General features: G+C 42.7%; 1 protein-coding gene across 1 annotated transcript; it reads left to right on the top strand.

The window, feature by feature from the left end:
- The first annotated feature begins 19,185 nt into the window (after nucleotides 1–19,185).
- GPR85 (G protein-coupled receptor 85) lies at nucleotides 19,186–21,805 on the top strand. Its single transcript, XM_069764810.1, has one exon. It carries the CDS (start codon nucleotides 19,332–19,334, stop codon nucleotides 20,442–20,444), a length of 1,113 nt encoding a protein of 370 aa, XP_069620911.1. The 5' UTR covers nucleotides 19,186–19,331; the 3' UTR covers nucleotides 20,445–21,805.
- The last annotated feature ends 50,284 nt before the right edge of the window (nucleotides 21,806–72,089 follow it).

Raw genomic sequence — 72,089 nt, 5'->3', positions numbered from 1 at the left:
ACGGTTATTGGCCCCCCCCTGGCTAAAAATATCTGCCCCCAGCCACCCCAGAAAAGGCACATCTGGAAGATGCGCCTATTCTGGCACTTGGCCACTCTCTTCCCATTCCCGTGTAGCGGTGGGATATGGGGTAATGAAGGGTTAATGCCACCTTGCTATTGTAAGGTGACATTAAGCCTAATTAATAATGGAGAGGCGTCAATTATGACACCTATCCATTATTAATCCAATACTAGTAAAGGGTTAAATAAAACACAAACACATTTTTTAAAATTATTTTAATGAAATAAAAACAATGGTTGTTGCAGTATTTTATTCAACGCCCAATCCAGTCACTGAAGACCCTCGTTCTGTGAGTAAAAAAACATAATAAACCAACAATATACTTACCCTCCGCAGATCTGTAACGTCCAACGATGTAAATCCTTCTGAAGGGGTTAAAACATTTTGCAGCAAGGAGCTGTGCTAATGCACGCTGCTCCTCGCTGCAAAACCCCAGGGAATGAGGCTAAAAATAGATCAATGATCTATATTTAGCTTCATTTGCGGTGAGGCGCCCTCTGCTGGCTGTTCATAGATCGTGGGAAATTACCTAGAAAGCTCCCTGGCTTTCTAGGTAATTTCCCACGATCTATGAACAGCCAGCAGAGGGCGCCTCACCGCAAATGAAGCTAAATATAGATCATTGATCTATTTTTAGCCTCATTCCCTGGGGTTTTGCAGCGAGGAGCAGCGTGCATTAGCACAGCTCCTTGCTGCAAAATGTTTTAACCCCTTCAGAAGGATTTACATCGTTGGACGTTACAGATCTGCGGAGGGTAAGTATATTGTTGGTTTATTATGTTTTTTTACTCACAGAACGAGGGTCTTCAGTGACTGGATTGGGCGTTGAATAAAATACTGCAACAACCATTGTTTTTATTTCATTAAAATAATTTTTAAAAATGTGTTTGTGTTTTATTTAACCCTTTACTAGTATTGGATTAATAATGGATAGGTGTCATAATTGACGCCTCTCCATTATTAATTAGGCTTAATGTCACCTTACAATAGCAAGGTGGCATTAACCCTTCATTACCCCATATCCCACCGCTACACGGGAATGGGAAGAGAGTGGCCAAGTGCCAGAATAGGCGCATCTTCCCGATGTGCCTTTTCTGGGGTGGCTGGGGGCAGATATTTTTAGCCAGGGGGGGCCAATAACCGTGGACCCTCTCCAGGCTATTAATATCTGCCCTCAGTCACTGGCTTTACTACTCTGGCGGAGAAAATTGCGCGGGAGCCCACGCCAATTTTTTCCGCCATTTAACCCTTTATTTTAAGAGCTAGAACGGCCAAATTTTGCAGATACACACTACTGACATTAGTAGTGTGGAATCTGCAAAAAAATGGAGAGAAGACATGGTTTACTGTATGTAAACCATGTCTCAAATCATGTCGGGTTTTAGGAAGGAGAAGGAAAAAGCCGGTAATTGAATTACCGGCTTTCAAGCTGTCTAGCGCTGGAATAAATATTAATATATATACATATATGTGTCTCACTGACATATATATATATATATATACCTATTCTATGTGTACACATTTATTCTACCTATTCTACTGTAAGCTGTCAGTGTGATTTTACTGTACACCGCACTGAATTACCGGCTTTTCTCTCTAATATATGTGTCTACTGACACATACAGTGGGGCAAAAAAGTATTTAGTCAGTCAGCAATAGTGCAAGTTCCACCACTTAAAAAGATGAGAGGCGTCTGTAATTTACATCATAGGTAGACCTCAACTATGGGAAACAAACTGAGAAAAAAAAATCCAGAAAATCACATTGTCTGTTTTTTTATCATTTTTTTGCATATTATGGTGGAAAATAAGTATTTGGTCAGAAACAAACAATCAAGATTTCTGGCTCTCACAGACCTGTAACTTCTTCTTTAAGAGTCTCCTCTTTCCTCCGCTCATTACCTGTAGTAATGGCACCTGTTTAAACTTGTTATCAGTATAAAAAGACACCTGTGCACACCCTCAAACAGTCTGACTCCAAACTCCACTATGGTGAAGACCAAAGAGCTGTCAAAGGACACCAGAAACAAAATTGTAGCCCTGCACCAGGCTGGGAAGACTGAATCTGCAATAGCCAACCAGCTTGGAGTGAAGAAATCAACAGTGGGAGCAATAATTAGAAAATGGAAGACATACAAGACCACTGATAATCTCCCTCGATCTGGGGCTCCACGCAAAATCCCACCCCGTGGGGTCAGAATGATCACAAGAACGGTGAGCAAAAATCCCAGAACCACGCGGGGGGACCTAGTGAATGAACTGCAGAGAGCTGGGACCAATGTAACAAGGCCTACCATAAGTAACACACTACGCCACCATGGACTCAGATCCTGCAGTGCCAGACGTGTCCCACTGCTTAAGCCAGTACATGTCCGGGCCCGTCTGAAGTTTTCTAGAGAGCATTTGGATGATCCAGAGGAGTTTTGGGAGAATGTCCTATGGTCTGATGAAACCAAACTGGAACTGTTTGGTAGAAACACAACTTGTCGTGTTTGGAGGAAAAAGAATACTGAGTTGCATCCATCAAACACCATACCTACTGAAAAGCATGGTGGTGGAAACATCATGCTTTGGGGCTGTTTCTCTGCAAAGGGGCCAGGACGACTGATCCGGGTACATGAAAGAATGAATGGGGCCATGTATCGTGAGATTTTGAGTGCAAACCTCCTTCCATCAGCAAGGGCATTGAAGATGAAACGTGGCTGGGTCTTTCAACATGACAATGATCCAAAGCAAACCGCCAGGGCAACGAAGGAGTGGCTTCGTAAGAAGCATTTCAAGGTCCTGGAGTGGCCTAGCCAGTCTCCAGATCTCAACCCTATAGAAAACCTTTGGAGGGAGTTGAAAGTCGGTGTTGCCAAGCGAAAAGCCAAAAACATCACTGCTCTAGAGGAGATCTGCATGGAGGAATGGGCCAACATACCAACAACAGTGTGTGGCAACCTTGTGAAGACTTACAGAAAACGTTTGACCTCTGTCATTGCCAACAAAGGATATATTACAAAGTATTGAGATGAAATTTGGTTTCTGACCAAATACTTCTTTTCCACCATAATATGCAAATAAAATGTTAAAAAAACAGACAATGTGATTTTCTGGATTTTTTTTTCTCAGTTTGTCTCCCATAGTTGAGGTCTACCTATGATGTAAATTACAGACACCTCTCATCTTTTTAAGTGGTGGAACTTGCACTATTGCTGACTGACTAAATACTTTTTTGCCCCACTGTATATATATATATATATATATATATATATAGACAGTATATATATATTTTCTTTTCTTTTTGGGACACATGGATCACTTCTATAGCGGTATGTTGGTTTTGCTAGCCTGCGAGAAAACCACGCAGTACGGATGCCATACGGATTACATACGGAGGATGCCATGCGCAAAAAACGCTGACACACCCTGCCTACGGAGGAGCTACGGACCACTTTTTTCGGGACTTTTCAGCGTATTACGGCCGTAATATACGGACCGTATTGTTTTACGCTGTGTGTGACGCCGGCCTTAGCAGTAAAAACGTTGCGTTCAAAACACCTGTTTTGCAGCTTGTTCTGTGGTGTTCTTCACACTTTTTTCAGCTTTTTTTTTGGAGTGAGGATGTTTGCTTTGTCTACAGTATGTTTAAGGCCACATTCATATGATCAGTATTTGGTCAGTATTGAGTCAGTATTTCACATCAGCATATGTAAGCCAAAACCAGGAGGGTGATAAATACAGAAGTGGTGACATGTTTCTCAGGGTATGTGCACATGCTGTGGATTTTGCTGTGAATCTGCAGCAGTTTTCCATGCATTGTACAGCACCACGTAAACATATGGAAAACAAAATCCGCCATACACATGCTGCGGAAAATACCACGAAGAAACGCTGCGTTGTATTTTCTGCAGCATGTCAATTCTTTGTGCAGATTCCGCAACGTTTTACACCTGCTCCATAATAGGAATCCGCAGGTGTAAAAACGCTGTTGTAAACCGCACAAAAAAACGCAGTAATTCCACCGTAAATCTGCAGGTAAAACGCAGGGCGTTTTACCTGCAGATTTTTAGGAAACTGTGGAAAAATCCGTGGCAGATTCCGCAACGTGTGCACATAGCCTCATTGTTCCACTGCTGTTTCTGCATTACAAATACTGATGTGAAATACTGAACATGTGAATGAGACCTAATAGTTTAATTAGTCAAAACCACTTAATTTTCAGTGAGAAATGCCATTGCAATATCCACAGCATTTTTAGGCCGGCGTCACACACAGCGTAAAACAATACGGTCCGTATATTACGGCCGTAATACGCTGAAAAGTCCCGAAAAAAGTGGTCCGTAGCTCCTCCGTAGGCAGGGTGTGTCAGCGTTTTTTGCGCATGGCATCCTCCGTATGTAATCCGTATGGCATCCGTACTGCGTGGTTTTCTCGCAGGCTAGCAAAACCAACATACCGCTATAGAAGTGATCCATGTGTCCCAAAAAGAAAAGAAAATATATATATACTGTCTATATATATATATATATATATATATATATGTGTGTCAGTAGACACATATATTAGAGAGAAAAGCCGGTAATTCAGTGCGGTGTACAGTAAAATCACACTGACAGCTTACAGTAGAATAGGTAGAATAAATGTGTACACAAGAAGGAAAACACACAGCAAGTCAGCAGGATCTAGGAGCAACATGGCAGATGTGACAACCTACATGGTGAGCTGCAGCATGTGCTACATGTTCACAGATCGACCAGAAGAAGAATCCAATTTCACCTGTCAGAAGTGTAGACTAGTGGCCCTTTTAGAAGAAAAGGTGCGGGGTCTGGAAGAAAGAATAGCAACTTTGAAACTCATCAAAGAGAATGAAGACTTTCTAGACAGAACAGAAGCATCTCTACTGGTCACAGAAGGTGCAAAAAGTGTCAGAGAACCTCCAAAAGCAGATGAGTGGAAGCATGTGACCAAAAGAAGCAAGAAGACCATGGAGAAATCACCAACCACACAACTGAAGAACCGATATCAAATCTTTGTAGAGGATGAAGATGGCACACCTAAGAATGAAGCAATACCAGCAAGCAAAAAAGAAAAGGGCACACAGCAACAAGTGACAGCAAAAAGTACAGCCAAGAAGCAACGAAGAGTGGTGGTGGTGGGAGACTCACTACTGAGAGGCACCGAAGCAGCCATCTGCAGACCGGACATAACTGCAAGAGAAGTATGCTGCCTTCCAGGTGCGATGATCAAGGATGTGACCGATAGGATACCAAAGCTCTTCAGCTCCAAGGACGTCCACCCATTTCTTCTGATACATGTTGGCACCAATGACACGGCAAGGAAGGACCTACCGACAATCTGCAAGGACTTTGAAGAGTTGGGGAAGAAAGTAAAGGAACTGGATGCACAGGTAGTTTTTTCTTCTATCCTTCCAGTAGACGGGCATGGCACCAGGAGATGGAACAGGATCCTTGATGCAAACAACTGGCTAAGACGATGGTGCAGACAACAAGGATTTGGATTCCTGGACCACGGTGTGAATTACTGGTATGATGGACTCCTCGCCAGAGACGGACTACACCTCAACAAACCTGGGAAACACACATTCGCCAGAAGACTCGCTACACTCATCAGGAGGGCGTTAAACTAGAAGAAGAGGGGACGGGAAGAAAAACATTAGAATCGAACAAAGACGACCCAGGAAAACATACTCAGAAGGGAGGTAAGAACATTTCTAAAACAATCCACAGTGAGGAGATTGGAACAAAACAAAATCCTCTAAACTGCATGCTCGCAAACGCCAGAAGCCTGACAAACAAGATGGAAGAACTAGAAGCAGAAATATCTACAGGTAACTTTGACATAGTGGGAATAACCGAGACATGGTTAGATGAAAGCTATGACTGGGCAGTTAACTTACAGGGTTACAGTCTGTTTAGAAAGGATCGTAAAAATCGGAGAGGAGGAGGGGTTTGTCTCTATGTAAAGTCTTGTCTAAAATCCACTTTAAGGGAGGATATTAGCGAAGGGAATGAGGATGTCGAGTCCATATGGGTTGAAATTCATGGAGGGAAAAATGGTAACAAAATTCTCATTGGGGTCTGTTACAAACCCCCAAATATAACAGAAAGCATGGAAAGTCTACTTCTAAAGCAGATAGATGAAGCTGCAACCCATAATGAGGTCCTGGTTATGGGGGACTTTAACTACCCGGATATTAACTGGGAAACAGAAACCTGTGAAACCCATAAAGGCAACAGGTTTCTGCTAATAACCAAGAAAAATTATCTTTCACAATTGGTGCAGAATCCAACCAGAGGAGCAGCACTTTTAGACCTAATACTATCTAATAGACCTGACAGAATAACAAATCTGCAGGTGGTTGGGCATTTAGGAAATAGCGACCACAATATTGTGCAGTTTCACCTGTCTTTCACTAGGGGGACTTGTCAGGGAGTCACAAAAACATTGAACTTTAGGAAGGCAAAGTTTGAACAGCTTAGAGATGCCCTTAATCTGGTAGACTGGGACAATATCCTCAGAAATGAGAATACAGATAATAAATGGGAAATGTTTAAGAACATCCTAAATAGGCAGTGTAAGCGGTTTATACCTTGTGGGAATAAAAGGACTAGAAATAGGAAAAACCCAATGTGGCTAAACAAAGAAGTAAGACAGGCAATTAACAGTAAAAAGAAAGCATTTGCACTACTAAAGCAGGATGGCACCATTGAAGCTCTAAAAAACTATAGGGAGAAAAATACTTTATCTAAAAAACTAATTAAAGCTGCCAAAAAGGAAACAGAGAAGCACATTGCTAAGGAGAGTAAAACTAATCCCAAACTGTTCTTCAACTATATCAATAGTAAAAGAATAAAAACTGAAAATGTAGGCCCCTTAAAAAATAGTGAGGAAAGAATGGTTGTAGATGACGAGGAAAAAGCTAACATATTAAACACCTTCTTCTCCACGGTATTCACGGTGGAAAATGAAATGCTAGGTGAAATCCCAAGAAACAATGAAAACCCTATATTAAGGGTCACCAATCTAACCCAAGAAGAGGTGCGAAACCGGCTAAATAAGATTAAAATAGATAAATCTCCGGGTCCGGATGGCATACACCCACGAGTACTAAGAGAACTAAGTAATGTAATAGATAAACCATTATTTCTTATTTTTAGTGACTCTATAGCGACAGGGTCTGTTCCGCAGGATTGGCGCATAGCAAATGTGGTGCCAATATTCAAAAAGGGCTCTAAAAGTGAACCTGGAAATTATAGGCCAGTAAGTCTAACCTCAATTGTTGGTAAAATATTTGAAGGGTTTCTGAGGGATGTTATTCTGGATTATCTCAATGAGAATAACTGTTTAACTCCATATCAGCATGGGTTTATGAGAAATCGCTCCTGTCAAACCAATCTAATCAGTTTTTATGAAGAGGTAAGCTATAGACTGGACCACGGTGAGTCATTGGACGTGGTATATCTCGATTTTTCCAAAGCGTTTGATACCGTGCCGCACAAGAGGTTGGTACACAAAATGAGAATGCTTGGTCTGGGGGAAAATGTGTGTAAATGGGTTAGTAACTGGCTTAGTGATAGAAAGCAGAGGGTGGTTATAAATGGTATAGTCTCTAACTGGGTCGCTGTGACCAGTGGGGTACCGCAGGGGTCAGTATTGGGACCTGTTCTCTTCAACATATTCATTAAAGATCTGGTAGAAGGTTTACACAGTAAAATATCGATATTTGCAGATGATACAAAACTATGTAAAGCAGTTAATACAAGAGAAGATAGTATTCTGCTACAGATGGATCTGGATAAGTTGGAAACTTGGGCTGAAAGGTGGCAGATGAGGTTTAACAATGATAAATGTAAGGTTATACACATGGGAAGAGGGAATCAATATCACCATTACACACTGAACGGGAAACCACTGGGTAAATCTGACAGGGAGAAGGACTTGGGGATCCTAGTTAATGATAAACTTACCTGGAGCAGCCAGTGCCAGGCAGCAGCTGCCAAGGCAAACAGGATCATGGGGTGCATTAAAAGAGGTCTGGATACACATGATGAGAGCATTATACTGCCTCTGTACAAATCCCTAGTTAGACCGCACATGGAGTACTGTGTCCAGTTTTGGGCACCGGTGCTCAGGAAGGATATAATGGAACTAGAGAGAGTACAAAGGAGGGCAACAAAATTAATAAAGGGGATGGGAGAACTACAATACCCAGATAGATTAGCGAAATTAGGATTATTTAGTCTAGAAAAAAGACGACTGAGGGGCGATCTAATAACCATGTATAAGTATATAAGGGGACAATACAAATATCTCGCTGAGGATCTGTTTATACCAAGGAAGGTGACGGGCACAAGGGGGCATTCTTTGCGTCTGGAGGAGAGAAGGTTTTTCCACCAACATAGAAGAGGATTCTTTACTGTTAGGGCAGTGAGAATCTGGAATTGCTTGCCTGAGGAGGTGGTGATGGCGAACTCAGTCGAGGGGTTCAAGAGAGGCCTGGATGTCTTCCTGGAGCAGAACAATATTGTATCATACAATTATTAGGTTCTGTAGAAGGACGTAGATCTGGGTATTTATTATGATGGAATATAGGCTGAACTGGATGGACAAATGTCTTTTTTCGGCCTTACTAACTATGTTACTATGTTACTATGTTACATAGAATAGGTATATATATATATATATATGTCAGTGAGACACATATATGTATATATATTAATATTTATTCCAGCGCTAGACAGCTTGAAAGCCGGTAATTCAATTACCGGCTTTTTCCTTCTCCTTCCTAAAACCCGACATGATTTGAGACATGGTTTACATACAGTAAACCATGTCTTCTCTCCATTTTTTTTGCAGATTCCACACTACTAATGTCAGTAGTGTGTATCTGCAAAATTTGGCCGTTCTAGCTCTTAAAATAAAGGGTTAAATGGCGGAAAAAATTGGCGTGGGCTCCCGCGCAATTTTCTCCGCCAGAGTAGTAAAGCCAGTGACTGAGGGCAGATATTAATAGCCTGGAGAGGGTCCATGGTTATTGGCCCCCCCCCTGGCTAAAAATATCTGCCCCCAGCCACCCCAGAAAAGGCACATCTGGAAGATGCGCCTATTCTGGCACTTGGCCACTCTCTTCCCATTCCCGTGTAGCGGTGGGATATGGGGTAATGAAGGGTTAATGCCACCTTGCTATTGTAAGGTGACATTAAGCCAGATTAATAATGGAGAGGCGTCAATTATGACACCTATCCATTATTAATCCAATACTAGTAAAGGGTTAAATAAAACACAAACACATTTTTTAAAATTATTTTAATGAAATAAAAACAATGGTTGTTGCAGTATTTTATTCAACGCCCAATCCAGTCACTGAAGACCCTCGTTCTGTGAGTAAAAAAACATAATAAACCAACAATATACTTACCCTCCGCAGATCTGTAACGTCCAACGATGTAAATCCTTCTGAAGGGGTTAAAACATTTTGCAGCAAGGAGCTGTGCTAATGCACGCTGCTCCTCGCTGCAAAACCCCAGGGAATGAGGCTAAAAATAGATCAATGATCTATATTTAGCATCATTTGCGGTGAGGCGCCCTCTGCTGGCTGTTCATAGATCGTGGGAAATTACCTAGAAAGCTCCACCGCTACACGGGAATGGGAAGAGAGTGGCCAAGTGCCAGAATAGGCGCATCTTCCAGATGTGCCTTTTCTGGGGTGGCTGGGGGCAGATATTTTTAGCCAGGGGGGGGGCCAATAACCATGGACCCTCTCCAGGCTATTAATATCTGCCCTCAGTCACTGGCTTTACTACTCTGGCGGAGAAAATTGCGCGGGAGCCCACGCCAATTTTTTCCGCCATTTAACCCTTTATTTTAAGAGCTAGAACGGCCAAATTTTGCAGATACACACTACTGACATTAGTAGTGTGGAATCTGCAAAAAAAATGGAGAGAAGACATGGTTTACTGTATGTAAACCATGTCTCAAATCATGTCGGGTTTTAGGAAGGAGAAGGAAAAAGCCGGTAATTGAATTACCGGCTTTCAAGCTGTCTAGCGCTGGAATAAATATTAATATATATACATATATGTGTCTAATGACATATATATATATATATATATACCTATTCTATGTGTACACATTTATTCTACCTATTCTACTGTAAGCTGTCAGTGTGATTTTACTGTACACCGCACTGAATTACCGGCTTTTCTCTCTAACAGCGCTGCGTATTTCTCGCAAGTCACACTGCTTGTCCGTGTGTAATCCGTATTTTTCACGCTTCCATAGACTTTCATTGGCGTATTTCTTGCGCAGTACGGTGACAAACGCAGCATGCTGCGATTTTGTACGGCCGTAGAAAGCCGTATAATACTGATCAGTAAAATACGGCAAATAGGAGCAGGGGCATAGAGAATGATTGTGCCGTATTTTTTGCGAGTTTTACGGACGTAGATTCTGCGCTCTTACGTCCGTAAAACTCGCATGTGTGACGGCGGCCTTATTCTTTCATTGCTTTCTACAGGTGAAAACACACTGAAAGAAGTGACACGCTACAGATTTATAAAGCGCAACAGTTCTGAAATCCAGTCAGAAAACAAACAAGCGCCTGCAGGAGATTTCGGAAATCTCCTATGTTTTGCTGGCACTTTGAGAAGCAGCTTTTCGCCATGTTCATGTGCAGAATTTTTGCAGCTTTTTCTTCTGCAAATAAGAAGTTTACAGCATTTTACAGCACAAGCAAAAACTGAGATTTTCAGAAATCTCCTGCACACCCTTTTATTTTCCCCTGACTGAATTTCACAACTGCAGCGTTTTTTAAATCTGCAGCATGTCACTTTCAGCAATTTGTTTCACCCGTAGAAAGCAATAAAAAGTTTAAAAAATGCTGCAAACGTTGCAACGTTGTTTTTCGCTGCGTTTTTTGTGAATAACACTAACTTTATTAAACATGTACTGTAGACAAAATGCATACTGTAAAAAAACAAACAGCAAAAGCTCTACGGGTGTGTGCCCACCAGGGGTGGATTAAGGGTAGCCCAGTCCCCGGGCTGTTCAGACACTGTGGGCTCCTCGGTCATGTGAGCGGGGTCATGTGACAGGGGTCATGATATACCTGAATCAGATTATTCCCGAAAAATGGCCAGGCCCTACTCTACTGTAACCTATTAATTGTTTGTTAAAATATGCAATACCATTTAGGTATATTTTGATTTATTTTTCAATTTTTAAAATGACCAATATCACATACAAGGAACAAATACCACCGCACCATTACCAGACCACAAATTACAACCACAGTGAACGAATAATATCACATACAAGGAACAATTACCACTGCACCATGTCAAGACCACATATTACAATCACAGTGATCGAATAATATCACATACAAGGAACAAATACCACCGCACCATGTCAAGACCACATATTACCACCAATTGGTGACCAAATAGCACATACAAGGGACAAATACCGCAACACCATTTCCAGACCACATATTACCACCACATAGTGACTGAATACTACATTACTGATCAGTAATAAAAAAAGAACAAAACACAATACTATCATCATAAGTGCCAGCATTCACAGGAGATCTGTACTTAGTATGCAGTGTCTGTGTAGAGGTAATACAGAGATCACTGGTGGTATTATACACAGGAGCTCTGTATATAATGTATAGGTAATACAGTGATCACTGGTGACATTGTACACAGGACCTCTGTATATAGTGTATAGTGTCAGTGTATAGGTAACACTGACTCACCAGTGACGTCTCTAGGTGAAGTCCTCCATCTTTCATCCAGCACAGACCGCCATCATTTCTTCCAGCCAGGACTCGTCTCTGCAGGAAATACCGTAACACAGTTATCTCAAGCTGCAGAACACATTACTTAATTTTTCACAACTTCTACATTACACCACATGAAGAAAAAAAGGCGATATAGTGTCACTCTGCACAGTAACAGGACCCCCCCCCCCCCCCATTTAAAACAGTATACTCCGAAAATAAAATAATTACATCACTGCAGTAATAATATCCCTTAATTAGCCCCTATGGTAATAATATTCCCCATCCTGGCCCCGTTTATCTCTTTCCTGGCTCCAGCCATATGTTCTCGCATCCTGCCCTCATGAGTATCCATTCTACCCCATATGATCTACCCATCCTGCCCCATCTGTCTCCATCGTATCCATCCGGCCCCATGATCCAATCCTGCCCAATGTCTTTCATTCTGCCCCGTGTCTCAAATCATGCCCCGTATCTACATTCTGCCCATGCCTCCAGTCCTGCCCCCAGTGTGTCCAGCAATCTGCCCCAGTATGTCCAGCATATTACCCCAGTGCCCAGCAATCTGCCCCAGTGAGTCCAGCATTGCCCCCAGACAGTGTGTCCAGCAATCTGCCCCAGTATCTGACTCCAGCATATTGCCCCCAGTGTGTCCAGCATTGCAACCAGACAGTGTATCCAGCAATCTGCCCCAGTGTCTGACTCCAGCATATTGCCCCCAGTGTGTCCAGCAATCTGCCCCAGTGAGTCCAGCATTGCCCCCAGTGTGTCCAGCAATCTGCCCCAGTGTGTCCAGCATTGCCCCCAGTGTGTCCAGCAATCTGCCCCAGTGTGTCCAGCATTGCCCCCAGACGCCAGACGGTGTGTCCAGCAATCTGCCCCAGTGTGTCCAGCATATTACCCCCCAGTGTGTCCAGCATTGCCCCCAGTGTGTCCAGCAATCTACCCCAGTGTCTCCAGCATTGCCCCCAGACAGTGTGTCCACCAGCAATCTGCCCCAGTGTGTCCAACATATTGCCCACAGACAGTGTCCAGCATTCTGGCCCGCCCGGGCCCCCCAGATTGCCGTTAGCAAAAAAAAAAAAAAAAAAAAACCCGTGTTCTCCTCACCTGATCTGTGCGCTCCAGCGGCGAGCTTCCTCCAGCAGCGTGAACTCACCAGCGACTGACAATGACGTCAGACGCTGGCAACGTGTGCGCTGCGCCTGCAGCCGACTTCAGCTGCCAGCCTCCAATTGGCTGGCGGCTGTTGTTAACTATTGATGTGCGGGTGCGCGCCCGCACGTCAATAGGTGAAACTGCCGCAGCGCCGGTAGGGGCCCGGTGAGAAGACGAGATGGGGCCCGATGCGGGCCCCCTCTGCCCACTGGGCCCATAGGCTAGTCAGGGCAGTAATGCCCTGATGGCAGCGGGCAATCTGAGCGGTAGCCCAGGGCCCCCCCAACACCACTAGGCCCGGGGCTACCGCCCAGATTGACCCTATTATAATCCACCCATGGTGCCCACAATCAGTAAACACTGTGTACTTGTGCAACGTCCAACCCGCAGCGGCCACATGTTACAGTATAGTGGAGGGGATTTCAAGAAATTCCATCTCTACTATGCGTGCACTGACACCCGCACCTCACCTGCAGAGACGGACATGGGGCACGTCTCTCCAGACTGCAGCATGCCAATTTATATGGCGTAGACGCGAGTCTCCACCAGAGAAATCTCACCCCTGCAATATATAGGACGCGGTGATTCTGCACGGTTCAATGAACACATGCGGAATCACCTGTGTTCAATACATGGCAGCACTTTGGACGCAGCATGATGTCCACTGCGTACAGAGGTTGCCATTTCCGGATACTCTGCATGTACCCTAAATAAAAGGTGCTTTGAAAGCAGTGTTTTTACTGCCAAGATAGCAGGCTTTGGCTGCAAAAAAATGCACCAAAAACGCTGATTCCTATGCACACCTGTACTATATGTGTATAGTTTACCCTTATTATTTCACGTGGGAATTTATTTATTTCTATATAATAAATACCCTGATTCAGCAGACAATATTCCTGCCTTGTGTCATCCAGGCAGTAGTGACAGGAGGTCGCCCTGTCAGATTACAAGCAATGATTTAGTGACTGGTCAGAGCCTATGCTATTCCCTGCTGTATGTGACTGTGAAACCTGATCCTACAGCAATCAGCACAGAGCTCCAGGACCACATGAGTAAATCACTGCACTGAGGGGGTCTCAAGGGGGGTTTGGGAGACACACTCTGGGACTACAGAACAATGCACAGCATTATTCACTGCTGAAAACCCTCTGGGCACTTCATACAGGGTTGCAGATGCAGGGGGCCCCCTTGTAGGTGGGGACCCCAGGCATCTGCCTGGTCTGCCTGTGCCAAATGCCGGCCCTGCTTGGCTGGAAGAAGTGATGGCAGTCTGTGATGGAAGAAAAGCGAAGATGAAGGACGTCAACTAAAGACATCATCGGTGAGTCAGTGTTACTTGTACACTTACAATATACAGTGTATACTATATGCAGAGCTCCTCTGTATAATGGCACTTATGGTAATATTAGTATTGTAAATTTGTATTAATGATCAGCAATGTAGTATTCAGTCACTATGTGGTGGTAATATGTCATCTTGTCATGATGTGGCAGTATTTGTTCCTTTTGTCTGGTATTATTTGGTTACTATGCCGTGGTAATATGTGGTCTGATCACTGTGTGGTGGTATTTGTTCTTTGTATAGGGTATTATTTGGTCACTATGTGGTGGTAACATGTGGTCTGGTTATGGTATAATGTTTTTTCTCCCTTGTACATATTATTCAGTCATGTGGTGGCAATATGTGGTTGGCCATGGTGTCACAGTATTTGTCCCTTGTATGTGGTATTAAGGTCATTTTAAAAATGTATGTAACACATTCCCTTAAAGAAAAATAAAGAAAAATATACCTAAAAATAGTATTGGATATTTTAAGAAATGTTTAATAGGTTAGAGTAGGACCCTGCCCAAAGTTTCTATCTTGTTGTGTTGGCAGGCTTAAAAAATCTTTTGGCTGAAACATAAGCTGATGGCTATGTATGTGATATTGTGTTCGATGAGAACTGTTAAAGGGAACCCTTCAGCAGATTTTGCCACTATAAGATTTGGCCACTGCCTTTCAGGGCTTATGTACAGCATTCTATAATGCTGTAGATAAGCCTCCGACCTGCAAGTGAAGAAAAATAAGTTATATTATAGTCACCCGGTGGGGCAGTCTGGTCAAATGGGTGTCACAGGTCCGGGTCCAGCGCCTCCCATCTTCTTGCGACGACGCCTTCCTGCTTCTTCATTGCTCCCCGGCATGGACGCTCCTGCGCAGGTGTACTTCTCTGCTCTGTTGAGGGAAGAGCAGATTCCTGCAGTGCGCAGGTGCTTGGCCTCTCTGACCTTTCCCATCACCTGTGCACTGCAGTACTTTACTCTGTCCTCACCAGGGCAGAGAAGTACGTCTGCACAGGAGCGCCAATGCTGGGGAGCGATGAAGAAGCAGGAGGACGGCGTCGCAAGAAGATGGGAGGCGCCGGACTCGGACCTGTGACACCCAATCGGACCAGACCGCCCTACAGGTGAGTATAATATAACTTACTTTTCTTCACTTGCAGGTTGGATGGGGGGCTTATCTACAGCATTATGGAATGCTGTAGATAAGCCCTGAAAGGCAGTGGCCGCATCTTATAGCGGCAAAATCTTCTGACAGGTTCCCTTTAATGTGTGATTGGCGAGTATTTGTGGCAGAAGTGGAGCTTCTCCAAGAGAGGGTGTAGGGACTATGGAGGGTTTGATGGGTGGAGGCTGGGCAAAGTCTCAAAGGACCCTAAAATTCCTGGTGGCATCCCTGATAGCGATACCAAAGTTATGTAATTTTTAATCTATTGGCGATTTTACACAATAAAAACTATTTTATAAAAAGAATTGTTTTTGCATTGTTCTATTCTGAGAGCTATAACTTTTTTATTTCTCCGCTGACCGAGCTGTATCGTGGCTTGTTTTTTGCAGGACAAGATGACGTTTTTAGCTATACCATATTCATTTACATTTGACTTTTTGATCGCGTTTTATTCAACTCTTTTTTTCAGTATGATGAAAAAGCATGGTTTTTTTGCAAATTTTTAATTTATTTTTTTACCGGGTTCACTGACTGGGTTAAATAGTATGACAGTCTTATAGATCGGGTCGTTCTGGATGCAGTAATACAAATTGTGTACTTTTTATTTATATAAATATGCATATTTATTGATATAATATTTTTGTATATATATTTTTTGTTATTTTTTTTTTTTTAAATGTTTTTACTTTTGTACTTAGTCCCTCTATGGGAACTTTTTTCACTCTGCAGTTTTTTTTTCGCTCTGATCCCTGGTATAATGCAGTGCAATGCACTAGCATTGCAATGCATTATACCTGTCAGTGCTGCACTGACAGGAGCCTCTCAGATCATGCTGCTAGCATGGACTAAACAGGCCACTCTAGCTCGAAGCGGCAGTCGTCATGACAGAGTTGGGTTGCCATAGCGGACCCTCATGATTACGTTGCGGGTGCTCCGATCTGAAGGGTAGGCACTGTCCACCTTCACACATTGGTCAGACATTGAGTTGGTAGGCATTGCTTACTTTTGCACATTAGTAGGGCATTCAGTTGGCCAGGCTTTGTTTACTAAATTAATTACTGTGCTAATACTAACATCCACGATCATGTGATGACACCAAGACGTTTTGGTTTAAACTTGGGAAAACCACAAAAATAAATAAAATTTCACATGCTGCTGTACCTGCCCCTTTTTCATTAAAAATGCTGCAAAAACTGATTCTGCTGCTTTTTTGCACCTGTTCATTGCTGTCTATGAGTGAAAAAAAAAGTAAAAACGATGAAAGAAGCGACATGCTGCTGTTTTCAAAAACGCATAGAGATTTTCCAATTTAGTCAAAGAAAAAAAAAAACAAGCGTGCGTGAGATTTCTGAAAAATAAAAAACGCAACGTGCGAACAGAGCCTTACAATGCTGCCTGGCAATCTTAGTAAAAGCACGGTTTCTGTGAGAAAATAAACTTAGGTCTTCCAGAAGCCACACTTAGTAGGTGACGGGCAGCATGGCAAGGCTAACTTGGCTGCCGATTAACCCTATATCTGCAGGGACAGAGCGTTTTCCAAGGTGACAGCTTCTCGATCCTACTTGTGCGATGTCAGCTGCAAGAATACAGAAAAATGGTAATATCTCTGTGAGGAAATGCCGCCCTGCGACTTCGGCCATCACCCTAACTTTTGACTGACTAATCTGTAGACCCATTTTGAGCAGGACTCCTCCTTAACCATTAGCTTCTATTATCTCCTATCAGGAGCAGCGTCCTCTGCTGGTAAAGCACACTTGTCACTGAGCAGGCAATGGCCGGCAAAGCACCAAATTTGTGAGGAAAAAGAGAAAAGGACCCTACAAGGCAACCAGAAAGCCGGCCATCTGACAGAAGTGCTCCAGTGTAGTGAGCCACAGTCATCGTGTGCTGCCCGCCATGCTCCCACCCTTCCTGAGGTGATGCATGCAAACGTTTCCATGTTCTTCCCAGTAACAATGTGCTCATCATTCTCCTCCCACTCAACTCCACAGAAGGGAAAAAAAACACACAATGCATCACTCTGGGTGTTTCCACTCCGGATTTTTATATAACAAATCAATAATGTGACATTTGACGAATATGGCTGCCTTTATTTTATATAGAGCAGGCTGGCTGTGGTGGGAAGTGTGAGGGGAATGCGCCCTCCATGGAAAGTCACTGGCGCACAGGTCTGCTGCATATGGCTCCCACATCCTGACAGGACCTAGTCAGCCCAGCTCCCACCATAACTGGAGGGCTAGGCAAGGTGTCCATGTGCTGCTGAGAGTGGGAGCTGCAGCAGGTAGGCATTAGGAGCTGCCAGCCTGACGTGCCCTCATTCAGACAGCAGTGGGCTACTGCTGCTACTGCTGCTGTTGCTGGGAGAGACTGTGCGGCTGCGACAGGGGAGGATGAAGCGAGCAGCTCAAGGAGCCTCACAGCGCATGCGCCGTCCGAGCCACTGACTATATTCCCAGGCAAGGTATCTAAGGGAAAAAAAATCAGCATTTTATATAAAGAAGAAGCTCCGGCGGAAAAAATATACTCTGGTCAGGATATATAGCGCCAACAGGTAGGACCCTCTGCTATCACTTACGGATGGGGACGTGTGTGTCGTTCTATGCAGCCAAATGGGTGATCGCTGTTCCATATAGACAGAGCCTGGGCTTTTACTAAGCTATGGCATAATAGGGGCACACTGGGGCGATCCAGCTGTCATACTGTGCATATTACATGGCTGAGACTGGAGCAGACCCTGGGGAAGAGAGCTGCATTCCTGTGATAATGGAAAAGCCTAACAAAGGGACGATTTCTATGGCCATACAGCACATTCATCCATGAGCAAGCCCAGATCAGACAGTGCCATCAACATGTACTGTATATATATATATATATGTGTGTGTGATTATATATATACATACATACAGCATGATCAGCGTTTATACCCAGAAGAAAAGCCCCTTCATGCAGGAGAAAGCTGCAGATTTTCCATCTGAGACTAGAAAGTAGCATAGTTACAGTTGCAATGATTCCTATAAATAATGGAGCCACCTCTTCCTCCACTATCTGCTTCACATCAGCCACTCTGCCCATGGATTCTCTATTCTGGGCATGTAGCATCATACAGTGTAGTGAAATGGCTGGCTAGAATGGAAGGAGATCCTCCAGCCGCTCAGATGTGGGGTGTATAGCTCCCCTGTACCCTGGACTGGAGAGATCCCTGAGATTTCCAACAGTTTGGGGAAGAAATTGGCATTCCTGCATATTGCCCACAGGCTGGTAATATAGACAGCAGGGGATTGATGCATGGGCTATAAACCATCCTGCATGATTTGTATGGGTGTGATCCTTACTATACAGTAGATCTTATCTATATGATAGATGGAATATATATAGATATCTATCTCTCTGCATATGTATATGGATATATGGCTATGTATTTATCTATAGGTATGTGGTATATATATATATATATATATCAGTGTCTAAACATTCCTTTTTAGTAACAATGTATTATACTTCATCGTTCCCTATGGTAGAAGCTGGATTCAGCCAAGGCTTATAAACAAATGATAGTAGTGTAACTTTTCAGGTCTCCATATATTAGCATTCTAGGTTAGCACCTTCTCACATCATGACTTGCTAGCTTAAAAACTGATAGCTTATTTTTTTTTTTCCAGATCTCTTGACAGCATGACACATCAGAAGAAAGAAAGAGCAGAATGTGTGCCTAGACACCAACTCAGTTGCTTTTGTGGATTACATTTGCAGTAAAATGTATGGATCTATCTTGTGCTTGCCCTTGTATATAGACCATGAGACTTGACTGAAGCAATAATATATATCCTCCATCTATGGCGAACGATAGCCATGCAGCTGACAACATTCTGCAAAATGTGTCTCCTTTAACAGCGTTTTTAAAGCTAACATCATTGGGCTTTATAATAGGAGTAAGTGTGGTGGGTAACCTTCTTATCTCAATTTTGCTTGTCAAAGATAAGACCTTACACAGAGCTCCTTACTACTTCCTGTTGGATCTGTGCTGCTCAGATATCCTGAGATCTGCTATTTGTTTTCCATTTGTGTTCACCTCCGTGAAGAATGGCTCTACATGGACTTATGGGAATCTTACTTGCAAAGTGATTGCTTTTCTTGGGGTCTTGTCCTGTTTTCACACCGCATTCATGTTATTCTGTATAAGTGTTACCAGATACTTAGCTATAGCCCACCATCGGTTTTATACAAAAAGGTTGACTTTTTGGACTTGCTTGGCAGTCATTTGCATGGTGTGGACCTTATCTGTAGCTATGGCCTTCCCACCAGTCCTCGATGTTGGCACCTACTCCTTTATTAGAGAGGAAGATCAATGCACGTTTCAACATCGTTCCTTCAGGGCCAACGACTCCTTGGGATTTATGTTACTCCTTGCTCTCATTCTTCTAGCCACACAGCTTGTCTACCTCAAGCTGATATTTTTTGTTCACGACCGAAGGAAAATGAAGCCAGTCCAGTTTGTAGCAGCAGTAAGCCAGAATTGGACTTTTCATGGTCCTGGAGCCAGCGGTCAAGCAGCAGCTAACTGGCTGGCAGGCTTTGGAAGGGGTCCCACACCACCAACCTTACTTGGAATAAGGCAAAATGCAAACACCACAGGCAGGAGAAGGCTACTGGTTTTAGATGAATTCAAAATGGAAAAAAGAATCAGTAGAATGTTCTATATTATGACATTCCTTTTCCTGACCTTGTGGGGGCCCTATCTGGTAGCTTGTTACTGGAGAGTTTTTGCCAGAGGTCCTGTTGTACCGGGAGGATTTCTAACAGCAGCTGTGTGGATGAGTTTCGCCCAAGCTGGAATCAATCCTTTTGTCTGCATTTTCTCAAACAGGGAGCTGAGGCGCTGTTTCAGCACAACCCTTCTTTACTGCAGAAAATCCAGGTTACCAAGGGAACCTTACTGTGTTATATGAGGGAGCATCTGCAAAATCTTTAGCCTTGTGAAACACTACCCTTCTCTGCTAAGCAATTGTGGCCTGTAGCCATGTCTTGAGAAGAAGATCAAGAATGGAGCATCAGCAGCATTGTGCACACTTTGCAATAGCGCACCTGTAATCCTATTTTCTCCTAAAGTGTTCCTGCTGGCCACCAGGGAAGGTTTGTAATTGGAAACAAAGGACTCAACCACAGATCCCTTTGTGTTTCTGTGGCTGGAGGTTCAATCTTGCAAATGACAGGTGCTAGGAACCACTGCTGAATGCTGTGTATATCACCACATATTAACAAGAACATCCAGAAAGGTTAGCATTGGACATCTTAATAAATTGAATTGAGGTAAATGTGTTAATAAACATGATTTTAAGAGTTTGAAGACTCTTTGAATATTTAATACAGTTTGGGGTTTCTTTTGCAAAGATTGACAGATGGGAATTAAAAGTACTGTAACTGATAAAGGATGTGCCATGCATTACTGGATTATCTTACTGAGAGATTTCGTTACCTTGTAAGTCAGTCTTGGGGAGCATTCCAAAGCAGTATTTTTGGTTAAAATCATATTCTACTTTTTCAACTATTCTTTCTATAAAAAAGGAGGTTTTCTTTAACGGTGAAATGTATTCTGTGTTTTTTTTTTCTTGTTTTTATTTGGCAAATACTGAGTTAAGCCTTGTTTAAGAGAAAACCTAGGTATCAATCAGTTTGGCAACGTACCATCCAAATTGCATTATTAAAGGATCTACATATGGAGCACTCGTAATAAATACAGAATAAATACATGTTGCCTTAAAGGGTTATCTACTAGCTTCCATTTTCTTTAACCTTGAATTCAACCAATGGAATCAGTAAGCCTGGTCAGTCATTTGGGAGTGCATGAAACAACACTTGAACCACCTGTTTTTTAGGCTCCTATTGTTCCCCAAATGAGTATGCACATCACCTGGGTGAGGTCAGCCTCCCGGATGTGCCACCCATTCTGGTTCACCCTAAGAAACAGAGGCAGTGAAGTATGTTTATATTTGGTGAGCTGTCTTGGAGAGACTGGAGCCTTAGTATTATATTTTGCAGCGTTTGGGAAGCATTTATTCTACTGAAGGCACAGTCTTGTTTATACTTTCTGCACATTTTGATGTATTGGTTGTTTAAATTATTTCATTTTCTTTTCCTTCTTGTATAAAACATATTCTTTTTAGTATTTTAGAATAACATTATAGTCTGTGAGTCTTTCATTCTTTAAGATACAGATGTGTGTGAAATTTAAATATAAAGTTGCATTTGCCAAACTTTTCTTGTGTAGCTTGTTAATTTTTTTCTGGAATAAAATTTTACATTTTTCCAGCTCGGCAACTAACCTTATTTTTTTCCTATTTTATTTAATGGTCTGGAATGAACTAGCGAGAGTGTGATATTATAGATTTTCCATTTCTTTAGTTATCATTCTTTTCATAATCTATAAGTGTATGATTGATGGACACTGCCTATGGGTATATTTACCATTTAGAGTCATTTTGCTGTATATTGACCAATAGATCTTTCTCAGCTGATGGTGGTTTCCAATTCAAGCAGTTTTACAGTTATGCCTTAAATTAGGAGAAATTGTGATTTAAGATAAATAACAGTATTGACTTTTTGCTTTTAATATTCTTTTTTTCCAATTGCACATGTCAAAAATTCTTGTACTTTATTAATACACTGTAAATACAGGAGATAGATATGAGATAGAGTTAATTAATTGAATGTTTTAAATTTGCTTGATGTGATGATATCCATGGCGTTTTTCATATGCATCTCAGGTTTTGTTTGTCTCTTATACTTGATTTATTATATTATTTATTTTGTTTACCATAATTCACTTTATGCGCTGTATTAATACCATAACTTTCTGGAGCTGTAGTAATGATTACTTAGGCAACTCCATTATAATCTCCCCCTTGAGTACAATAATTGTGGTAAGATCCATAAAAACCGTAGCTCTTGTTAAATGTCGTCTGCAGTCCTCACATTATCTGCAGAATTGTATTCCAGACAAGCAACCATGTAAACTGACATGCATTAAAATAAATTCCGAGAAACTGCAGACACCTTTTTTGGGGTTAGATCATTAGAATAAGGAGATACATGTTTTTGGAACAAAGCTTCATAAGTGTCCAAGTAATTCGGTGATATACGGTAAATCATCTAAGGCTACGTTCACATTTGCGTTGTGCGGTGCAGCGTTGGCGACGCAATGCACAACGAAAATGTAAACGCATGCACAACGCAGCGTTTTGTGACGCATGCGTCCACTTTTGCATGGTTTTTGGCGCAGAAAGAACTGCATCATGCAGCGTCCTCTGCGCCCTGACGCATGCGTCACAAAACGCAAGTGCAACGCATGTCCATGCGCCCCCCATGTTAAATATAGGGGCGCATGACGCACGCATCGCCGCAGCTGCGCCCGACGCAACGCTAATGTGAACGTAGCCTAAAAGTGTTATAAATAGAGCTGTCACTTGCCAAAAAATGAACTTGCCACAGAGTGTGAGCAGTGAGCACCAAAAAAGTTTATCACAGCGAAGATTTTATATATAAATTCATATTTTTTTCAAATTTTTTTAGCAATTACAATGTGCTAGTTTTTAAAATATTTTTTGATGTTTAAAAAGTCCAAATTAAGGGGTAAGAAGTATATTATTGGCAAAATGTGACTGTCCTATGTTTAATTTCAGAGGAGGTTATTCTCTCCTATCAATCTCTAAACTATAAAATGTAACTAATAAAATAAGCAAAATGTATGTAATATTTACTTGTGGTTTCAAGCACTTTTTCATTGATTTATTCACTCAAGGTATCAATAGTAACATAGCAAGTCCAAAAAAAGACATTTGTTCATCCATTTCAGCCTATATTCCATCAGAATAAATCCCCACATCTGCGCCCTTCTAAAGAACCTAATAACCATAAGATAACAATATTGTTACGCTCAAGGAATAGACCCATACTTTCATAATTCAAGGTTTTTCCTGGGCTAAAGGAGTAAATTATAATTTAGTTCATTTGCAAAAACATTTTAAGAAGCCATACTTTGGTAGTTCTATTATAAACCCTATTATGTTGTCAGGATTTTAGTACCTGTCCTGAGGTCAATAAAATTCCCCCTCTGCATTAGTTCCGACATTAGGGAAAGCATTCTCTCCTACTCTGTGTCAATTCAGTTCAATAGCTAATCCAGCCCCCTTTTATATGATATGGACTGACAGGTCCTGTCATCGCATCACTGCCATACAGAGGAAGAGATATCTTCCAATGGAGCCAGTGTTGGATAAAATGCTACAATTGAGCTTCCTGGACCCACGGACCAGCGCTGAAATCATGCCGATGGAGCAGTATACCTAACCAAACTGCGTTAGTATGTTTTATTCAATTATATTTGCAAATCAAGAACATATGTTATTGCTAGGACAAAAGAAAGCTAGTAGTTGTACCAGGCCCTAGTAATGGAGGAAAACAACACCAGGGTTACACAATAAATAGCACAAGGGTCTTCTTACAAGTTTTTCACTCATTGAGGCCCAAAAATTAAAGCAACCGTGTTACAACCGGTCACACTGAGTAGAGCTGAGATTATTATTATTATTATTTTTTTTATATAGCACCATTAATTCCATGGTGCTGTACACGAGAAAGGGGTTACATACAGAGTTATAGATATCGTTTACAGTAAACAAGTTTACAGTGACAGACTAGTACAGAGGGGAGAGGACCCTGTCCTTGCGGACTTACATTCTATGGGATATTTGGGAAGAGGCAGAAGGTAGGGGCGAGGCGGCGGCTCTGGCGATGGAGAGGCAGCGGCTCTGGCGATGGCGAGGCTCTGGCGATGGCGAGGCAGCAGAATGGTTATTGCAGGCTGTAGGCTTTCTTGAAGAGATGGGTTTTCAGGTTCCGTCTGAAGGATCCGAGGGTGGTGGATAGTCGGACGTGTTGAGGCATGGAATGCCAGACAATGGGGGATATTCGGGAGAAATCTTGGAGGCGGTTGTGTGAGAAACGAATAAGTGTGGAGGAGAGAAGGAGGTCTTGGGAGGATCGGAGATTACGTGAGGGAGGATATTTATATATTTGCACTAACAAGGTTAACAGACCAATGTTTTCTTGTCCAAAAAGACCACTTAGGTGTAAGTCAAATATAAACTATTAAATATGTCAGTAATATGTTCTTTCAGTAACCTATTAATAATTCATATATTTTAAGAAAGCATGAGTGGAAACATGGGAATATGTTTTATACATTATAGTCAAGCTTAACACACAACTTTAAAGGGAATCTGTCAGTAAATTTGACTGCTCCCAACTGCATACATGGTGAATTCAGGTCTTTGAAATATATATCCATCAAAACCTTTATGTTGTCTATCTTTTGCTGCATTTTTAGCCATATACAATGAAGTGTTAAGCGATCTGGGTGTGACAGAGCACTTAACTAGCCACTGACTTCCAAGGTTGTTTCCCCCCACAGAACCAGCCTCTTTAGCTTAATTGATCACTGATTTCCTTGCCTGGCATCTGACATCACAGAGACAGAGACCTATCAATGAAGCCAAACAGGCTGGCGCTAGGCAGGGAAACCCCCTTAGAGGCTCGTTTAGTGCTGTGTTCCATGTAGAGTACTCAGCACCTGATTTGCATATTAATAAAAACACTAATTACTTAGAAATGCATCACCAAAAAGAAGATATAAATGCGAAAATGAATTTACAGTATTTTTCAAAAACCTGTATGCCCATATTTGTGGTTTGGAGGTTGATCTTACAGATTCCTTTTAAGGTGGAATTTCCTATTTTATTCAAATAATGAATTACATTGCTGGCTATGGCAAAATAAAAATTCAGATAAAGAAATATAATGAAATAAGGAGTTTAAAAAGACCCTGCCACGCAATTTAACTAAGGAAAAAAGTCGTATGGATGTACTCATCCTAGAACAACAATAAAAATGATACCTGCATCTTTCTCATTACTCCAACCCGTCACCATTGTCCTCTCTGTGATTGACACCTCCTCCCGCCAATATGTCAGGCATCTAGGCAGCTTAAAGGTTATTGGCTGCTGGACAACCCCAGCTTAATCCATTCAGGGCAGGATAGAAAATAAATACAATCTATACTCACCTCATGAGCGGCATCTGTGCTCTGATGTTGGCACTTCTATTGCCAGTGTGTGGCTTCATAGCTTGATTTCTCTATGCAGGAACATTTGCTGTTATTTATTATGCTTTGCTCATATAGCGCTAAATTATTCCACAGCGCTATACAGATATTCTCATCGCTGTCCCCAATGGGGCTCACAATCTAAATTCCTTCTCATTATGTCTTTGGAATGTGGGAGGAAATCCACAAAAACACGGGGAGAACATACAAGCTCCCTACAGATGTTGTCCTTGGTGGGATTTGAACCCAGGACCCCAGTGCTGCAAGGCTGCATTTCTAACCATTGAGCCACCGCTCTCACTTTTGTTGCCTTAATATCTATACACTAATACCACTGGATTCCTTAACAAAATTAAGTTGACAGTTCTCTTTTAAATAAATTAATCAATTACAAAAAAATATATAGATATCATCACAACTATTATTACTATAAGGGCTTATTCACATATCAGTAATTGGTCAGTATTTTGCATCAGTGTTTGGATACCAAAACCGGGTGTGAACTTACAGAGAACTATAATGGAAAGATTGACATCTGTTTTGTGTTTTGGAGACACTCCTGGTTTTGCCATTGATATAATGATATAAATGACTAATGTGTGAATAAAGTCTTAGAAATATTGGCTGGTAAGGACTAAGGGCTCCGTTGATGAGTCTCAAATATATACATGAACACTTCACGCCATCTCTTTTTAGGAAAGGAAGCTTTCGTGTTAAGTAAGTCATTAATCTGTCTCTCTATTCCATACATATCCAAGAAAACATTAAGCATATTCCGAGCAATTCTCATGTTATGTGTCTCTTCATGCATATAAACACTTTTAGCCTCATTGCTTTGCAAAACACCATGGATTTTTATTCTCTTGGGCAGTATGGTTGATTTTTCATACAGACTACCTACACAATACAGCATTCGCTGCATGTACAATTCTCAGTATGTACTGTATGTGTGGGAGTTCTAAAAAAAAATCTCTTATGATCAGGTCCATTACTCTGGTTCTTCTGATCAAGGTTGATATTCATGCTATTATTAATACAAATGTAGCCGATAAAGCCAATCATTGGAGCTTCACAGTACAAGTCAAAGCCAGAAAAATCTATGTCAACACCAAACCCATACCCAGCCCTGCAAACACTAATTAGATCTTTACCTGTGTAAAACAGCTGGCTGACCTACATACGGTATACATTTTTATTTATGCTCACTATCTGACAGATCCGGTTGTTTTCTGAATAAACATGTAGCCTATTTGGAATAAATTGAACTGTGCATTTGAAAACCTCCAGCTTCAAAGATGAAATATCAACTGAAAATACTGTATTTTATTATTTTTTGTAAGTAAAGTTTAGACTTTCTTTCCAGCCTAAAGCAACTGAACATTACAGAACAAGCCTTTATAAATGTCCTGAAGGTGTTGAATAAATTAAAAAAAGCATGTCTACCTCTCTGATCCTGTGTCCCCCACGATCTCATACCATTGTTTATGTCAAGTATGCAAAAATCAGGGTCAATTTTATTAAACATGGCAGCAGAGAGCAAGTATACAAGCGATCAAGGTAGTGACATGACGTTTCGACTCTCCCGAGTCTTATTTATATATCGCTAAAAAGACAGAACAGAACATGGGTAAATATACATAAATTATATACATATATACAAAATGCTGGTATAAAGCAACATAAATCCATTAGGGAGATTGCAAACCATGCAGGAGTAACAAATTACCATAAAGCACCAAGAAAACACCGAAGTGTAAAATCGGTAATATAAGAGTCGTCAATAAGAATAGAGACCCAGAGATCTGAAGGTGGGAAATCTGCAGAGAAAAAAAGGAAAAAAAGGGGGAAGAAACAAAAAAGGGGGCTAGGTAAAGGTAGCAGATACTAGTTACCTTGGTATGCAAGCAATGGGAATATATAGCAACTCCTTTATCAAAGGTATGAATAATGCTGTAAAGGGTTATAGAATGGGAGAAAAAGGTCAAAATCCCATAGGTAGTAAAATACAGATCATCTAAATGGTTTCAGTAGAAATACCTATATAGCAACGTGGTGTGTAGACAATATTTACCCGTGTTCTGTTCTGTCTTTATAGCGATATATGAATAAGGCTATTGGGTTAGAGTCATCACAAAAGTGGAAGTCTAATCTTTTTATTTTTTTTTCAGCACATTGGGGACATTCAAAAGGGTTGTCCAATAGTGGACATCCCCTTTATATTTTGGTTAGATATATATTTATTGGAATAAATAGCGCTATAATAATAAAAAATAATAATGATAATAATATTACTAATTATTTTATTTTATTTTGACTAAAAATGAATGTAGAATGAGTGAAACAACTCTGAGACAATCACCCAAAATTGCTTTTAAAATGGCATTTGAAAGGGGTGGCCATCTCAAAGAAGTTGATGATGAAACTGAAAACCTCTTTGAAAAAATAAACTTTTGACCTACAGTATATTATCTTCCTTCTATCATAAAGGTAATTGCCCACTGTAGACATTAATGGCTTATCTGAACTATAGGTGTCCATTATGACGTGCCATAAGTGTTCATCCCTGGGACCATAGCCTATTCAGCGGATGGGGATATATCCATCCTAGTTGTACAAGTCTAGTGGGCTATAGTGGCCTCAGATACCGTATATACTCGAGTATAAGCCGACCCGAGTATAAGCCGACCCCCCTAATTTTGCCACAAAAAACTGGGAAAACTTAATGACTCGAGTATAAGCCTAGGGTGGGAAATGCATCAGCTACCGGCAAATGTCAAAAGTAAAAATAGATACCAATAAAAGTAAAATTAATTGAGACATCAGTAGGTTAAGTGTTTTTGAATATCCATATTGAATCAGGAGCCCCATATAATGCTCCATAATGTTTATGATGGGCCCCATAAGATGCTCCATATTAAAATATGCCCCATATAATCCTGCATAAAGGTTAATAATGGCCCCATAAGATGCTCCATAGACACATTTGCCCAATATAATGCTGCACAAATGCTGATTATGGCCCCATAAGATGCTCCATAAAGATATTTGCCCCATATAGTGCTGCACAAACCTTGATTATGGCCATATAAGATGCCCCATACAGACACTTGCCCCATATAATGCTCCACAAACATTATGGCCCCATATAGTGCTGCACAAAGGTTATGGCCCCATAGATGCTCCATACAAACACTTGCCCCATATAGTGCTGCACAAACATTATGGCCCCATACAGTGCTGCACAAACGTTCATTATGGCCCCATACAGACTTGCCCCATTTGCTGTTGCTGCGATAAAAAAAAATAAATCACATACTCACCTCTCCGTCGCTCAGGCCCCCGGCACTTTCAATAGTCACCTGCTCCTTGTTCCGGTGCCACTCCATCTTCAGCGTCTTCTGCACTGACGTTGAAGCAGAGGGCTTCACCGCGTCACCGCGCCCTCTGACCTGAGCGTCACTGCTGAAGACAGAGCGGCGCCAGGAACAGGGAGCAGGTGAATATCGCGCAGCGCAGCGCTCCCCCTCCCCATTATACTCACCTGCTCCTGGCGCTGTGCAGTCCCTGCTTCCCCGACGCCGCAGCTTCATCCTGTACTGAGCGGTCACCGTTACAGCTCATTACATTAATGAATATGGGGCTCCACCTTTATGGGAGTGGAGTCGGATCCATATTCATTACTGTAATGAGCAGTACCATGTGACCGCTCAGTACAGGAAGAAGCTGCTGGCGCCGGGGAAGCCAGGGGCCTGCAGAGACCGCGCCAGGAGTAGGTGAGTATAAATAGATAGCCCCTGCTCCCCCTTCCCTGCCGACCCCTGGGTATGTCTCGAGTATAAGCCGAGAGGGGGACTTTCAGCCCAAAAAAGTGGGCTGAAAATCTCAGCTTATACTCGAGTATATACGGTAGGTCTTATAGGAGGCCAAGTGGAAAGGTGGTCTGTCTACTCTAATATGCTACATTGAAGTCTTGTTTCTCCGTAAAAGTTTCACAAGATATGCTATAAATCAGGGGTGTCAAACTGCATTCCTCGAGGGCCACAAACCATGCATGTTTTCAAGATTTCCTTAGCTTTGCACAAGGTGCTGTAATCTTTATGTGTTTAGGTGATTAAATTATCACCTGTGCAGTACAAGGAAATCCTGAAAACATGACCTGTTTGCAGCCCTTGAGGAATGCAGTTTGACACCCCTGCTATAAATATTTAAAGTCTCTTTAATATCTTTTTACTGTTTTACTTTTTCAATTTTTTTTATTGCTAACTGGACACTCATCAAGCTGGCCTAGTACTGATGATATATGTTTAAGTGAATCTGGCATTAGGATCAACCCTTTTAAGCAGTCTACATGGGCATGAAGGTCATAAAAATTTTAACAAATGATATCTGCGATCCAATGTTTTATTCTAGAGAAATCCACATTTTTCTTATATGTGAGAGTTTAAGATCTTTGGGCCAAACAAAGATCTGCATGAGAACTTGCCTCCAGAGCTTATTTTATATGAAATGGAGCGTTACCAGTGTGAAACATGTAATGACTGGCAGTCTGCTCTATTGTGATCTCACTGCGGAGCTGTGTGTGATTGTAATTAAAATAGAATATCAGAGCTAAGCTTTGCCTCATTACAAACATATCTACAGTTGTAGCTGTCTTCTCATAGTGACGTCTATTTTGCTGTACTCAGTTATAATCACACACATCTGTGATGTGAGCTCATGAGAGTAGACTGTCAGTCATTGCATGTCTCACACTGGTAAGATCTCATTTTATTTAAAAGAGACTCTGGAGGCAGAGTCGTAGGGAGATTTTTGTTCGAATCACAGACCTTAACAGCTCGTTTACATATGAAGAATAATTTGGATTTCTCTAGAATAAGACATCAAATCGCAGATATCAGGGTATCATTTTGTTCATCTTTCTACTAACTACGTGCCCATATAGAGGGCTTCAGAAGGTTGATTCTTCTGACAGATTCATTTTAAGAATTATATATTGTCAGTGCTGCTCATGATCACTTAAAGGGGTTGTGCACGTTTGGGGACAATTTTTTTTTTAATTGCCTGAAGTTGGGCAATTGGGTTTAATTAAAAATTAAGGCCGCTGAATTACACTGTCTATTCCTGTCTGCAGAATGAATTAATGGGGTTGGCCACATTATCCTTATTTTAACAGATGTGTTGAGCACATGATTTTGTGGCACTAAATTATTATTATTAATAATAATTATAAAGTTGTGGCAAGTTCTTATCCTGCTCTTGTTAGTACAGATTTCCTCACAGTCTATACAACCCTTTAGTGGATAAAATGGCCACTCGTGGAGGATTGTGACCTGGCCTGTCCATCAGTCTTCTCCAATAGAAGAGCAGTAAATTCATGTGAGATTTTCAATTGGACAAGGCTGATGGACAGGTTAGGTCACATGCTTCTCCATCAGCAGCCACTCTATGGACAGGAGAGATGTGCAGTCTGTGAGGAAAGCTGCACTAACAAGAGGAGGAGAGAAACCTGTCATACCTATATAACAGTAAGTAGCGCAAAATCATGTTCCCGACACATCTGCTAAAATAAAGATAATATGTCCAATCCTGTTAACTCTTTCTCCAGCTAGCAATAGACACTGTAATTAAATTAAAAAGGATTTAAATCAGCTCACCAATATGCTTGTGTGGGTGAACAGAACTTTGTCCTGATCCTGACGCAGCAAGACAAATAGAAAGAAAATATAGTTCCAGCTTCCAATGAAATTATAAAAATATTGATTATTGCAGAAAATGCTAAGATAGCAAAGCACTAGGGATATGGTAGCTAATACATGTTAACAAAAAACGCACAGAGACCAGAGCGAAGAGGAAACGCAGTTCAACTGCAACTGCAGTCTTTGTCCCATCTTTGTTTCAGCTAGGTTGGCAGTTGCAGTCGAAACGCGTTGCCTCTTCTCTGGTCTTTGCGCATTTTTTGTCAACATGTATTAGCTACCACAGCCCTAGGGCTTTGCTATTTATATATAAAACCTTGTATATATTTCTAAAGATCACAACATGAAACATGTAAGGAAGAGTCCAGAATTTGTGCAAGAATTTACCAAGGTTTCTTAGTGCACCCGGCAATTTTGTTAGTTCAGTTTATTAGTATGTTGAACATAAGATTATAATTTTGTGTACCCTGCCAACATTTATTTTATCGTAGAGAAAAAAGTCAAAATACAAAAAAAGTATAATGGGCTGTAGACAATAGTTGCTAATTGTTTCGGATCCAGGATCCTTCACGAATATGAAGTATATCTTATCTTGCATGTCAATTTTTTACGTAGTGTGGGGGATCACTGCTATATTTGTCTCTGAATACTACTTTTAGAATAGGGAGATGTCATATGTAAAAAAAAATGATTGTTAGTTAAATGATCTACTTGGGGCGCACCTATTGGAAGTTTCTAGTATCTGTAAAAAAAACATCTACGGTAATCATTTCATTAGAAACTATGTTAAAGGGTTCTCTCTGGGTCACAACCTATCACCTATCCACAAATTATAATAGGTCATAAATAGCATGCTTCAAACAAACCCTTTAAATAATGAAAACAAAATGCCACCAGTAAGCAGAGGTCAGTGCACAGTGTTTTGTTATTGAGTTTAATAGGAGTTGTATCCTTTCCTAGGCAGGAACCTCATAGTAGAGGCGCCTGCATGTAAATATATTGTTTTGTGACCCTATAGCTGTATGAATGGAGGAATGAGATTTGGAACTGTATCAGGAAAAATAAAGTTCTGACCCTTTAAATGTTGGACCTATTCAAATAAATTATGTCAGAATGCTTGTCCATTGACTGATACACCTTAGTAAACCCCCAGGTACACTACTGTTCAAAATTTTAGGGTCACTCAGACAATTTTGTGTTTTCCATGAGAACTCATACTTTTATTAATCAAATGAGTTGCGAAATTAATTGAAAATCTAGTCCAGACATTGACAAGGTTCAAAAAATGATTTTTATTTGAAATTTGAAAGTTTGGCTTGATGGGCACTTTTGGCATACCATATGGTCAAGCTGCTCCCACAACAGCTCAATGGGGTTGAGATCTGATGACTGCACTGGCCACTCCATTACAGATAGATTACCAGCTGACTGCTTCTTCCCTAAATAGTTCTTACATAATTTGGAGGTGTGCTTTGGGTCATTGTCCTGTTGTAGGATGAAATTGGCTCCAATAAAGCGCTTTCCACAGGGTATGGCATGGTGTTGCAAAATGGAGTTATAGCCTTCCTTATTCAAAATCCCTTTTACCTTGTACAAATCTCCCACTTTACCAGCACCAAAGCAACCCCAGACCATCACATTACCTCCACCATGCTTGACAGATGGCGTCAGGCACTCTTCCAGCATCTTTTCAGTTGTTTTTCTGTGTGATCCAAACCCCTCAAACTTGGATTCATCCGTCCATAAACACTTTTCCAATCTTCCTCTGTCCAATGTCTGTGTTCTTTTGCCCATATTAATCTTATAATAATAATTTTTATTTATATAGCACCAACATATTCCGCAGCGCTTTACAAATTATAGAGGGGACTCGCACAGACAATAGACATTACAGCATAACAGAAATACAGTTCAAAACAGATACCAGGAGGAATGAGGGCTTATTAGCGAGTCTCAGATATGGCTTTTTCTTTGCCACTCTGCCCTGAAGGCCAGCATCCCGGAGTCGCCTCCTCACTGTAGACGTTGACACTGGCGTTTTGCGTGTTCAATTTAATGAAGCTGCCAGTTGAGGACCTGTGAGGCGTTGATTTCTCAAACTACAGACTCTAATGTACTTGTCTTGTTGCTCAGTTGTGCAGCGGGGCCTCCCATTTCTTTTTCTACTCCGGTTAGAGCCTGTTTGTGCTCTCCTCTGAGGGGAGTAGTACACAACGTTGAAGGAAATGTTCAGTTTCTTGGCAATTTCTCGCATGAAATAGCCTTCATTTCTAAGAACAAGAATATACTGTCGAGTTTCACATAAAAGTTCATTTTTCTGGCCCTTTTGAGAATTTAATGGAACCATTAAATGTAATGCTCCAGATTCTCAACTAGCTCAAAGGAAGGTCAGGTTTATAGGTTCGTTAATCAGCCAAACTGTTTTCAGCTGTGCTAACATACGTACACAAGGGTTTTCAGTGGTATTCTAAGCATCCATTAGCCTTCTCACACAGATAGCAAACACAAAGTAGAGTGATGGTTGTTGGAAATGGGCCTCTATACACATATGAAGATACTGCATTACAAACCAGACGTTTGCAGCTAGAATAATCATTTACCACATTAACAATGTGTTGAATGTATTTCTGAATCATTTAATGTTAGCTTCATTGGAAAAAAAACTGCTTTTCTTTAAAAAATAAGGAGATTTCTAAGTGACCCTAAACTTTTGAATGGTAGTGTATATTAGGCATATTAAAGTGGGTATCCGATGTTAAACTACAACTCTGCTGGTTATTGTATGCAATGAGGCCTTATGTGGCCCAAATGAAAGTTTGTTTTTTATGTTATGTTTTGTTATGTATAACTAACCAAACCTGATTGTCACAATCCATGTTTGGATCTGTGGCAGATCTGGCCTCTCAGATTAAAACTTTTTTCCTTTCAGGCTATCGGGGGTTAATGCAGTTTTTCCCCGGTGGCCGCTGGTGTAATTACATTGCCACCTAGTCTGCTGATGTTGGTGGTGACCACACCCACCTTCCTTCAAAAGGTCACCTGATGCATCAGCTGACTGTTGGTTATACAGGTCCGTTTGGAGACCAACCGTGCTGAAGACTGGAGGTTGCTGGTGCAGTGGTGCTTCAGCTGAATGCTGTAATTTGGTGTCTTACTCTGCAGCATAGAAAGCAAAGTGTGGTGTTTATTGTTGCTTTGTCCCTTTTTTGTCTGTAACTTCCCCTGTGTTGTATTAGTTCAGCGGTGGGGATCAGTGCTCTCAACTGCCAGTTCCCTACTCAGGGATAAGAGCAGGGCAAGTGAGGGACTAGGTATCTTGCTCAGTGATGGGTTGAAAGAACCCACATAGGGATGCTAGTAAGAGCAGGGCACATCCTCAGATGAGTGCAGGAGGTGTCCATTCCCCATTCCCTACCGACAGGGCCCACCATTGTTAAGGTGTCCCCAGTGTACCCTTGTGTGTTTCGCCGTTTGGTGACTGACCACTCATTGGGTCGGGTCACGCTAGGACAGTCACGTTGTGACAGTATAACCACCCATCTCATTTTTTCTGGTGAGCCTTGGCTCAAATGCAGGCCTTTGCCCAACTGCTTCAGACCCTCACCGAGGAGTTTAAGGTGCTGTGTGGTGAGGTGGTGCAGCAGCTGCAGCAGTTGGTGGGGATTTGTGCTTTGGCCTTGATGCAGGTTCAACTGGAACCCAAGACATGTCTTCCTGACAGGTTCTCTGGAGGGAGATATACATTTTTTTGTTTTTCAGGAAGCCTGTAGATTGTACTTCAGGTGTACAAGGTGTCCCTGGTCTACCCTTGTGCATTTCGCCGTTTGGTGACCGACCACTCGATGGGTCGGGTCACGCTAGGACAGTCATTCCGTGACATTGATTAATCTAAACTACAAGTCTGCATTCATCGGGAATGGTGGTCATGTGATCGCAAGCATGCGATATGTATACTCCCAGCTACATTTAGACTAGATAGGCGCAGCCTCACTCAATGCAAGTGTGTTGAGTAAGACCAGATACAGTCTAGTCAGAAAGGTGGCAGAAGTATGCATATTATTTAATTGCAGTGACATGACCACCACCTCCCAGCATTGGTGAATCTTTAAAGCATGCAATGCGCGTTGTTGTGAATTCTGTTATCGAACTCCCTCCTGTGGTCATGAATGGTACTTCGGCGAGTTCTGTCCATGGACTCCCTCTGGTGGCTGTGAGTGGAGCTGCTTCTTCTGATGTTCCTTCCACAGGTGACGTGGTTTATTCTTTGGCTGACTGCTCTATTTAACTCCACTCAGATGGTTACTCCATGCCAGCTGTCAATGTTTTTGTACTGGTTCAGTTCGCTCTTGGATCTTTCTGGTGACCTGTCTACTCCAGCAGAAGCTAAGTCCCTGCTAGTTAATTATTTGTTCATTGTTTCCTTGTCCAGTTGGCTTTCGTGATTTTGCTTTGCTAGCTGGAAGCTCTGGGATACAGAGTGGCACCTCCGCACCGTGAGTCGGTGCGGAGGTCTTTTTGCACACTCTGCGTGGTCTTTTGTAGTTTTTTGTGCTGACCGCAAAGATACCTTTCCTATCCTCAGTCTGTTTAGTAAGTAGGGCCTCCCTTTGCTGAAACCTGTTTCATTTCTGTGTTTGTGACTTTCATCTTAACTCACAGTCAATATATGTGGGGGGCTGCCTTTTCCTTTGGGGAATTTCTCTGAGGCAAGGTAGGCTTTATTTTCTATCTTTAGGGCTAGTTAGCTCTTAGGCTGTGAAGAGGCGTCTAGGTCGTGTTAGGTACGCTCCACGGCTATTTCTAGTTGTGTGATAGGATTAGGGGTTGCGGTCAGCAGAGCTCCCACTTCTCAGAGCTTGTCCTGTGTGAGTTTAACCATCAGGTCGTTCCGGGTGCTCTTAACCACCAGGTCCATAACAGTACAGCTGGCCCAAAGTATTAATGCATCTCAATAGAGGGATAAGAGAAGTTCTGAGACCATTTTTTTTTCTCTGCAGTGTTTTTTGTCTTTCTTTTCCCCTTAACCCCTGGGTGGTTCCGAACACAGGTGTTGATATGGACATTCAAGGTCTGTCCTCTTGTGTGGATCATCTCTCTGCAAGGGTACAAAACATTCAAGATTTTGTGGTTCAGAATCCGATGTTAGAGCCTAGAATTCCAATTCCTGATTTGTTTTCTGGGGATAGATCTAAATTCCTGAATTTCAAAAATAATTGTAAACTGTTTCTAGCTTTGAAACCCCGCTCCTCTGGTGACACCGTTCAACAAGTAAAAATCATTATTTCTTTGTTGCGTGGTGACCCTAAAGACTGGGCATTTTCCCTTGCGCCAGGAGATCCTGCATTGCGTGATGTAGATGCGTTTTTTTCTGGCGCTTGGATTGCTTTATGATGAACCAAATTCAGTGGATCAGGCAGAGAAAATCTTGCTGGCTTTGTGTCAGGGTCAGGATGAAGCGGAGGTGTACTGTCAGAAGTTTAGAAAGTGGTCTGTGCTTACTCAGTGGAATGAGTGTGCCCTGGCGGCAATTTTCAGAAAGGGTCTTTCTGAAGCCCTTAAGGATGTCATGGTGGGATTTCCCACGCCTGCTGGTCTGAATGAGTCTATGTCCTTGACCATTCAGATCGATCGGCGCTTGCGTGAGCGCAAAGCTGTGCACCATTTGGCGGTATTCTCTGAGCATAGACCTGAGCCTATGCAATGTGATAGGACTTTGACCAGAGCTGAACGGCAAGAACACAGACGTCGGAATGGGCTGTGTTTTTACTGTGGTGATTCCACTCATGCTATCTCCGATTGTCCTAAGCGCACTAAGCAGTTCGCTAGGTCTGCCACCATTGGTACGGTACAGTCTAAATTTCTTTTGTCCGTTACTCTGATTTGCTCTCTGTCGTCCTATTCTGTTATGGCATTTGTGGATTCAGGCGCTGCCCTGAATTTGATGGACTTGGAGTTTGCCAGGCGCTGTGGTTTTTTCTTGGAGCCCTTGCAGTATCCTATTCCATTGAGAAGAATTGATGCTACGCCTTTGGCCAAGAATAAGCCTCAGTACTGAACTCAATTGACCATGTGCATGGCTCCTGCACATCAGGAGGATATTCGCTTTTTGGTGTTGCATAATCTGCATGATGTGGTAGTTTTTTGATTTCCATGGCTACAGGTCCATAATCCAGTATTGGATTGGAAATCTATGTCTGTGTCCGGCTGGGGTTGTCAGGGGGTACATGGTGATGTTCCATTGCTGTCAATTTCGCCTTCCACTCCTTCTGAAGTCCCTGAGTTTTTGTCAGATTACCGGGAGGTATTTGAAGAGCTCAAGTCCGGTGCCTTACCTCCTCATAGGGATTGCGATTGTGCTATTAATTTGATTCCTGGTAGTAAGTTTCCTAAGGGCCGACTGTTTAATTTATCTGTGCCAGAGCACGCCGCTATGCGGAGTTATATAAAGGAATCCTTGGAGAAAGGTCATATTCGCCCGTCGTCATCACCGTTGGGATCAGGGTTCTTTTTTGTGGCCAAGAAGGATGGCTCTTTGAGACCTTGTATTGATTACCGCCTTCTTAATAAGATCACAGTCAAATTTCAGTACCCTTTGCCGCTGCTGTCTGATTTGTTTGCTCGGATTAAGGGGGCTAGTTGGTTCACCAAGATAGATCTTCGAGGGGCGTATAATCTTGTGCGAATTAAACAGGGCGATGAATGGAAAACAGCATTTAATACGCCCGAGGGCCATTTTGAGTACCTGGTTATGCCATTCGGGCTTTCTAATGCTCCATCTGTGTTTCAGTCCTTTATGCATGACATCTTCCGAGAGTACCTGGAAAGATTCATGATTGTATATTTGGATGATATTTTGGTCTTTTCGGATGATTGGGAGTCTCATGTGAAGCAGGTCAGAATGGTGTTCCAGGTCCTTCGTGCAAATTCCTTGTTTGTGAAGGGGTCGAAATGTCTCTTTGGGGTTCAGAAGGTTTCATTTTTGGGTTTCATTTTTTCCCCTTCTACTATCGAGATGGACCCTGTTAAAGTTCAGGCCATTTATGATTGGACTCAGCCGACATCTGTGAAGAGCCTGCAGAAGTTCCTGGGCTTTGCTAATTTTTACCGTCGCTTCATCGCTAATTTTTCTAGTGTTGCTAAACCGTTGACTGATTTGACCAAGAAAGCTGCTGATGTGGTCAATTGGTCCTCGGTGGCTGTAGAGGCTTTTCAGGAGTTGAAGCGTCATTTTTCTTCTGCCCCTGTGTTGTGCCAGCCAGATGTTTTGCTCCCGTTTCAGGTTGAGGTTGATGCTTCTGAGATTGGAGCAGGGGCTGTTTTGTCGCAAAGAAGTTCTGATGGCTCGGTGATGAAACCATGTGCCTTCTTTTCTAGAAAATTCTCGCCTGCTGAGCGCAATTATGATGTTGGCAATCGAGAGTTGTTGGCCATGAAGTGGGCATTCGAGGAGTGGCGACATTGGCTTGAAGGAGCCAAACATCGCATGGTGGTCTTGACGGATCACAAGAATTTGACTTATCTCGAGTCTGCCAAACGGTTGAATCCTAGACAGGCTCGATGGTCGCTGTTTTTCTCCCATTTTGATTTTGTGGTTTCATACCTTCCGGGCTCCAAGAATGTGAAGGCTGATGCCCTGTCAAGGAGTTTTGTGCCTGACTCTTCGGGTGTTCCTGAGCTGGCGGGTATTCTCAAAGAGGGGGTAATTTTGTCTGCCATCTCCCCTGATTTGCGGCGCGTGCTGCAGAAGTTTCAGGCTGATAGTCCTAACTGTTGTCCAGCGGAGAAACTGTTTGTCCCTGATAGATGGACTAGTAGAGTTATCTCTGAGGTTCATTGTTCGGTGTTGGCGGGTCATCCTGGAATCTTTGGTACCAGAGATTTGGTGGCTAGATCCTTTTGGTGGCCTTCTTTGTCACGGGTTGTGCGTTCTTTTGTGCAGTCGTGTGGGACTTGTGCTCGGGCTAAGCCCTGCTGTTCTCATGCCAGTGGGTTGCTTTTGCCCTTGCCGGTCCCGAACAGGCCCTGGACGCATATTTCCATGGATTTTATTTCAGATCTCCGTGTCTCTCAAAGGATGTCGGTCATTTGGGTGGTTTGTGATCGCTTCTCTAAGATGGTCCATTTGGTACCCTTGTCTAAATTGCCTTCCTCCTCTGATTTGGTGCCATTGTTTTTCCAGCATGTGGTTCGTTTGCATGGCATTCCGGAGAACATCGTCTCGGACAGAGGTTCCCAGTTTGTTTCGAGGTTTTGGCGGTCCTTTTGTGCTAAGATGGGCATTGATTTGTCTTTTTCTTCGGCTTTCCATCCTCAGACAAATGGCCAAACCGAACGAACTAATCAGACTTTGGAGACATATCTGAGATGCTTTGTTTCTGCTGATCAGGATGATTGGGTGTCCTTCTTGCCTTTGGCTGAGTTCGCCCTTAATAATCGGGTCAGCTCGGCTACTTTGGTTTCGCCTTTTTTCTGTAATTCTGGTTTCCATCCTCGTTTCTCTTCAGGGCAGATTGAGCCTTCGGACTGTCCTGGTGTGGATACGGTGGTGGACAGGTTGCAGCAGATTTGGACTCATGTGGTGGACAATTTGACATTGTCCCAGGAGAAGGCTCAACGTTTCGCTAACCGCCGGCGCTGTGTTGGTCCCCGACTTCGTGTTGGGGATTTGGTTTGGTTGTCATCTCGTCATGTTCCTATGAAGGTTTCCTCTCCTAAGTTTAAGCCTCGTTTCATTGGTCCATATAAGATTTCTGAAGTTCTCAATCCTGTGTCATTTTGTTTGGCCCTTCCAGCTTCTTTTGCCATCCATAATGTGTTCCATAGGTCGTTATTGCGGAGATACGTGCCGCCTATGGTTCCCTCCGTTGATCCTCCTGCCCCGGTGTTGGTCGAGGGGGAGTTGGAGTATGTGGTGGAGAAGATTTTGGATTCTCGTATTTCGAGACGGAAACTCCAGTACCTGGTCAAGTGGAAGGGTTATGGTCAGGAAGATAATTCCTGGGTGTTTGCCTCTGATGTTCATGCTGCCGATCTAGTTCGTGCCTTTCATTTGGCTCGTCCTGATTGGCCTGGGGGCTCCGGTGAGGGTTTGGTGACCCCTCCTCAAGGGGGGGTACTGTTGTGAATTCTGTTATCGAACTCCCTCCTGTGGTCATGAATGGTACTTCGACGAGTTCTGTCCATGGACTCCCTCTGGTGGCTGTGAGTGGAGCTGCTGCTTCTGAGGTTCCTTTCACAGGTGACGTGGTTTATTCTTTGGCTGGCTGCTCTATTTAACTCCACTCAGATCGTTACTCCATGCCAGCTGTCAATGTTCTTGTACTGGTTCAGTTCGCTCTTGGATCTTTCTGGTGACCTGTCTACTCCAGCAGAAGCTAAGTCCCTGCTAGTTAATTATTTGTTCATTGTTTCCTTGTCCAGTTGGCTTTCATTATTTTGCTTTGCTAGCTGGAAGCTCTGGGATGCAGAGTGGCACCTCCGCACCGTGAGTCGGTGTGGTGGTCTTTTGTAGTTTTTTGTGCTGACCACAAAGATACCTTTCCTATCCTCAGTCTGTTTAGTAAGTCGGGCCTCCCTTTGCTGAAACCTGTTTCATTTCTGTGTTTGTGACTTTCGCCTTAACTCACAGTCAATATATGTGGGGGGCTGCCTTTTCTTTTGGGGAATTTCTCTGAGGCAAGGTAGGCTTTATTTTCTATCTTTAGGGCTAGTTAGCTCTTAGGCTGTGAAGAGGCGTCTAGGTCGTGTTAGGTACGCTCCACGGCTATTTCTAGTTGTGTGATAGGATTAGGGGTTGCGGTCAGCAGAGCTCCCACTTCCCAGAGCTTGTCCTGTGTGAGTTTAACCATTGGGTCGTTCCGGGTGCTCCTAACCACCAGGTCCATAACAGCGCGTGATGTGAGGATTCACAAGTCTGCAGTGACACAAAGTGACTGCAGACTTGTAGTTTAAGACTGGACAACCCCTTCAAAGGCTTACTAATCATCAGTACTGGGCTGCGAAGAAAAGTCTGCAGGCACCCTATGTGACTGCAAACTGCTGAATTGTGGTAGTGCGATGCACACACTGTCCTGATGTATTCTCCACTTCTGTAAGTGTTCTATTGAAAAACGTATGAGGGTAATCTAGTTATCATGTGACCACAGCTATGCATTTCTAATACTTGTTGTCCCATGACCACCAATACAGGAAAATTCTGGCAGTGTGCACATCGCATTTGGCCACAATTGATCAGTCTGCAGTCACAGAGAGTAACTGCCAACTTTTCTCAACTCAAAAAACCTTTTAAATTAATGGTCATATACAGTCATATACGAAAGTGTTGGCACTAGTTGTTAGGTCTCGAGTTCCCGCTTCTGCACAGGGGGAATCTTGAGCCATCTCCGCTGTGGTCTCCCATTCTTATCCAGCCGCAGTGGAGTCTGCTCAGCAGGGACGTCGGTCCCAGCATCTTGCTCAGTCTCACTCTGTACAGAGAGTTACTGCTGCTTCTTCAGCTTCTGCCATTAAAGCCAGTGCTGGTCAGCAGCGAGCAGACTTCTCTGGGACTAAGTCCTTGTCTGCACACACTGAGCATGCCCAGGGCAAGATCTCCCGTTGGAGATCGAGGGTCATGTGCTCAGGCCCTGCAGCACATTCCATTGGTCCTCTTGGCAGGTCTTGGAAGGGCAAAGTTTCTGTGGCCACTTCCTGTGCTGCAACTATATAAACTGCGCATGACCGCACGGCCATGCGCTAGTGTACATTTGCATATGTGTGTTTGTTGTGAGTGCAAGTCGTCCTTGGATACCCCTTCCCTATTGAATGTCTGTTCGCGGAAGGTGTATGGTTGCTATCTAGCGCCCGACTTATCCTACAGCACGAATCACACATTACAGCGTCCAGTTGGTGTGACCGCCAGTACGGCGCCGTGCACTTCCTCTATGCTTTCCTTACCCAAGCCTGGGTGGTTAGTGGCGTTCGTCAGTGCGGCACCACATGCACTCTTGTGCTCTAAATATTGTTATTCAGCTTCCTTACACACCCAGTTGCGGTGTTGTGCCAGCAAGGGTCTAATCGGACTTCAATCCTAGTTGGGGTTGAGTTCGCTGACTACTTGCTCGCGCTCTATGTGCGGTACTGCGATCCTGTGACGCAACAGGATAGCTTCCTTCACGCTGGGTGAAGTTTAACCAACGTGTGTATACTTATGAGTACCGCCATATAGTCCGTCATTACTTGGCAGCAGGTTCCATCTCTGCACGGTGGACCCCGGGCTGCGAACGCACCATACTCTCTCTGTCTTTGTATTTGGTGCGTTCCGCTAGCCCTAACATTACACTAGCGCCAGGGTCTGGCTAGTAATGACGGACAAACAGCAATCCTTGCGGTATATCCAGCAGCTGGAGGGTAGGTTGGCGGCTCTTGAGAGCGCAACCTCAGCTGTGGATGTTACCACAGTTGCTGTACAGGCTGCTAGCGTGGCTGCAGCAACCCTGTCCATTGCCACCCCTGCTCTGACATTTTCTCGCCTCCCGCTGCCAGAAAAATTTTCTGGTGATAGCAAATTTTGTAGGGGATTTGTGAGTCAGTGCTCTATTCACCTCGAGCTCCTGGCTGCACGTTTTCGCACAGAGCGGGCTAAGGTGGGATTTATAGTGTATCTCTTGTCGGACAGGGCGTTGGAATGGGCTACGCCGCTGTGGGAGCGTGGCGATCATGTGGTGCAGAGTGCTCCGCTGTTTCTGAGCACTCTGAAACAGGTCTTTTTAGGACCTCAAGTCACCCATGATACTGCGCTCCAACTGCTGGCATTAACTCAGGGTGAGTCCTTGGTCAGTCAGTTTGCCGTCCAATTCCGCACTTTAGCTTCTGAGCTGGATTGGTCGGATAAAGCTCTCATCCCCATATTTTGGAGGGGCCTGGTTGACCACGTTAAGGACGCTCTGGCCACTAGGGAGATTCCTGCCACACTGGAGGAGTTAATAACTGTCTCCACTCGAATTGACCTCCGTTTTAACGAGCGGAGGTTAGAGTGAGCCCAGTGTAGGCAGAGGTTTCGGCTGGCTCCTACCTTCGCCAAACCTCTGGAATCTCCGGTCCTGGTTCCTGAGTCACATGAGGCCAGGGAAGTGTCACAAGCGGGATCTAAGTCCCGGACCGCTTGTGCACTCAAGGTCTGTCATGTTTGCCAGCAGTCAGGACATCTAGCCACCAGATGTCCTCAGCGGTCGATGAAACGTCAGCGTCTAGTGGTAGTAGGTGGAGGTACACTAGACACGGCGACGTTTGCCTCTAAATTGTCCTTTAAGGGGACAATTACTATAGGCTCATTCTCCCACTCGGTAGAGCTCTGCGTGGATTCTGGGGCGGAGGGCAATTTTATGTCTAGCTCAACCAGTAACAGTACGAGTGGTGAATGGGTCGACACTGCCCTCACAGATTACACACCAGACCATCCCTTTTACTCTGTCCATGTCGCCATCTCATCAGGAGATTATATCTCTGCTCGTCATTCCTGAGGGAATTGATGAGGTCCTGTTGGGAATACCTTGGCTACGGTACTACTCTGCTCATATTGAGTGGTCCTCTGGCAGAATCCTGGGATGGGGCGAATCTTGTGGGGGTAGGTGTCAGAGGGAGTGCGTTCAGGTTGCTACTACAGAGGTACCCGCAGATCTTTCCTCTCTCCCCAAGCAGTATTGGTCTTATGCAGACGTTTTCTCCAAAAAGGCGGCGGAGATCCTTCCGCCCCATCGCCCCTATGACTGTCCTAATGATCTCTTGCCTGGTGCTGAGCCTCCCCGGGGTCGAGTCTATCCGTTATCTCTCCCGGAGACGGAGGCAATGTCACAGTACATCCAGGAAAATCTGGCAAAAGGATTCATTAGGAAGTCAGTGTCACCTGCTGGGGCAGGGTTCTTCTTCGTGCAGAAGAAGAATGGGGAATTGCGTCCATGCATAGACTACAGGGGTCTTAATGCCATCACCGTTAAAAATAAGTATCCTTTGCCCTTGATATCTGGGCTCTTCGATAGGCTTCGGGGAGCAAGGGTATTTACTAAACTAGATCTGCGGGGTGCTTACAACCTGATTCGCATCCGTGAGGGGGACGAATGGAAGACGGCTTTTAACACCAGGGATGGGCACTATGAATATCTGGTGATGCCCTTCGGGCTCTGTAATGCCCCAGCCGTTTTTCAAGACTTTGTGAACGATATCTTCCGGGATATGCTTTCCACCTCGGTCGTAGTCTATCTGGATGATATTCTCATCTACTCTCCAGATATTGACTCCCACCGGAGAGATGTTTGCAAAGTCTTCGCCTCCTACGGGCAAACTCCCTCTATGCCAAGTTGGAGAAGTGTATGTTTGAGCAGGAGTCCTTACCTTTCCTAGGCTACATCATCTCTGCCCAGGGATTGGCTATGGATCCTGCCAAACTACAGGCTGTGATGGACTGGCAGGAACCCCATTCTCTTAAAGCGGTGCAGCGCTTTATGGGGTTCATTAATTATTATCGCCAGTTCATTCCGCACTTCTCAACTTTGGTAGCTCCCTTGGTTGCCCTCACCAAGAAGGGGGCGAATCCCAAATTGTGGTCTGAGGGGGTCTCCAAGGCCTTTAACTCTATAAAGTCACACTTCGCTAGCGCTCCCATCCTACATCGCCCCGATGTTGATAAGCCATTTATCATGGAGGTGGATGCCTCTTCTGTTGGTGCTGGAGCAGTCCTCTTCCAAAAGGATGCTCAAGGTCGGAAGCATCCTTGCTTCTTTTTCTCCAAGACCTTCTCACCAGCAGAGAGGAATTATTCCATCGGGGACAGGGAGTTGCTAGCCATGAAGTTGGCTTTCTCGGAGTGGAGACATCTCTTGGAGGGAGCACGTTTTCCCTTCCAAGTCTTCACAGACCATAAAAATTTGGTGTACCTGCAGACAGCCCAGCGGTTGAATTCTCGCCAGGCCAGATGGTCCTTATTCTTCTCCCGGTTTCATTTCACCCTCCATTTTCTTTCTGGGGAGAAGAACATTCGGGCCGACGCTCTCTCTCACTCCGTTGTGTCATCTGCGGAGGAGGAGCCTCGGCTTATTGTCCCCACCAAGAGCTTGAGAACTGTAGCTCTGGTTTCGCTAGAGTCTGTGCCTCCGGGCAAGACTTTTGTACCATCCAGTTTGCGACCGGAGGTTCTCTCTTGGGCACACTCGTCCAGGGTGGGTGGACATTTTGGTACCAAAAGGACATCTGAGTTACTGGCGAGGACATACTGGTGGCCGCATATGGCTCGTGATGTCGCAGAGTATGTTCGGGCGTGTGTCTCTTGCGCCAAGAACAAGACTCCTCGGCAACGGCCAGCTGGTTTGCTTTATCTTCTGCCGGTGGCGGACAGGCCCTGGGAGATGGTCGGGATGGACTTTGTGGTGGGCTTACCCAAGTCTCGTAACTGCACCATTATCTGGGTGATCACCGACCATTTTTCCAAAATAGTGCACTTGGTGCCTCTTCCACGGCTACCTTCTGCACGGGCATTGGCTGTCTTGTTCGTCAAGCATATCTTTCGCCTACACGGTATGCCAGACAAAATTGTTAGTGACCGGGGTCCCCAGTTTGCGTCTCGATTCTGGAGAGAGCTTTGTCGTCTGCTCAGTATTGAGTTGAATCTCTCTTCGGCATATCATCCCGAGACGAATGGGTTGGTAGAGAGGGCCAACCAGACCTTGGTCACATATTTACGACATTTTGTTTCTGCCAGGCAGGATGACTGGGCATCCTTGCTACCGTGGGCAGAGTTTGCACTTAACAATGCCGTAGCCGACTCCACCGGCCAGACTCCATTCCTCCTAAATTACGGCCAGCATCCGCGTGTTCCTGTGCCCATGCCTGTGTCTTCTGCTGACTCCAGGGTGGCAGACTGGGCTGTAGAGGCACGGGACATTTGGGACCGCACGCAGGATGCCATTCGGGCCTCCAAGGAGAGAATGAGGTCCTCCGCCAATGTTCATCGGCGCCCCGCTCCGACCTTTGCTCCTGGCGACTTGGTGTGGCTCTCCGCCCGTAACATCAGGCTGCGAGTTGAGTCCACTAAGTTTGCTCCTCGCTACTTGGGTCCCTTCAAGGTTCTCAAACAGGTTAACCCTGTGGTCTACCGTCTGGCTCTTCCTCCACGCTTGGGTATCACCGACACCTTTCATGTGTCCCTCTTGAAACCCGTATACATGTCCCGGTTTTCCGAGTCATCTGCCGGGACATCGGGTTCGTCTACGGACAATTACGAGGTGAACGCTATTTTGGGGTGCAAGGTGGTACGCGGCAAAAAGTTCTATCTGGTGGATTGGAAGGGTTATGGCCCAGAGGACAGGTCATGGGAGCCTGCTGAAAACATTCGGGCCCCACAGCTCATTGCTGCCTTCGAGCGTAGCGAGGCCCAAGGAGGGGGGGGCATGTTAGGTCTCGAGTTCCCGCTTCTGCACAGGGGGAATCTCGAGCCATCTCCGCTGCGGTCTCCCATTCTTATCCAGCCGCAGTGGAGTCTGCTCAGCAGGGACGTCGGTCCCAGCGTCTTGCTCAGTCTCACTCTGTACAGAGAGTTACTGCTGCTTCTTCAGCTTCTGCCATTAAAGCCAGTGCTGGTCAGCAGCGAGCAGACTTCTCTGGGACTAAGTCCTTGTCTGCACACACTGAGCATGCCCAGGGCAAGATCTCCCGTTGGAGATCGAGGGTCATGTGCTCAGGCCCTGCAGCACATTCCATTGGTCCTCTTGGCAGGTCTTGAAAGGGCAAAGTTTCTGTGGCCACTTCCTGTGCTGCAACTATATAAACTGCGCATGACCGCACGGCCATGCGCTAGTGTACATTTGCATATGTGTGTTTGTTGTGAGTGCAAGTCGTCCTTGGATACCCCTTCCCTATTGAATGTCTGTTCGCGGAAGGTGTATGGTTGCTATCTAGCGCCCGACTTATCCTACAGCACGAATCACACATTACAGCGTCCAGTTGCTGTGACCGCCAGTACGGCGCCGTGCACTTCCTCTGTGCTTTCCTTACCCAAGCCTGGGTGGTTAGTGGCGTTCGTCAGTGCGGCACCGCATGCACTCTTGTGCTCTAAATATTGTTATTCAGCTTCCTTACACACCCAGTTGCGGTGTTGTGCCAGCAAGGGTCTAATCGGACTTCAATCCTATTTGGGGTTGAGTTCGCTGACTACTTGCTCGCGCTCTATGTGCGGTACCGCGATCCTGTGACGCAACAGGATCGCTTCCTTCACGCTGGGTGAAGTTTAACCCACGTGTGTATACTTATGAGTACCGCCATATAGTCCGTCATTACTTGGCAGCAGGTTCCATCTCTGCACGGTGGACCCCGGGCTGCGAACGCACCATACTCTATCTGTCTTTGTATTTGGTGCATTCCGCTAGCCCTAACACTAGTGATGAGCGAATATACTCGTTACTACACTACGCACTCGCACTACATTACGACCCAAAATTCTTTGGTAATCTTCAGATTTGATGATGTCTTGCAAAGCACCCAGTTCCAGAGGCAGCGAAACAACCGCAAAACACCTTTGAACCTCCACCATATTTGACTGTATTTACTGTGTTCTTTTTTTTGTAGGCTTCATTCCATTTTTGGGTAAACAGTAGAATGATGTGATTTACCAAAAAGCTTTATCTTGGTCCCATCTGTCCTCAAGACACATTCATAGAAGGATTTTGGCTTAATCATGTACATTTTGGCAAACTGCAGGCTAGCTTTTTTCTGTCTCTGTGTCAGCTGTGGGGTCCTACTGGGTCTCCTACCATAGCGTTTCTTTTCAATCAATTGTTGATAGATAGTGTGCGCTGACATTGATGCACAGTGAGCCTGCAGGACAGCTTTAATTTCTTTGGAACTTGATTGAGGCTGCTTATCCTCCATTTTTAATATCCTGCTTTGCAAATGTTGTTCAATTTTTCTCTGCTGTCCATGTCTAGGAAGATTAGCTACAGTGCCATGGGCTGTAAACTTCTTGACTATGTTGCACATTGGGGACAAAGGAACTTCAAGATCTCTGGATGGTCTTGTAACCTTGAGATTGTTGGTATTGTTCAACAATTTTGGTTCTCAAGTTCTCAGACATTTCTCTTCTCTTTCCGCTCTCCATTCTTAGTGTGGTACACACAGACGCACCATGCAGATTAAGTATAAGTCTCCTTTTTTATGTTTTCAAGTGTGATTTTCATATTGATCACACGTGTTACTTATGACAAGTGAGTTTGAAGGAGCATTACCTGCTTAAAACAAAGTTGTTTATTGGCTCACAAAAAAACTATACCTTAAAATATAACTTTTAATAATAACCGTAAACTAGTCATCACTGGTGATTGCAATATACATTTAGCACTATTATTTCTTTCACCATCTAAAGACATCATCTTATGTGTGATACTGTGTCCTTTAATTGAGTTTATGGGATCATATCTGTGAAAATGCCAGGAATTCCCTATTATTTGTACGTCTGACAATGTATGTTGCTATTAAGCATCAATCTTTGACTTAATATAATCTCCCTCTCCATTTTCCCTCCCCTCCATTCCCTCACACTCCCCCCTCCCCCTGGTTCCAGTATTTAGACAAATGAAGGGACAGTGTTCAGGGTAAGTTGGGGTGGGCTGTCTGTGAGCGGGGGCGCCACATTGCGTGCAGGTTAGGGTGCCAGCCTCCGCAGCAAGGAAGGGACAATTAAATAGGGTTTTTGGAAGGTAAGTGATTCTAAATTGTTAGTTTTGAGACAACTTTAAATTCTTATCTGTTTGAATACATAGGTATTGTTTAAATTGTTGCATAGGTTTTGCCTTTGGTTATTTATTGTATTGGTACTGATTTAGACTTTCTTCTATTGGGATTTCCCTCTAGATAGGAGTCCATTATTTGGACTAAATTTATCTTCTCTATCCCTGTATTTTACCCCACCACACCACTCTCCCCCATTATAGGTGTTTAGTAGATTTCCCCTACACCCGGGATATTAGGCCTGATTCTTTTGTAACTAGTTATTTGGATGTTTTTGGCTGATTTGGGCTTGTTTTTGTATTTGGCTGGTCTAACTAGATTTTGCCTCTGACTTAGCTAAGGGTCAACAGGGTCAACCAGGGAAAGCCACCGTTGAGCGGGGGCACCATTTTGCGACCAAGCTGAAGTGCTGGGCTCAGCTGGTAAAAAGGGGTCTATTAGGGTGCTATAGGGTGAGATAAATCACTTATCGGTTCAGTATCATTTTTTTGTCTTGGCCAGGTGTTTTGTATTTTATGTTTTTTTTCTTGTTTTGGGCTATTTTACGGTTATTATTAAAAGCTATATTTTAAGGTATAGTTCTTTGAGAGCCTATTGATATGTATACCTCTCTATCACGCACTATTTTTTTTAACAAAGTTGTTTACCCACAATTTTGGAACGGTGCCAACAATTTTGTGCTGCCCACTTTTCGGGTTTTGTGTGAAATTATGTCCAAATTCTGTGTTTTTTGTGTTGTTCCAAAACCCCCAAAGTAAATAAACATGTGTAGAACAAAACATGTGTAACTGCAATAATTTTCTGGGAGAAAGTATTTCATTTTCTGGAAGAATTTCAAGGGTGCAAACACTTTCGGCCATGTCTGTATATAATGAAAGGGGAGAAATTTTCCATCATAACTGTGGGTAACAATGCGCTTGAAAACTGAAATACCGCTGCCCTGTATGACTTCAATGACTAAAATGATGGTGTAAAGCAGAAACAAATAACTTCCACAGCAACCAATCAATTATACTTCTTCTATCAGTGCTTTGCAATGAAGGGAAGGAACAAATATTACATCTGTTGCTATGGATTTCATTTCCTTCATCAAGCCTGGAGCTGCTAGTCTTGCTGTCGCTCCGGTTTTACAACACCAATTATAATAAATCCAATGCAGAACAGATGATTTAAATTATAGATGAAGTGGATGTGACTGTCTGTAGAACAAGGTTGTGTGACTGTGATGTTTTAGATGCCACGCTGTTCACGATGGTCAGAAGGTCACATGCATTTAATGCTAATAAATATTTAACTTCTGCTTTAATGCACAGTCTGAAAATACAAAAACCTTGTAATACCTTTATTGCCGTTCTCCTCTAGGTAGATTGACTAGACAATTATACCCTAGAAGACCTATATTCCTTATTAATTAAATTACAGTATATTTAAAAAATGGATCCTGAAAAACCTTTCCAAGGAAACAGTGTTTACTCAAAATGTTTATTTTATGAGTAAAACAAATGTAATTCCAATCACGTTATGCCAAGTGCGTGACCTGAGTAGGTGGTGCATGACTCAGAAAATCGAAGCAAGAAGGGCAATTCATGCCTCACCCCCTTTAGCCCTGCACTAAGAGGCTCTCAAATGTATCAGCCTGAAGTGTTCCTTTAAAGATATTTGTAAAAGAAAATACAGTGACCTCAAAAAAGTCTCTTTATAACACTCTAGTACTTTTATTTTGAACATATTAAATGTGGGTTTTTTTGTGAGACCAATGGCTGAAAAAGCTTGAAAGGTGACAACAAGCACTTTCCTGAGCCAAAAATATCAGTAGTTGTTAAAACCATTTTTACCAATCCTCACAAATCAAAGTGCATAAGCATATAACACTACAGGACGGCTGAAGTTTGGATACTGAAGAACATTCTAATATTTCATAAAAGTTCAGTTCAGTTTAATATTAAGCCTAGCAGTTAGTTTTTTTTAAAGGGCATCTAATATCAGAAAATGACCTATTTTTTTAAATCAGGTTTTTGTATTACGTATCTTTTTCACATCTTTTGGCAATATTTTTCCATATCGTAATATTTATTAATCAGTTCATGACCAGGCATATTTACCCCATTCCCGACTAAGCACATTTTTGTTTTCTTTTGTCTCTTTCAGATATTAATCTAATTGTTGCCTCTTTTTGGGATACATGGGTATTCATTTTTACATCATTTTTATGTATTCCTATTTTTTTTTTTGCTGCAGATATCAGGGGAAAATATAAAGAAAAAAAAGAAATAGCTGTTTATTTTTAACTTTTGTGTTTTCAGCTGCAAACGATTGCTAAAAAGATTTTAAAATGTCTTGCCATTATTTTATATATTGGACATTTTTTTTCAATGGGGCAGGGCATAATTTGTTTTATTTTGTTATTTTTTTCATACTTTTTTATTTATATATTTATTTATTCTTTTGTGTATTTTAAACACTGTGCCTGCCTAAAAGTCTTATAATACTTTTGGGGGGTTATTTGAACACAGTAATACATTTGTTTTATTCACTCTGTTACTTGGTCTGGTATATTAGCACCAGTTGCAGGAGAAAATCATTATTATTATTTTGCATTCACAGTAGTGCTGATTATGCTTCCTAGGACCACATAGCTACTATTCTCTCCCTACACCCAGAGATCACATGAGGAGGAGGAAGCTAGTTACGGGGTGCTTACAATTTTTTTGCTAATCTGTATACACAGCGGTTGTTCAGCGGGTTTTTCAGCGCTGTGCATGCTGCAGTTGAGAAGGCAGACATGGTAATAAATCATGTCTGCCTTCTTTGCTGAGAGTTTAGCTGCCTCTAACAGCTGGTTCCCTACTCTCACAGCTGCACAATGACAAGCAGCAGCTCTATCATGCACTGATATTTTAAAACATCACTGCAGAATAGAACGAGGACAGCTCGGGCATTTAAAGTTTATGGGAGGTCGTAGTTAAAAAGCAAATTTTGTAAGAATGCTACTAGGGATTTTTTTAGACTCATCCTTTATGTCTTTTCAGAAAGAATTTACAGTTGTGACATTATCAGCAGAGGCAGGATTACAATGATATGTATCTCCTCTAATCACAGCTGATAACAGAATCCACCATTCACGATAGGTCATGTCACAGCTGACCCTGACCCCCTTCCTTTACAATGACCTTTGCATAATAATCTTTAGATTCTTCAATAGAAAAGATAGAGTTGCATTCTGTTCATTGTGGCTGTGTTCATGTGTTGTTTCCTGAAACATCAAAGAGTCTAAAAATCCCCAGTGGCCAGGGTGAAAATTGCAAGAGTTCAATTTTTTTTTTATTTTTAATGCAGACTGTGGCATGGAAGAAAAAAAAACATTGCCAAAAAGTTTTAAACAAATACTTTTAACACAAAAATCTGACTTAAACAGTAGATCATTGTCTGATGATAACTGCCCTTTAAGATTGCTTTTCAGTTTAAAGTCTGCCAGTTGATATGCTGATTGCCGTAAGTCCTGATTCGGAAACCTCTAGAGGTTTACGGTTATTACTGTGAAATGAACACCATGTAACACATTTGGGGGGCCAGGTCCATAAAACTAAAGGCAATTTTCTGCTCTGGCTCACAAAAGCCTGTCCTGAGTGCTGAATGACACTGTCTAATATTCACTCTAATGAAGCATTTATGGATTGTCATTATGAGACAACTGCTTTAATGAGGAGGGATACTAAAAGTTTCATATCAAATTGCAATTTTCTTTTTAAGTGTGCATTAATTGAACTATCTGTACCCAAATAAACCTTTTGTGCTGCAGTGTCCACAAGATTACACGTTATGCCTTGTTCACTGAATGTTTAGTGTAAGATCTCATAGAGGTGTACCACATTGGTGGGAAACATCTAAAAGATATTTTTTATGAAAAAGTTTGTACCAAGAATGTAAGCTATCCCCTATCTGTGTAATAAGGGATGACCAAACTACCGGTATGTTGAAAATCTGATCCAAAACACTGTTGGAAATCTGTATGTTTCTTCACATACGTGAAGAAAACAGATGTTTGAATGAGGCCTTTCTGTGAAAAATGTTACTGTCCATCTTGAAGATCACTAACCAGCTTTCTTGCTGTAGTCAGATATCGATTAATTTGGATATTGATTTGGATCCATACAATATTGAACGGTGCCACTAGTAAACTGGGTGACATCAGGTACATGATATCCATCCAGTAATATTTCGTGACAAGACACCTAACTCAAGATAAGTGACATACAAAGTTGAAGTCTATACTGTTGAGCTTCTTATAAAGCTTGGTTTTGGCAGTATAAATATGTGTTTTTGCTCATTTTGCCTTTGTGCAAGATCCGCCCCAGGTTGGTTTCTTTCTGCATAATGTATGAACACAAGAATACATAAAGACTTCATTATATTGGAATTACAATGCAATGTGGGCCCATTACAATGCAGTTCATATTTTAGAGCAATGCATAACAATGATCTCCTGACCTGAAACTAGTTGCATTTTATTTGTGATAATGTAATACTATATTTTAATATTTATATTATTTTACTCAATTTTCTGCATCTACATTCACTCAATGTATTGTGCTTTAGAAAATGCAGATAGTCTCTGAAAAATGTTTTTACCTAAACAATGGCAATATAGGATCTTCATGTAGTAGAGCTTCCACAGTGACCTCTGCAATATGTTTATTGTTGTTTCGATGTTACCAAGGACATGTCTTGTGAACACAAGAACTTTGTCTTTTTCTAACCGGAAATTTTAGATAATGTAAGATGATGACTTGATGTTACCATTTTGTTTGTGAATGAGTTGTATTTTATACAGCCTGGTATTGTCATCACTGATTGCACAATGTCAGATTGGGTAGGGACACACTTCACTGACAAGAGGAACAAGTACCCACACCCCACCCGTCTACGCTTCAATGACAAATTGTTCATAAATTTCCACTAGGAACAATTGGAAAATTATGCACAGAAATCTATGAAAAAACTTTCCATAATATTCATATTGGAGAAAATGCAATTATTTCCTGACCCATACGTCAGGGGAAGTGACCGAATCTCCTTAACATGAGCTACAATTCTAAAGAAAAGTGGGAGTTTATTTTTCTTTATAAGCATTGTATTGCTGCTGTTAAAAAGATTTTGGGAAGAAATCTCACAGTATATTTTAGCCAGAACATCGATATGATATTGCGCCATTATGAGCACCTATTGTGTAAATTACTGTTGAAGTAAACGCCATAAATTTGATCAAATCGCAGAATTTATTATAACGCTGAATTTTGCCACTCAACACAGGAGTCTAACGCTTCTTCTTGTGGAGAACGATAAGCCAGGCCTGGCATGTCAGAGTAAGGAGACTTATTGGTCATGTATGCTCCTCTGGGAAATTAAATATGCAAGTTGTCTCTTCAAAGAGGAAGAGGACTAGAACTCTAGCAACACCTGTTGGAAGCAGCAATCCTTAAAGAGTCAATATTGAATTTAACCCCTTTCTGCCAATGGACGTACTATTCCGTCCATGTGGGGTGGGCCCTACTTCCCAAGGATGGAATAGTACATCCAGAGCGATTGGCCGCGCTCACGGGGGTAGCGCGGCCGAGTGTCAGCTGCCTATCGCAGCTGACATCCGGCACTATGTGCCAGGAGCGGTCACGGACCGCCCCCGGCACATTAACCCCCGGCACACCGCGATCAAACATGATCGCGGTATGCCGGCGGTACAGGGAAGCATCGCGCAGGGAAGGGGCTCCCTGCGGGCTTCCCTGAGACCCCCACAGCAACGCGATGTGATCGCGTTGCTGCGAGGGTCTGCCTACCTCCCTCCCTGGTCCAGACCCGGATCCAAGATGGCTGCGGCATCCGGGTCCTGCAGGAAGGGAGGTGGCTTCACAGAGCCTGCTCAGAGCAGGCACTGTGAAGCCTGCAGTGCTGCAAGGCAGATCGGTGATCTGACAGTGTGCTGTGCACACTGTCAGATCACCGATCTGTGATGTCCCCACCTGGGACAAAGTAAAAAAGTTAAAAAAAAATTTCCACACGTGTAAAAAAAAAAAAAATAATAATAATTCCTAAATAATGAAAAAAAAAAAAAAATTATTCCCATAAATTCATTTCTTTATCTAAATAAAAAAAACAAACAATAAAAGTACACATATTTAGTATCGCTGTGTCCATAACGACCCCACCTATAAAACCATATCACTAGTTAACCCCTTCAGTAAACACCGTAAGAAGAAAAAAAACGAGGCAAAAAACAACGCTTCATTATCATACCGCTGGACAAAAAGTGGAATAACACGCGATCAAAAAGACAGATATAAATAACCATGGCATCACTGAAAGTGTCATCTTGTCCCGCAAAAAATGAGCTGCCATACAGCATCATCAGCAAAAAAGTAAAAAAGTTATAGTCCTGAGAATAAAGCGATGCAAAGATAATTATTTTTTGTATAAAATAGTTTTTATCGTATAAAAGCGCCAAAACATAAAAAAATGATATAAATGAGGTATCGCTGTAATCGTACTGACCCGAAGAATAAAACTGCTTTATCCATTTTACCAAATGCGGAACGGTATATACGCCTCCCCCAAAAGAAATTCATGAATAACTGGTTTTTGGTCATTCTGCCTCACAAAAATCGGAATAAAAAGCAATCAAAAAATGTCACATGCCCGAAAATGTTACCAATAAAAACGTCAACTCGTCCCGCAAAAAACAAGACCTCACATGACTCTGTGGACCAAAATATGGAAAAATTATAGCTCTCAAAATGTGGTAACGCAAAAAATATTTTTTGCAATAAAAAGCGTCTTTTAGTGTGTGACGGCTGCCAATCATAAAAATCCGCTAAAAAACCCGCTAAAAAAGTAAATCAAACCCCCCTTCATCACCCCCTTAGTTAGGGAAAAATTAAAAAAATGTATTTATTTCCATTCTCCCATTAGGGCTAGGGTTAGGGCTAGGGTTAGGGCTAGGATAAGGGTTAGGACTAGGGCTAGGGCTAGGATAAGGGTTAGGACTAGGGCTAGGGCTAGGGTTAGGACTAGGGTTGGGGCTAGGGTTAGGGTTAAGGCTACAGTTAGGGTTGGGGCTAAAGTTAGCGTTAGGGTTTGGATTACATTTACGGTTGGGAATAGGGTTGGGATTAGGGTTAGGGGTGTGTCTGGGTTAGAGATGTGGTTAGGGTTACTGTTGGGATTAGGGTTAGGGGTGTGTTTGGATTAGGGTTTCAATTATAATTGGGGGGTTTCCACTGTTTAGGCACATCAGGGGCTCTCCAAACGCGACATGGCGTCCGATCTCAATTCCAGCCAATTCTGCGTTGAAAAAGTAAAACAGTGCTCCTTCCCTTCCGAGCCCTCCCATGCGCCCAAACAGGGGTTTACCCCAACATATGGAGTATCAGTGTACTCAGGACAAATTGGACAACAACTTTTGGGGTCCAATTTCTCCTGTTACCCTTGGGAAAGTACAAAACTGGGGGCTAAAAAATAATTTTTGTGGGAAAAAAAGGATTTTTTATTTTCACGGCTCTGCGATATAAACTGTAGTGAAACACTTGGGGATTCAAAGTTCTCACAACACATCTAGATAAGTTCCTTGGGGGGGTCTAGTTTCCAATATGGGGTCACTTGTGGGGGGTTCCTACTGTTTAGGTACATATGGGGCTCTGCAAACGCAATGTGACGCCTGCAGACCAATCCATCTAAGTCTGCATTCCAAATGAGGCTCCTTCCCTTCCGAGCTCTGCCATGCGCTCGAACGGTGGTTCCCCCCACATATCGGGTATCAGCGTACTCAGGACAAATTGGACAACAATATTTAGGGTCCAATTTCTCCTGTTACCCTTGGAAAAATACAAAACTGGGGCTAAAAAATAATTTTTGTGGAAAAAAAAATATTTTTTATTTGCGCGGCTCTGCGTTATAAACTGTAGTGAAACACTTGGGAGTTCAAAGCTCTCACATCATATCTAGATGAGTTCCTTAGGGGGTCTACTTTCCAAAATGGTGTCACTTGTGGGGGTTTCTACTGTTTAGGTGCATTAGGGGCTCTGCAAACGCAATGTGACACCTGCAGACCATTCCATCTAAGTCTGCATTCCAAATGGCGCTCCTTCCCTTCCGAGCCCTCCCATGTGCCCAAACGGTGGTTCCCCCCACATATTGGGTATCAGCGCACTCAGGACAAATTGGACAACAACTTTTGGGGTCCAATTTCTCCTGTTGCCCTCGGGAAAATACAAAACTGGGGGCTAAAAAATAATTTTTGTGGGAAAAAATTTTTGTTTTATTTTTACGGCTCTGCATTATAAACTTCTGTGAAGCCCTTGGTGGGTCAAAGTGCTCACCACACATCTAGATAAGTTCCTAAGGGGGTCTACATTCCAAAATGGTGTCACTTGTGGGGGGTTTCAATGTTTAGGCACATCAATGGCTCTCAAAACGCAACATGGCGTCCCATCTCAATTCCTGTCAATTTTCCATTGAAAAGTCGAACGGCGCTCCATCCCTTCCGAGCTCTCCCATGTGCCCAAACAGTGGTTTACTCCCACATATAGGGTATCAGCGTACTCAGGACAAATGGTACAACAATTTTGTGGTCCAATTTCTTCTCTTACCCTTGGGAAAATAAAAAATTGGGGGCAAAAAGATAATTGTTGTGAAAAATATGATTTTTTATTTTTACGGTTCGGCATTATAAACTTCTGTGAAGCACTTGGGGGTCAAAGTGCTCACCACACCTGTAGATAAGTTCCTTAGGGGGTCTACTTTCCAAAATAGTGTCACTTGTGGGGGGTTTCAATGTTTAGGCACATCAGTGGCTCTCCAAACGCAATATGGCGTCCCATCTCAATTCCAGTCAATTTTGCATTGAAAAGTCAAATGGCGCTCCTTTGCTTCCGAGCTCTGTCATGCGCCCAAACAGTGGTTTACCCCCACATGTCGGGTATCAGCGTACTCAGGACAAATTGTACAACAACGTTTGTGGTCCATTTTCTCCTGTTACCCTTGGTAAAATAAAACAAATTGGAGCTGAAGTAAATTTTTTGTGAAAAAAAGTTAAATGTTCATTTTTATTTAGACATTCCAAAAATTCCTGTGAAACACCTGAAGGGTTAATAAACTTCTTGAATGTGGTTTTGAGCACCTTGAGGGGTGCAGTTTTTAGAATGGTGTCACACTTGGGTATTTTCTATCATATAGACCCCTCAAAATGACTTCAAATGAAATGTGGTCCCTAAAAAAAATGGTGTTGTAAAAGTGAGATATTGTTGGTCAACTTTTAACCCTTATAACTCCCTAACAAAAAAATTTTTGGTTCCAAAATTGTGCTGATGTAAAGTAGACATGTGGGAAATGTTACTTAAGTATTTTGTGTGACATATCTCTGTGATTTAATTGCATAAAAATTCAAAGTTGGAAAATTGCGAAATTTTCAAAATTTTTGCCAAATTTCTGTTTTTTTCACAAATAAACGCAGGTAATATCAATGAAATTTTACCACTATCATGAAGTACAATATGTCTCGAGAAAACATTGTCAGAATTACCGGGATCCGTTGAAGCGTTCCAGAGTTATAACCTCATAAAGGGACAGTGGTCAGAATTGTAAAAATTGGCCCGGTCCATAACGTGCAAACCACCCTTGGGGGTAAAGGGGTTAAAGATCACTGCTTCCGATAGGTGGCGCTCGAGTTCTAGTCCTCTTCATCTCTGAAGATACAATTTGCATATTTAGCTACTCAATACAGAAATACTTGGTGTTTGTTTTCTTTTCACCTTTTTATGATCCTTGAACCAATTCCTCACCCTCTTGTTTGGTAACAATGAGGTTTCTCTAGTTTTTAATGGGATCTTGTCTCTGCTTGCTGTATCTAGTACCAAAAAGAGAATGCGATCAGCTAGAACTGGGCACCATCTCTGCGAGTACCAGGTAGCCACATGAATTATATTTATGGCCCCTATGCCCTTTACTCTAAAGGTACCGTCACACTAAACGACGCTGCAGCGATACCGTCAACGATGTCGATCGCTGCAGCGTCGCTGTTTGGTCGCTGGAGAGCTGTCACACAGACAGCTCTCCAGCGACCAACGATGCTGAAGTCCCCAGGTAACCAGGGTAAACATCGGGTTACTAAGCGCAGGGCCGCGCTTAGGCTACGTTCACATTAGCATTTTGCGTGTTTGCGTCGGGCGACGCAGCGGCGACGCATGCGTCATGCGCCTCTATATTTAACATGGGGGACGCATGGACATGCGTTGTGCTGCGTTGTGCGACGCATGCGTTTTTTTTTGCCGCAAGCGTTGGGCACAGAAAAAGCAACAAGTTGCATTTTTCCTGCGTCCAAATTTCGGCAAAAAACGACGCATGCGTCGCAAAACGCAGCGTTTTTGCGTGCGTTTTGGTGCGTTTTTATTTGCGTTGTGCGTTGCGTCGCCGATGCAGCGGCACACAACGCAAATGTGAACGTAGCCTAAGTAACCCGATGTTTACCCTGATTACTGTTGTAAATGTAAAAAAAAAAAAACACTACATACTTACATTCCCGGTGTCTGGTCATGTCCCTCGCCTTCAGCTTCCCGCACTGACTGAGCACCGACCGTAAAGTACAGCGGTGACGTCACCACTGCACAGCGTGCTTTACGGCCGGCCGGCGCTCATCAGTCAGTGCGGGAAGGTGACGGTGGGGGACATGACCAGACACCGGGAATGTAAGTATGTAGTGTTTGTTTTTTTACATTTACAACGGTAACCAGGGTAAACATTGGGTTACTAAGCGCGGCCCTGGGCTTAGTAACCTGATATTTACCCTGGTTACCAGTGAAGACATCGCTGGATCGGCGTCACACACGCCGATTCAGCGATGTCAGCGGGAGATCCAGCGACAAAATAAAGTTCTGGACTTTCCCCAGCGACCAACGATCTCCCAGCAGGGGCCTGATCGTTGGTCGCTGTCACACATAACGATTTCATTAACGATATCGTTGCTACGTCACAAAAAACAACGATATCGTTAACGATATCGTTCAGTGTGACGGTACCTTTACGCCTTTGTAGCTTGCCAAATGTGTGTTTTTTAGAACAGTGTCAATACATTTTTCTTAAATTGCATTTCAATTTTTAACTAAAAGAATCTAGGAATATTGAATTAGAAATGATCAGTAGTTTTGTATATCTTCATGGTTCAGAGGTGCTTTCACTTATTTTGTGAATGTGATAGTATGAAAAAGCGGCCTTGCTGCCCACAGCAACAAAATAAGTTATATTCTCTTAACTACTCCTATTAAATGAAATGAGAATTGCTTTTTTGGGCCACAAGGCACTTTTTCTCAGGGGCAGTTTTGTGACATAATCTCTACTTGAGTCTGTATCTGGTTTTATTTGATAGATTCAAAATGTGATTTAATGGAAAATACCATCTGTATCCATTCATGGTAGGGTTTGGCAATTATTTTTGTCATTCTGGGCTCCTGCACACGACCTTTTGGTCCGAGTCAATCCATCAAAAAATTGGGTCGCATTTGGACCAATTTTATTCTATGATTCAGTGCAGATGAACAATTTTTCTCAATGACTGAATCTGCGCAGCATGCACGATTTTTCTCCAAAAGTCAGAGGAGACTTACCCTGTTCAAGTCTATGGTTGCAGGAAAAATGTGGTCACCACACGGTAACACAGCAAAGCATTTGATTTTTACAGCTACATTGCAATTCTGTGACATGGAAAACTGTAAATGGTCCTGTAAATGATTAATAGCTGCTGATGTAAAAAACGGACAACACACGGATGACAAGTGAGAAAACAATCGTCCCACTTTTCTGCATGAAACTGTACAATTTTTATATGGTCGTGTGAACCTAACCTATTTGCGAGTGGTCAAAGAGAAAGTTTCAGATCTTTCCCTGGCAACTAGGATGATTACTAAAGGAATATGCTAACAGGATTGCTGGAATTATTAGCTAATCAGCTCGGCAATCTAATGATTCACGTTAGTCCTTCTCTCATTTTCCCTAAGGAGACTTTGCTCCTAATAATCTCATGCCGGACTGTCCTGATAAAATAATTCCTAGACGTAACAAATAGGAACTGTACATTATAGCAACTTAATGAAAGTATGATTAGCACTTATGAATTAACATGAACGGCTGGTGCATAATACAGATCAGTGTGGGAAGAACAATATTAAGCCTTCCACATTTAGGAAAATGAGTGGATTTAATTACTAAGTTACAGTATGACTGAGTGGTGAATCAACCTTATATTAAGATTTTTAATAATTGTAGATTTAAAAGATGGTTACTAATCTTAAATACAATTGAGCCACTTTTAAAGTTGGAGATATCTGTGATTATATTGTGTTCCTTTGGAAGAATCACGTGATATTTTGGAGCAATATACAGTCACCAATCTTCTTTGTGCATATGCCTACGTTATATCAGGAAACTAAGCTCTTAAATAGTACTACAGCTGTCCTGCTTACTATTTTTTGGCAATCTCAAGTAACACATTCTGCTTACATTGTTTTCAAAATGAAACAAATAGATGTACTTGAAAATATGATTAGAAAGCGCTAAATATATGCCTCTGAGATAAGTGATTTTAAGGCATCTTTAAAGAGTATATACGGTATTTTATTATATTTTTTACTGGTGTTCCCTTTTACTTGCAAACAGATCTGTGGGTCTTCAGGTTCTGTGACCCCACCAATTTCTAAAACCCCCGACCAAGAGGTGGGTATCTCAGACAGATCCTGCCTGCGCATGCGGGGCACAGATTCAATAGAAATCATAGGATACTCAGCCTATTATTTCTATGGAATCCGCACTCAGCTCCCTGTGTGTGCTCAGGCAGAAACTCTGCATTCTTGACGCCTGAGCTGAGCACGTCTCAGGAGGAAGTGGGTTTCTAACCTCTGTTTGCAATTAAAAAGGCGCTCACATATAATAAAAAGTTATAAAGGATTAGTTACTCTTTAATATTTAAAGCGGTTGTCCAGTCTTATGTCTTATGATATTGATGACCAATACTTATCAAATCAGTGGGGCTCAAACACCCACTGAGATCAGCTGTCCTAATGTAAACAGTGAATGGAGCTGAAAAAAATGGTTCCGTTTTCTACATAGTAGCCACTAAGATGAAGAGGAACGGAGCGCCTCCGAGTCCTCTCCAATGAACACTACACTGCTATTATTATTTCCATACTGCCAGTTCGGGAGCTTTAAACAGCTAATTTGTGGGAGTGGCAGGTGTCAGAGACCCACCCATCTAATAAAAATAGGTGGCCTATGTTATAAAACCAGTCTAGCACGCTAACCTATTAACCTTGGCACTTTTTCATTTTTGTGCCTTAGTTTTTCCCTCCCCTTTTTCTGAGAACCATCCTTTTTTTATTTTTCTGTCAACATAGCCATATGAGGGCTTGTTTTTTTGCAGGATGACATGTAGTTTTGAATGACACCATTCATTTTACCATGCAATGTTATTTTTACAGCGTTTATTGTGCTGTAAAAATTACTTGGAAATATGATTGCTCTGGTCAGCACAAATACAGTAAACCAAACTTCCTTAAAATTTTTTTATGTAAGTAGTGAATAAATATTCTCAAGTTTGGAGAAAGAAAATTGGTGTCTGTTCTCATTTTCCAAGAACTGCAACATTTTAATTTTTTCGGCGATATAGCGGTGTGAGGGCTTATTTTCTGCATGGCATGCTGTCTACTTTATTGATGCCATTTTGTGGTAGGTACGTTTTTATCACTTTTTATTGTATTGTTGTATTTATTGTAGGTGTGGTGCCGGAAAAGACATAATTTTGGTATTTGTGTTTTAAATTTTTTTTATGATGTTTACTGTATGAGTTAATTAATCTTATACTTTGATAGAATGGACTTATTTTTTAAATGTTTTTATTTTTAATGAGTTAAAAGGGTGGTGATTTTTATTTTTGTAATTATTTTTGCATTTTATTTTGTATTTCTTACTATTTTACTATTTTTTGTGTCTACAGGGCACTTGAACCTATGATCATCAGGTCTCCTTTGAAGTTCAGTATGTGGATGAGCTTCATTAGCGTACCACAATGGAAAAGGGATTTTAACAGGTGATCTCGTCAGAAGATGAGAGCTGTGCGCTTGAGCCTTGGTGCACGTTCCATTTAAATACCACTGTCAGAAATAGACAGCAGTCTTTCAATGGTAACTAACAGCTATGGGTGGAGCTCAGCTCTCGCTGTTGATATTAGACACAAATTCTGGCTATCTAATTTATCCAGCATTTACCGAGCTCTTGAGCCCGCTCCACACACCCCGACCGGCACCATGAAGGATATATCCATCATGAGGCAATCCGGGTTATGATGTGAGCTGTGTTTAACTAGGTAGGCTAGTCAGAATTGAGGAGCAACTTATTTATTTAATTATAATCGGATATATTTGTCCAATGACACTAAACTGAGACAATTTAAGAACAAGGTGACTGTAACCCTTTTCAGAGCAATGTAACTCATTTAGTTTTGCCATCTTTCTTGAAAAACAACCACAGGTACTCAGTAGATGCCACTTTCGCCTTGCAACCATGTTTACCTGGGTTGAAATCTGACCAAATTCACTATCTACATAACATTTTTATTATCTGAGGCCCTGATTAATAAAAGTGATTACTCCAAATTTCTGGCATGAAATGTTTTGAAAAGTCACAACATTTTTGCTTAGCACAGGGTTGCACAAAAAGTTTACAACTATTGCCATTTCTAAAATGAGCGTAGGTGGAACGGGGCATGGTGACACTTTGTTTAGTTCATGTTAAGTTGTGGCATACTTTACACCAATCCCTGACAAATAAGATTTGCAGCGAGGAACACATGGAGGCCCACACCACTTATTAGACGCCCCTAATTCATAAAGAGGTGTGCATCTCTTAATGAATCAGGAGCGAATCACTTCAACATGTCTCCTAATCAGTGAACAATGCCGGTCTTGATGAATTGAGGCCTGTGTATTTCTGTGTCAGAAACTTCAGTAACTTCCTACACTGCAAATACATGACGGTGACCCCTATTCATTCATGTATGTGTTTTTAATATGAGATTAAGGATTGTGAGCCCCATTACTACTGAATATTTCGATGCTATACAATATAAATAATAGAAAATAAATAGGCTGTCAAGATATATACTTTAATGATAAAAGCACCATAAGCTTTACGTCTTCAATTACATCTCTAATAGAACTATATGTACAGTGGGTACGGAAAGCATTCAGACCCCTTAAAGTTGTTCACTCTTTGTTTCACTGCAGCCATTTGGTAAATTCAAAAAAGTTATTTTTTTCCTCATTAATGTACACTCTGCACCCCATCTTGACTGAAAAAACAGAAATATAGTAATGTTTGCATATTTATTAAAAAAGAAAAACTAAAATATCACATGGTCATAAGTATTCAGACCCTTTGCTCAGTATTGAGTAAACGCATCCTTTTCAGCTAGTACAGCCATGAGTCTTCTTGGGAATGATGCAACAAGTTTTTCACGCATGGATTTGGGGATCCTCTGCCATTCTTCCTTGCAGATCCTCTCCAGTTCCATCAGGTTGGATGTGAACGTTGGTGGACAGCCATTTTCAGGTCTCTCCAGAGATGCTCAATTGGGTTTAGGTCAGGGCTCTGGCTGGGCCAGTCAAGAATGGTCACAGAGTTTTTCTGAAGCCACTCCTTTGTTATTTTAGCTACGTGCTTAGGGTCATTGTCCTGTTGGAAGGTGAACCTTTGGCTAAGTCTGAGGTCCAGAGCAATCTGGAAGAGGTTTTCATCCAGGATATCTCTGTACTTGGTCGCATTCATGTTTCTTTTAATGACAACCAGTCGTCCTGTCCCTGCAGCTGAAAACACCCCCATAGAATGATGCTGCCACCACCATGTTTCACTGTTGGGATTGTATTGGGCAGGTTGTGAGCAGTGCCTGGTTTTCTCCACACATGCCACTTAGAATTATCACCAAAAAGGTCTATCTTTGTCTCATCAGACCAGAGAATCTTATTTCTCATTGTCTGGGAGTCCTTCATGTGTTTTTTTTTTTAACAAACTCTATGTGGGCTTTCATATGTCTTGCACTGAGGAAAGCCTTCCGTCGGGCCACTCTACCATAACGGCCCGATTGGTGGAGGGCTGCAGTAATAGTTAACTTTGTGGAACTTTCTCCCTTCTCTCTACTGCATCTCTGGAGCTCAGCAACAGTGATCTTGGGGTTCTTCTTTACCTCTATCACCTAGGCTCTTCTCCCACAATTGCTCAGTTTGGCTGGGTAGCCAGGTCTAGGAAGACTTCCGGTGATCCCAAACTTCTTTCATTTAAGGATTATGGAGGCCACTGTGCTCTTAGGAACCTTGAGTACTGCAGAAATTCTTTTTTGTAACCTTGGCCAGATCTGTGCCTTGCCATAATTATGTCTCTGAGCTCCTTGGTCAGTTCTTTTGACCTCATGATTCGCATATGGTCTGACATGCACTGTGAGCTGTGAGGTCTTATATAGACAGCTGTGTGCCTTTCCAAATCAAGTTCTATTAGTTTAATTAAACACAGCGGGATTCCAATGAAGGAGTAGAACCATCTCAAGGAGGATCACAAGGAAATGGACAGCATGTGACAAATAAGAGTGTCTGAGCAAGGGGTCTGAATACTTGTGACTATGTGATATTTCAGTTTTTCTTTTTTATTAAATTTGCAAAAATGTCTACATTTCTGTTTTTTTTCAGTCAAGATGGGGTACAGATTGTACATTAATGTAAAAAAATGAACTTTTTTGAATTTACCAAAAGGCTGCAATTAAACAAAGAGTGAAAAATTTAAAGAGGTCTGAATACGTTCCATACCCAATGTATATGTATCTGCTGGTACATTCTACAGACCTTTCCATTACATTTTTGTGAATATATATTTAGTTGCAGCAGATAAATTATCTGTTTACATAGAGAAAAACAACAAGTGTTTCTGGCTTTGAAAACCCAGTTTCAATCAGGACTCCCCTCAATTTGCTAGCGGGGAAACCAGCTACAGAGTGCTCAGTGCATCTGTGCGTTACACGGATAGCCCATTGATTTCAAAGACTACTGCGTAATGCTTGATTCTTCCTCTGGAATATATAAGAATGGGAACATCTGGAAGAAGACATCATTTTTTTCATAAAACTACACGATGCTGTGTGCCTATGAGTCATTCATGCTTCTTAGTGGAAGCAGACAGTTCTTATACAAATATTGAAAAATTATTTCTAGCAATGTCCATTAATGTCCATTAAAAGCTGTCCACGAGGCAGCAGATAAAATTGAATGCTGTAACACAAAGAAGGAAAAGTGGGGGAATTATGGAAATCACAGGACATAGGTCAATAATATGCACATTTTAAAGACATGGAAACAAAGTGTTCAGAATATCTCAATTTATTCAGGAATTGAATATAAGTGTCACACAGAGAAATACATAGTATGAACTTACCTTGGCATGCTATCAATAAGGTTATCAATGGTTGTCTAAGGAATGTCCTGCCACACTGAATGCACTTGGGCATGAAAATCATCAAGATCCATCTAGATTGATCTATAAATCAATGTAACTGAGCAGTAAGATTATCTAAAATAAAGAATACAGGGGTCTAGCTACCCTACTTTATTTCACCCCGCATCTTAACCCCAGGAGTAGGAAAGGGGTGGCGTTCCCTAGTGAAGGCCTCTTTATGGCATTGCCCACATGGTCTTCACACCAATCACCTGTTAGCATTACTTACGAAACGAAAGAGGGACTTATTGCTGGAGAGGATAGACCTCCATTTGGAGACCACATGGGCAATGCTATGAAGAGGACTTCATGAGGGATTCACACTTCCATATTTACAATGGCTATAAAAAAGTTAAAGTCCATATACTGCATGTGACCACTGCAGCCTCAGTGGTTTGTTACTTATAAGGAAAATGACTGGCTGTAATGGTACAGTGGGTTTTGATGTCTGGACCCAGTGTAACTGGAATGTCAGCGGGGAGCTTTGGTGATGCAGCACTGGATTGGATTTATTTAAGTACTGCGGCCGCCTGTTTGCAGATTTCTACTTAAAGAAAACCTGTAATGTAAAAAAAATCTGTAGGTTATTAGTATTCTGAAGCGGCCCGCTGCTGGGAAGAAATGTTTACACATATATAGAAATATGCACAGCAGTTCCCTCAAAAATGAAATAAAATGTCATTAAGGCATTGAGTTATTAAGAAAAACATCAACACCAAATAAGCAAAACACCAAGCCCTCCCACAGTTTCAAAGAAAAAGTTACAGATCCCTGAAAATGGTAACAATTTTGGTTGCTATGGTCCACATGCCACATCTTTTCACATGTTCATGTTTTTATACATTGCAGTATGATTACTAAAAGCAAAAAAATCCTAGTAGCATTCACAATTTTTAGAAATACTTGTCTTGATATTATAGAGTGCTCTTCCGAGACTGCTGACCAAACAGGAATGTCCAATATTGAGAAAAAAGTGGATAAGCACTACCCCTCCCTGAAACAATAAAAACAGATCAAAATGTCAATATAGCCAAAATGATATCAATATAATGGTCAACTTATCACGCAAAACAACAAGCCCTCATCAGCTCAATCAATGGAAAAAACTATCAAGGGTCTCCGAATAGGGCGATACAAACTCCTAATTTTAAAACAAATTTAATAATTTTTTCTCCACATAAATAAAAAGACATATACAAGTTTGGTATCATCGTAATTATACTGTATAGGTACATCCAAAGATAAGAAAATTAATCAAGCTTTATTATAAATCCATATCTTTAAAAGCCCATATGTGAATATTGTTTTTTTTTGTTTGTTTGTTTTGTTTTCACATTTGTGTGACAATCATGTTTGGTATTTTGATGATAATTTTACACACACACACACACATATATATATACTCAGCCTCAGTCCAGGGTACCGGTAACAGGTGTATCTGTAGTCCAGGCAGCCTAAAGACAGGTGGAAAGCCCCTTGACAGGTCAGTTTGGGAGCCTTCCACTATGCGCTGGTTTGTGGTCCCTTGCTGCCTGTAGCTCTCTAACAAGGCCTTCTTTCTTCCTTGTCTAGGGACAGTACCTGCATGGCAGACAATTTGAGCCGTCTCTTTTGGGTCTCTGTTCACAGGGACTCTGGACTCTGATTGCTGCTGTACCTCAGGTATTATGTGGGCAGTCCCTTTTAGTTTCCTGCCCTCTGGTTCTGCCGTGGGGCTTGCAGTCCCCCTCAGCCTCCAGCTCTCGGTACCCGGTTTCTGTGCTCAGCTTAGGCTACGTTCACATTAGCGTTTCCCGACGCAGCGTCGGGAAACGCAGCGGCGACGCATGCGTCATGCGCCCCTATGTTTAACATGGGGGACGCATGCGTTTTTCGCGTTGCGTTTTCCGACATGTGCGTCGTTTTTGACGCTAGCGTCGGACGCAAGAAAATGCAACAAGTTGCATTTTTCTTGCGTCCGATTTTCGTCAAAAAACGACGCACGCGTCGCAAAACGCAGCGTTTTTGCGTGCGTTTGCACGCGTTTTTGCGTGCGTCGTGCGTTGCGTCGCCGACGCAGCGGCGCGCAACGCTAATGTGAACGTAGCCTTAGAGAGGCCCAGTAGCAGTCTTTCTCTAGCTCCTAAGTACCTCTGTGCTCCTTCACTGTCTGCTACCAACTGTCAACTGTCTGCTTGTCTGCCTAGCAAGCCTAGCAACTGACATCCTCCCAACCAGAGAGAGCAGCTCCACTCAAGTTGATTGTAGAGCTCCCCCTTCTGACCTGGATTTAGAATGTCTTGCATGTAAGGTTACCTGCCAAAGGGATCGCTCCTGTCTCCAGGCATGGCATTACCTTCCCCGAGAGGAAGGCAATACCACTGTGGTACCTGAACTCCTGGGGTGCCACATTTTTACATGGTCTCTCCTCATGCATATCCACATGGAATATAGGCAGTGCAGCCAGTCCTATATGTAGAAAACAAAAGTGATCCAGCGTAAGAAAATTCTCTATTAAAAATTCCAGCATTTATTGATCCAAAATTTTAAAAATTGAGTAGTATGGTACACCACAGAGTAAATTCCAATTAGCACTTACAACATAATGCACATATAGCAGCGTTTAGTCACAGCGTTACTAACGCATTTCGACATCCGTCTTAGTCATGGCATGAATTTACTCTGTGGTGTACCATACTACCATATTTTCCGCTTTGTAAGACGCACTTTATTTCCCCCAAATTTGGTGGGGAAATGGGGGTGCGTCTTACAAAGCGGATATACCACTTACAGGCTGGGATGAGTAGGTGTACTCCGGGAAAATGGCCGCCGGAATCTCGGGAGATGAGAGTTCAGCGCCGAGATCTCATCTCTCGAGATTCCGGCGGCCATTTTCCCGGAGTCAGTCATACAGGAACGAATGGAAGATCTCATCTCCTGAGATTCCGGCGGCCATTTTCCCGGAGTCAGTCATGCAGGAACGCATGGAAGAAGTGCCGGGGGGCTCTGATCTTTCGCAAAATGTCGCCAGAGCCCCCCGCAGCACCGGAGACAGCCCTGCAGACCCCCTCATCCCAGCCTGCAGCACAGGAGCCCCCTGCAGACCCCCTCATCCCAGCCTGCAGCACAGGAGCCTCCTGCAGCACCGGAGCCCCCCTGCAGACCCTGTCATCCCAGCCTGCAGCACAGGAGCCCCCTGCAGCACAGAAGCCCCCCTGCAGACCCCGCTCATCCCAGCCTGTAGCAATGCTCCACTCCTGCCTCCAGCAACGACCCTGGGACCCTGATCCACCGCAGCCACAACCCCTGGTAAGTAATAAGACGCATGGATTATAAGACGCCCCACCAATTTATTAAAAAAAGTTTTTTCCTATTTTCTCCTCAAAATTTGGGGTGCGTCTTATAATCCGGAGCGTCTTACAAAGCAAAAAATACGGTACTCAATTTTTAAAATTTTGGATTAATAAATGTTGGAATTTTTAATGGAGAATTTTCTTACGCTGGATCACGTTTGTTTTCTACTTTCTGTAACTATTGCTTTTATATATCGGACACTTTTTTTTAAGAAGACAGAACTAGTAAAAGCAACAGATCTGTCTGGAGGAGGAAACGTCAGCGCTTCCTATTACTGTATAAACAGCTCTTTAGCACTGAGCATACAGGCTGGAGACAGCACAGACAGTATTAAAACATCTGTGACTTCTCTTTGGGGGCTGGGGCTGTTTCTCACAGCTGGATACCTGCTTCTGCATCTACATGATCGCATGTAACTGCGCTCCTATTGTCATGTCGGACGCTATTCACACTAGGGCGTCCGACAGACAGCGGTAATTCTGCATTCGTCCACTATGTGCTCAGTGGCGCCGGCTTGATTTTATCTAGGTTGTCCGGGGTTAATCTAGCTGGTACTCGGATTGGAGGCTGGGTCACGCCCACGGCCTTTAAATAGTTCTTCTGAACTTTGGGCATCGCCGATTATAGCTTGTGTCTTGTGCCTGGTGATCTCGGTTCGGAGTGGTGGTCTTGGAGTGGAAATATCATATCTGGTGGTGTATGATCCTTTGTCATATTTCTCCTTCCTATATTTGTGTTTTGTTTTGCCCTGTGCACATTATAGTGTTTTCCTGAGTGTGTTTGCGGCGTGGTGCGTTTTTGGTTTTCCCTGCCTGTGCTTTCTGTAGGGGTTGATGTGAGGAATTATCACTGGGTGGAGGGTGGAGGTTTCAGATTAGTACTGAAACAGGAGTCAGGGTCAGGCCTGGCGGCCCAGACAAGCACACCATCAGTGTAATCTCTGGGAGAGGGACAGACAGGGTTTCCCTAGTCTGAGGGATATCGCAGGGGCCCGGGTTATTAGCTTTAGCTTACCTAGGCTCCCCGTGACATTATAATCGGCCCATATTTTTGTATTCCATGGATCCCATGACTTCCATAACCCGCCAGTTGGAGGCGCTGTCCCTACAGGTCACTGAGTTGAAGGGGGCAGTTCAACAACAGGGTCTAGTAGTAGCTAATGTGCAAGCTGAATTCGCAGGTAGAGTTGCTGAGCCTAAGTTTCCTTTACCTGAAAGGTTTGCTGGGGAACGCAGTAAATTTGTTACTTTTCGTGAAGCTTGCAAACTTTATTTTCGTATGCGCCCGATCTTCTCAGGTAATGAGGCTCAGAGTGTGGGCCTGGTGTTGTCATTACTCAACGGGGACCCCCAAGCATGGGCGTTTTCGTTACCATCTGATTCAGCTGCATTTAACTCAGTGGAGAGTTTTTTTTCTGCTCTTGGACTCATTTATGATGATCCTGACAGAATGGCTCTAGCAGAATCTAAAATTTGCGCTATCCGCCAGGAGGAGCGTATGGCGGAGGATTACTGTTCTGAATTTCGCCGCTGGGCGGTCGACACACAATGGAATGATCCCGCGCTGCGGAGTCAGTTTATTCATGGGGTTTCAGGAAGGGTTAAAAAAGCCCTCCTGATGTACGAGACTCCTGCTTCTCTAGAGTCCGCTATGAGTCTTGTTGTCCGCATTGATCGTCGTTTGCATCAGGGGGAACAAGAGATGCCGCCTATGGGAGAGGGCGTAGGTACACGTGAGGTTGCTGCAGGTGAGCCCACGGAGCCTATGCAAATCGCAGGGGTGTCACATGTTAAACATCGAGCCCCTTTGCTCAGGAAGCAGGGAGCCTGTTTTTGCTGTGGTAAAACTGGTCATTATGTAAATACTTGTCCTCTGCTATCTAAGAAAAGCGCAACGGCGGAAAACTACTAAGCTCAGAGGGTGTGGAGGAGGCCAATCTGAGCTTATGCATATCCTCCATGGTGGTTTCTCAATGCATGCTCCCTGCCAAAGTTATGATCGCTGGCAGAGAGCTGCCAATCACTGTTTTTGTGGATAGTGGTTCTGCCACTAATCTCATTGATGAGGAGTTTGCGCGCACAGCCGGTTTC

The sequence above is a fragment of the Ranitomeya imitator genome, chromosome 4, assembly GCF_032444005.1.
Source record: "Ranitomeya imitator isolate aRanImi1 chromosome 4, aRanImi1.pri, whole genome shotgun sequence".
Lineage (NCBI taxonomy): Eukaryota > Metazoa > Chordata > Amphibia > Anura > Dendrobatidae > Ranitomeya > Ranitomeya imitator.
Note: the sequence above shows the minus strand (reverse complement) of the source record. Positions and strands in the feature narration are given on the sequence as shown.

Excerpts from the sequence above, each read along its gene's own strand:
- GPR85 (XM_069764810.1), top strand. The coding sequence starts at position 19,332 with ATGGCGAACGATAGCCATGCAGCTGACAACATTCTGCAAAATGTGTCT.